The 58,844-nt window shown below is 38.5% G+C and overlaps 2 long non-coding RNA genes across 4 annotated transcripts; one reads left to right on the forward strand and one right to left on the reverse strand.

Annotated features, from left to right (window-relative positions):
* Positions 1 to 43: 43 nt before the first annotated feature.
* On the forward strand, positions 44 to 39,235 carry LOC134484706 (uncharacterized). 3 transcript variants are annotated; one of them, XR_010062390.1, is made up of 5 exons: positions 49 to 1,343; positions 11,507 to 11,687; positions 19,678 to 19,812; positions 21,959 to 22,120; positions 30,449 to 39,235. It is a non-coding gene; the product is annotated as an uncharacterized LOC134484706 (long non-coding RNA). The 3 variants fall into 3 exon arrangements; XR_010062388.1 differs by lacking the exon at positions 30,449 to 39,235 and having other exon boundaries at positions 53 to 1,343; positions 21,959 to 24,030; XR_010062389.1 differs by lacking the exons at positions 11,507 to 11,687; positions 30,449 to 39,235 and having other exon boundaries at positions 44 to 1,343; positions 21,959 to 22,094.
* A 14,781-nt stretch (positions 39,236 to 54,016) lies between these two features.
* LOC134484707 (uncharacterized) lies at positions 54,017 to 57,994 on the reverse strand. Its single transcript, XR_010062391.1, has 2 exons — positions 57,711 to 57,994; positions 54,017 to 54,254 (listed from the first exon to the last, which is right to left on the reverse strand). It is a non-coding gene; the product is annotated as an uncharacterized LOC134484707 (long non-coding RNA).
* Positions 57,995 to 58,844: the final 850 nt, after the last annotated feature.

Below are 58,844 nucleotides of genomic sequence, written 5' to 3' on the forward strand. Positions count from 1 at the left end.
GGAGTTTGATTATTTCCTGCTGTCTAGTACTCTTGGTGTATTTGGATTTTTATTGGTTCTGAGATTTCAGGTGTTCGGACAAACTGCGAGTGTATCATAGCTCCTGTTTCTTTGTGGAGGCTCTCAGAGCTATGAGTTTTCCTCTTAGCATTGCTTTTTTGTGTTCCCAATTTATGCATTCATTTTCATTAAATTCTAGAAAGTCTTTAATTTTTTTCTTTATTTCTTCCTTGAACAAGTTCTCATCAAGTAAATCATTCTTATGCTACCATGTATATGTGGGACTTTGGTTGTTCTTGTTGTTATTGAAGACCATTCTTAGTGATTTCATAGTTTGTATGGAATTAATTCAATCTTCTTGCATCTTTTGAGGCCTTTTTTGTGATGGATCATTTTATCAGTTTTGTAGAAGGTACCATGTAGGACTGAGAAGAAAGTGTCAGGAGCCATATCAGGACAAGCTCATAACTAACAGGTGATCATCCTCAGATGGACAGCATTGGATTATTTTATAATCCACAACTGGTTTGCCTTTATTAAGCAAGGCTGTAAGAGATTCATTTTTGGAAAGTTTCCTGCTATTGAAATGCTATTCGTGTTATTATTATTATTAGACATATATAACAATCATTGAGTAATTGCACACCCCTTTGGGACAGATCTCTGCAGGCCTACGAAGTTGCACTGTCCCGTAGTGATGCTATTCATACAAATAGATGAATTCTTTAGTCTTAATAATGATCCTACACTAATTCCTAAAATTATATGAATGGTTATTAAGTTCTTTTATAGTGGAACTAAACAAGTCTCTTTCTAATAGTCAGAATTCCAGTGACAACTCCAGTCTCCCAGGTGTCACCAGTTAATTATTCTGAGACAGTAAACAGACTTTCTCCTACTCAGAACACATTCCAAGAAGTTGCAAAACAGTCATCAAGTGTCATAAACGATTTGTTACAGGTGCAAGGACAGGGGATAAGATATTGACTGTGTTTATCTGTAAATAACTTCACTAACAACTATGGTTTTCGACCTTCAGTAAACCTGTAGAGCTGACACTGGTGATGAATGTTTAGCCAGATAATTACTCCTGATGGATATCCATGTAAACATTCTCGGTTGTAAACTTGTATTTCTATTTATGCTTTGATCTTTCATATGAACTTGTGGTGAACATTGTAACAAATGATCATGTATTCTGAAAGATTTTTAGGTGCTGAGGACAAAGAGAAGACACACAGAAGGACTGAGACAGAAGGTCTGAACTGGAAGGACAGAGACAGATGGACAGAGCTGGAGAGGGGATGACCTGAAAAGCCCGGTTTGAGATAAGGAGAACAAAGGTAAGTAGAACTAAGACAAAAAGATCTGGGCTGAGAAGTAATGTAGAGAGGAATAACTTAAGTAACATAAGATAGCAATCTAGAGAATGCAGGTGAAAAGAGGACAAAAGAAGAAGCTGGAAAGAAGAGAAGGTGCAGGCAGGTTTCTCCTTATCTTGGGACAGATAAGATCATTTCTTAATAGCAATGCAAAATTAGTCTTGTTAAAAGGAACAGGCCTTTTCTTTTACAAACTTGGGTTTAAATCACTTAGCATTAAAAGGGTAGAAGCGATTTCTTTCTCCCTGTAATAAAGATAGGAGTTCATCTTTCTGTACTGGTCCTTTGTCTTTTGCTCCATATGCATATGTAAGTATTGATGTCTGTGTAAGTATGTAATTATGAGAATGTATGCATGTGTGTGTGTGTGTGTGTGTGTGTTTGTGTAAGAATGTAATTGTGACTCTGCTCCCAGACCCCATGAGAGAGAGACCCAACCGCCTGGTCAGGTGGGCACTCCTGAGACTGCAGAGCGGAAGAGACCACCTGCCCACCCATGCCCACATCCCTGGCCCAAGAGGAAACTGTATAAGGCCTCTGAGCTCCCGTGAGGGAGGGCCCAGGAGCGGCAGGACCCCTGCCTGAGACACCGCCGGACCCTGAAGGATACAGACTGGATAAACAGTTCTCTGCACCCAAAACCCGTTGGAGGGAGAGCTAAGCCTTCAGAGAGGCAGACACGCCTGGGAAACCATAAAACACTGCTCTCTGCACATACATCTCGGAAGCCAGAGGAAAAAACCAAAGGCCATATGGAACCCTGATGCACTGAAGCTCCCGGAAAGGGTCGCGCAGATCTTCCTGGTTGCTGCTGCCACAGAGAGCCCATGGGCAGCACCCCGTGAGCGAAATTGAGCCTCAGGACCACAGGTAAGACCAATTTTCTGCTGCAAATGACCTGCCTGGTAAACTCAAGACACAGGCCCACAGGAACAGCTGAAGACCTGTAGAGAGGAAAAACTACACGCCCGAAAGTAGAACACTCTGTCACCATAACTGACTGAAAGAGAGGAAAACAGATCTACAGCACTCCTGACACACAGGCTTATAGGACAGTCTAGCCACTGTCAGAAATAGCAGAACAAAGTAACACTAGAGATCATCTGATGCCGAGAGGAAAGCGCAGGAACCCAAGCAACAGAAACCAAGACTACATGCCATCATCGGAGTCCAATTCTCCCACCAAAACAAACATGGAAAATCCAAACACACCAGAAAAGCAAGATCTAGTTTCAAAATCATATTTGATCATGATGCTGGAGGACATCAAGAAAGACGTGAAGAACTCCCTTAGAGAAACACAGGAAAACATTAATAAACAAGTAGAAGCCTACAGAAAGGAATCACAAAAATCCCTGAAAGAATTCCAGGAAAACATAAATAAACAAGTAGAAGCCCATAGAGAGGAGTCACAAAAATCCCTGAAAGAGTTCCAGGAAAACACAATCAAACAGTTGAAGGAATTAAAAATGGAAATAGAAGCAATCAAGAAAGAACACATGGAAAAAACCCTGGATATAGAAAACCAAAAGAAGAGACAAGGAGGTGTAGATACAAGCTTCACCAACAGAATACAAGAGATGGAAGAGAGAATGTCAGGAGCAGAAGATTCCATAGAAATCATTGACTCAACTGTCAAAGATAATGTAAAGCGGAAAAAGCTACTGGTCCAAAACATACAGGAAATCCAGAACTCAATGAGAAGATCAAACCTAAGGATAATAGGTATAGAAGAGAGTGAAGACTCCCAGCTCAAAGGACCAGTAAATATCTTCAACAAAATCATAGAAGAAAACTTCCCTAACCTAAAAAAAGAGATACCCATAGGCATACAAGAAGCCTACAGAACTCCAAATAGATTGGACCAGAAAAGAAACACCTCCCGTCACATAATTGTCAAAACACCAAACGCACAAAATAAAGAAAGAATATTAAAAGCAGTAAGGGAAAAATGTCAAGTAACATATAAAGTGAGACCTATGAGAATCACACCAGACTTCTCGCCAGAAACTATGAAGGCCAGAAGATCCTGGACTGATGTTATACAGACCCTAAGAGAACACAAATGCCAGCCCAGATTACTGTATCCAGCAAAACTCTCAATTAACATTGATGGAGAAACCAAGATATTCCATGACAAAACCAAATTTACACAATATCTTTCTACAAATCCACCACTACAAAGGATAATAAATGGTAAAGCCCAACATAAGGAGGCAAGCTATAACCTAGAAGAAGCAAGAAACTCATCGTCTTGGCAACAAAACAAAGAGAATGAAAGCACACAAACATAACCTCACATCAAATATGAATATAACGGGAAGCAATAAGCACTATTCCTTAATATCTCTCAATATCAATGGCCTCAACTCCCCAATAAAAAGACATAGATTAACAAACTGGATACGCAACGAGGACCCTGCATTCTGCTGCCTACAGGAAACACACCTCAGAGACAAACACAGACACTACCTCAGAGTGAAAGGCTGGAAAACAACTTTCCAAGCAAATGGTCAGAATAAGCAAGCTGGAGTAGCCATTCTAATATCAAATAAAATCAATTTCCAACTAAAAGTCATCAAAAAAGATAAGGAAGGACACTTCATATTCATCAAAGGAAAAATCAACCAAGATGAACTCTCAATCCTAAATATCTATGCCCCAAATACAAGGGCACCTACATATGTAAAAGAAACCTTACTAAAGCTCAAAACACACATTGCACCTCACACAATAATAGTGGGAGATTTCAACACCCCACTCTCATCAATGGACAGATCATGGAAACAGAAATTAAACAGTGATGTAGACAGACTAAGAGAAGTCATGAGCCAAATGGACTTAACGGATATTTATAGAACATTCTATCCTACAGCAAAAGGATATACCTTCTTCTCAGCTCCTCATGGTACTTTCTCCAAAATTGACCATATAATTGGTCAAAAAACGGGCCTCAACAGGTACAGAAAGATAGAAATAATCCCATGCGTGCTATCGGACCACCACGGCCTAAAACTGGTCTTCAATAACAATAAGGGAAGAATGCCCACATATACGTGGAAATTGAACAATGCTCTACTCAATGATAACCTGGTCAAGGAAGAAATAAAGAAAGAAATTAAAAACTTTTTAGAATTTAATGAAAATGAAGATACAACATACTCAAACTTATGGGACACAATGAAAGCTGTGCTAAGAGGAAAACTCATAGCGCTCAGTGCCTGCAGAAAGAAACAGGAAAGAGCATATGTCAGCAGCTTGACAGCACACCTAAAAGCTCTAGAACAAAAAGAAGCAAATACACCCAGGAGGAGTAGAAGGCAGGAAACAATCAAACTCAGAGCTGAAATCAACCAAGTAGAAACAAAAAGGACCATAGAAAGAATCAACAGAACCAAAAGTTGGTTCTTTGAGAAAATCAACAAGATAGATAAACCCTTAGCCAGACTAACGAGAGGACACAGAGAGTGTGTCCAAATTAACAAAATCAGAAATGAAAAGGGAGACATAACTACAGATTCGGAGGAAATTCAAAAAATCATCAGATCTTACTATAAAAACCTATATTCAACAAAATTTGAAAATCTTCAGGAAATGGACAATTTCCTAGACAGATACCAGGTATCGAAGTTAAATCAGGAACAGATAAACCAGTTAAACAACCCCATAACTCCTAAGGAAATAGAAGCAGTCATTAAAGGTCTCCCAACCAAAAAGAGCCCAGGTCCAGACGGGTTTAGTGCAGAATTCTATCAAACCTTCATAGAAGACCTCATACCAATATTATCCAAAATATTCCACAAAATTGAAACAGATGGAGCCCTACCGAATTCCTTCTATGAAGCCACAATTACTCTTATACCTAAACCACACAAAGACACAACAAAGAAAGAGAACTTCAGACCAATTTCCGTTATGAATATCGACGCAAAAATACTCAATAAAATTCTGGCAAACCGAATTCAAGAGCACATCAAAACAATCATCCACCATGATCAAGTAGGCTTCATCCCAGGCATGCAGGGATGGTTTAATATATGGAAAACCGTCAACGTGATCCATTATATAAACAAACTGAAAGAACAGAACCACATGATCATTTCATTAGATGCTGAGAAAGCATTTGACAAAATTCAACACCCCTTCATGATAAAAGTCCTGGAAAGAATAGGAATTCAAGGCCCATACCTAAACATAGTAAAAGCCATATACAGCAAACCAGTTGCTAACATTAAACTAAATGGAGAGAAACTTGAAGCAATCCCACTAAAATCAGGGACTAGACAAGGCTGCCCACTCTCTCCCTACTTATTCAATATAGTTCTTGAAGTTCTAGCCAGAGCAATCAGACAACAAAAGGAGATCAAAGGGATACAGATCGGAAAAGAAGAGGTCAAAATATCACTATTTGCAGATGACATGATAGTATATTTAAGTGATCCCAAAAGTTCCACCAGAGAACTACTAAAGCTGATAAACAACTTCAGCAAAGTGGCTGGGTATAAAATTAACTCAAATAAATCAGTTGCCTTCCTCTATACAAAAGAGAAACAAGCCGAGAAAGAAATTAGGGAAACGACACCCTTCATAATAGACCCAAATAATATAAAGTACCTCGGTGTGACTATAACCAAGCAAGTAAAAGATCTGTACAATAAGAACTTCAAGACACTGAGGAAAGAAATTGAAGAAGACCTCAGAAGATGGAAAGATCTCCCATGCTCATGGATTGGCAGGATTAATATGGTAAAAATGGCCATTTTACCAAAAGCAATCTACAGATTCAATACAATCCCCATCAAAATACCAATCCAATTCTTCAAAGAATTAGACAGAACAATTTGCAAATTCATCTGGAATAACAAAAAACCCAGGATAGCTAAAGCTATCCTCAACAATAAAAGGACTTCAGGGGGAATCACTATCCCTGAACTCAAGCAGTATTACAGAGCAATAGTGATAAAAACTGCATGGTATTGGTACAGAGACAGACAGATAGACCAATGGAATAGAATTGAAGACCCAGAAAGGAACCCACACACCTATGGTCACTTGATTTTTGACAAAGGAGCCAAAAGATCAAATGGAAAAAAGATAGCATTTTCATCAAATGGTGCTGGATCAACTGGAGGGCAACATGTAGAAGAATGCAGATTGATCCATGCTTATCACCCTGTACAAAGCTTAAGTCCAAGTGGATCAAGGACCTCCACATCAAAGCAGACACACTCAAACTAATAGAAGAAAAACTAGGGAAACCTCTGGAACACATGGGCACTGGAAAAAATTTCCTGAACAAAACACCAATGGCTTATGCTCCAAGATCAAGAATCGACAAATGGGATCTCATAAAACTGCAAAGCTTCTGTAAGGCAAAGGACACTGTGGTTAGGACAAAACGGCAACCAACAGATTGGGAAAAGATCTTTACCAATCCTACAATAGATAGAGGCCTTATATCCAAAATATACAAAGAACTCAAGAAGTTAGACCGCAGGGAAACAAATAACCCTATTAAAAATGGGGTTCAGAGTTAAACAAAGAATTCACAGCGGAGGAATGCCGAATGGCTGAGAAACACCTAAAGAAATGTTCAACATCTTTAGTCATAAGGGAAATGCAAATCAAACAACCCTGAGATTTCACCTCACACCAGTGAGAATGGCTAAGATCAAAAACTCAGGTGACAGCAGATGCTGGCGAGGATGTGGAGAAAGAGGAACACTCCTCCATTATTGGTGGGATTGCAGACTGGTAAAACCATTCTGGAAATCAGTCTGGAGGTTCCTCAGAAAATTGGACATTGAACTGCCTGAGGATCCAGCTATACCTCTCTTGGGCATATACCCAAAAGATGCCTCAACATATAAAAGAGACACGTGCTCCACTATGTTCATCGCAGCCTTATTTATAATAGCCAGAAAATGGAAAGAACCCAGATGCCCTTCAACAGAGGAATGGATACAGAAAATGTGGTACATCTACACAATGGAATATTACTCAGCTATCAAAAACAACGAGTTTATGAAATTCGTAGGCAAATGGTTGGAACTGGAAAATATCATCCTGAGTGAGCTAAACCAATCACAGAAAGACATACATGGTATGCACTCATTGATAAGTGGCTATTAGCCCAAATGCTTGAATTACCCTAGATCCCTAGAACAAATGAAACTCAAGACGGATGATCAAAATGTGAATGCTTCACTCCTTCTTTAAATGAGGAAAAAGAATACCCTTGGCAGGGAAGGGAGAGACAAAGATTAAAACAGAGACTTAAGGAAAACCCATTTAGAGCCTGCCCCACATGTGGCCCATACATATACAGCCACCCAATTAGACAAGATGGATGAAGCAAAGAAGTGCAGACCGACAGGAGCCGGATGTAGATCGCTCCTGAGAGACACAGCCAGAATACAGCAAATACAGAGGCGAATGCCATCAGCAAACCACTGAACTGAGAATAGGTCCTCCATTGAAGGAATCAGAGAAAGAACTGGAAGAGCTTGAAGGGGCTCGAGACCCCAAAAGTACAACAATGTCAAGCAACCAGAGCTTCCAGGGACTAAGCCACTACCTAAAGACTATACATGGACTGACCCTAGACTCTGACCCCATAGGTAGCAATGAATATCCTAGTAAGAGCACCAGTGGAAGGGGAAGCCCTGGGTCCTGCTAAGACTCAACCCCCAGTGAACTAGACTATGGGAGGAGGGCGGCAAAGGGGGGAGGGTAGGGAGGGGGGCACCCATAAGGAAGGGGACGGGGGGAGGGGGACTTTTGCCCGGAAACCGCGAAAGGGAATAACACTTGAAATGTATATAAGAAATACTCAAGTTAATAAAAAAAAAGAAAGAAAAGTAGGGAAATAAATACCACAAAACAAATAAACAAACAAACAAAAAAAATAAAGAAAATCAATGCCAACGAAACAGAGTCTTCTGGTACTATATGGATATTGAAAGATTGTACATGGATAGCCCTATGGCTCGAACTGCATATGTAGCAGAGACTGGTTTTGTTCGGCCCCAATGGAAGGAGATGCCCTTGGTCTAAATGAGGTTTTATTACCAATTCAAGGGAATGTCAAAATGCAGTAAGAGTGATTATACAAAAAAGGTAGGGGGACCGGTTAGGGATCTTATGGGCAGGAAACAGGGAAAGGCAAAAATATTTGAAATGTAAATATGGACAAATCAAATTAATAAAGCAAAAAAATGCTAAAAAATAAAAAAAGTAAATAAGTTAAAGATAAGAAAACTGCCATTTAAACACATATTGACTGAGAAATCTAAGGGGTCACGATCAGGAGTCAGAGAAATATTATTGAAAAACTGATATGATGAACTAGAAACATGTCTCACTCCCAAATACCAGTATCAGACACAAACTGAACTAAGGTTATCCAAATAATCGAGGAGTTTATTCTGAGTAAGGACATAATATTTGTCTTTCACTTCTTCCTTAGGACTTTTTTCTTTTGGGCAAAAAAATAAAAGCCATGAGCTCTAAGGAAAAGGACAGCCCCCTTCCCAACAAATGGCTTTTGTTATAAAGATATTAATGATATAAACTCCCTGACTTACAGGAATCACTAGAAGCAGGGAAGTCCAGATTCTTCTGACCGAGTCTGAACACCTGATCCCATATGTGGAAGGCTCAGATCAATTCTATCTCTTCAACTTACCTACTCAACTCCTACCAAAGACTCAGTGAAATTTTCCAGGGTCGACATATTTCTTCATTTTTTTTCTACCAAGACAGAAGGCCATCTTTGTTCTCCCCATCGCTGAGCTCTTCACCCTCTTTGTTCTCATTCCCAAATTGCTGTTTGCTCTGAACTAGAGGCCAATTAGTTAACCCTATAGGTATTGAAAGAATATCTGAGTGGTATTTGCAGACACAACAAAACTTGTGACATCACAGGAGAAGGTAGGGCTCTCCAGGACACAAGTGATTTTTCAGGGAGGGCCTAATTATGATGTAACTGAGAATTGCCATGGCCTACTGCTGAGCAGCTTTCCTTACATTGCCAAGATTAGAGGGTGTCTTTTCCAGGAGTGTGTCGTTTGAAACAGTGGAAATCTTTACATACTCCATCTCCATAAAGAAAGAGACCTCTCTTTGCATCATTAGTGGTTACATGCTCTGAATGGTGAAAATTAGTTAGGGGCTTGGCATGGGTAGAAAAGAACTAGGAACTTGGAGTGGAGGAGAATCTTCTGGATAATAATTTTATTCACTGGACCATTCCTGTGAAAGACAATTCAATTTCCTAGGGGTTTTCTGTTTCTCAAAGGGCAGTATTCTCCCAACAGACCTTTAATTGAAAGAATATTGTATTACATTTTCTTACTGTACATTCCTTGATAGTGGACTTTACATATATTCCTGAATGTGTATTCAAAAATTCTGTTTTCCAGTTCAATTTTTTGCAATGATTTTGGCTTCAAAGAAGGCCCAGCTTTAGAGTGAATATAAGTTTAAAATTGTGTATCTACTTCAAATGATAAACTCCCAAATCCTCATTTTATCCAAAATTTTTCAGACATCAGTAAAGCAAAGGACAACATGGACTACAGAATGTGGTTCTGAAGTCCCATTAGATATCAGTTCTCAAAAATGTATCTTCCTGTGTTCCCATGGCCAGACTTGAGGGTTTTGGATGTTCTACCATGATCTTACTTCAGGCCAAACATAAGATACAGGAGGATGTACAGGGAGAGGAATGGCTTGAGGTCCAGTGAAACCTCAAGTTCAATAGGTTCATAAGAACAGGAGGTAGTCTATTTGGCATTGTCATTTGTGGATTCTACATTCTTGACAAAGTTATGCAGAATCCATGTTAACATTCCACCTACCCTCATAGTTGTAGGAGAAACCAAAAGTGTGTTTGTGTATATGTATATGTATATGTATATATATATATATATATATATATATATATATATATATATGCCACCAAAAATAGAGAAGATTAATGAAGCTAAGAAGTGCATTCTGCCAGGAACCAGATGTAGATATTTCCTGAAAGACATATCTAGAGCCGGTCAACTATATACAAGAATGCTAGTGGCAAACAGTGTACTGAAAACAGACCTCTTGTTGGAAGATTTTGAAAAAGGATTACAAGAGCTGAAGGTGCTTTCAACACCATGAAAACAACAATGCCAAAAAACTAGATCTTTCTGGTACTAGACCAATATTCAAAGAATGTGCATTGACAGATCTATGGTTACAACTGCATATGTGGCTGAGGATGGCCTTGTTGTGCACCAATGGAAGGAGAAGCCCTTGGTCCTCCCTAGGATTCTCTCCTAGTTCAAGGGCATGCCAAGTGGACTTAAGGGGGATTAAAGGAAGGACTTAAGGGGGATTAGGGGAAGGGAACAGGTAGGGATCTTATGGGCAGGAAACTGGGAAAGGGAAAAAACATTTTAAATGTAAATATAGAAACATCCAGTTAAAAAAGCAATAAAATTTGCTAAAAAATAAAAAAAAATGGAAGAAATTGAAGAAAAGAGAACTGCCAGATAATCACATCCATTAACTCGGAAATCTAGAGGATCACTATCAGGGAAGGGTAGTAGAGTAATACTAGTGAAAGACTGAGATGGTGAAGTCTCAACTAGAAGCACTTCTCTCTCCCAGATATCAGTGTCAGACACAAACTGTACTATAGGAATCCAAAGCATGGAGCACTTTATACCGAGCTTAGGACACAATGCTTATATTTCCATTATTCCTTAGGACATTTTCTTCTGGGCAAAAAGAACAAAAGCCATGAGTTCTCAAGAAAACTATTGTACCCTTCCCAACACTCAGATTTGGGATAAACAAGTTAATGTTATAAACTCTCTGACATCCAGGAACCATAACAAGCAGGGAAGTCCAGCTGCTGAGAGGCTCCCAGCTCCTGATTCCCATATGAGGAAGGCTCTGATCAATGTTATCTTTTCATCAAACCAACTAAACCCTACACAAGATTCACTGAGCTTTACCATGGACAAGATATTTCTTCATTTTTTTTATACCAAGGTAGAAGGCCAGCTTCTTCTCCCCATCTCTGATATCTTCATCCTCTTTCTTCTCCCTCCCAAATGGCTGTTTGCTCTGAATCAAAGGCCATTTAGTAAACCCTAGAGGTAATGAATGAATATCTGAGAGGCAGTTGCTTTCACGACAACACCTGTAACATCACAGAAGAAGCTAGAGCCCTCCAGGATACAAGAGATTTTTCCAGGAGGTCCTAATGATGATGTCACTGAGACCTGCCATGGCTTACCTGCAAAACATCTTGAGCAGGTATGTTGACTGAAGGCAGCCGAAAAAAAAATACTAAATGTATGACATCGCAGTTGTGATGATCATTCATTAATTAGACCATAGAGATGTCTTATTCAGGGGAATGTATGGATGGTAAAGCAGTAAATGGCCCTGAATTAAGAACCAGATGCCTGGTAAAGTTTCACGTTATTCACCCCCATGTTGTATGGGCCCTGAGCGAGAAGAGGGGGACTAGTGGGCAGGTTGTTGATTTTGCAGAGAATGGTAGAAATAGAAACCAATTGGGGTAGGTAATAGTATTATTGAAGACAAAGGTTTATGACTTTTATGGTGTATGTCTGATAACACAAATATGTCCATAAATCATTATTTTAATGTATTTGAGAATATTCATGTTAATATGCAATGAAGTTAAAGTTGGGTTTTATGTCTTAATTCATTAATTTAAATTACATTTTTATATGATAGGGGAATATATATTAATGTATGATATACATTAATTTTGTAATGTTCTAGATTATTTAATGTACAATATAAACCTGACGTCTGTCTTTGACATATCCTGCCATGCCGTTCAATGTAGGTAGTTATAATATACATTGTTACTGGCAATTCATAGAGTTCTGTGGACCCAAGACAGGTAGCCTGGTCAAGCTGAATTACCAGAAAACTGCCAATTGTTTCTGAAAGAATGATCTTTCCTTCTCCTGTTCACTACCAACCTGTGATTCAAGGTAGCCATTTGATTCTTTTGCATGCTCACATCTTATTTATACTGTGAAGTCTCAGGTAGCAGGTCAGTATGATCATGGGTTTTAGGGACACTTGTTGGGAATCCAGGTCAGTGATCTTGTTACCTTTAGTCACAAGGCAGACATCTCTTTGATGTCCATAGTAGTAAGCCTAGCAGATCATAGGGGAATCCAAATATTCTCTTGGAGAGCCAAGACCTTCTCTAAATTCTTAATGTCCTTTACTCAGCAAAAAGGACAATTTTGTCTCTGTATTATAAAAGACATGTGGAGTATCCAAAGCATAATGTCTGTGGATGTACAAGATGACAGGTTTCCCCTTTCCTTATTTGACATCCTGAGTCAGAGTGATAAATCAGTTCTCTTCTCTGGGCCTAGGTACCTGGCCCTAAGGCTTCCGTGAAATAATTTCAATAACAGTAACTATTGAAGCTACTCGATACCTTGCTCAATGTTTAATGAAAATACTACCAACTGTGCTGACTATTGCATTAGAGTCTTTCTTGGGATGGGGTTTTGCAGTAATCCATTAGGTCTGTCTAGATAAATTGGACCATTGTTGTTACCTTGGACAGTCAGTGATGAGCATCTGTGGGTCTACACCACACAACAGGGTAACAGGATTTATGTCAAGTGGGTCTTCTTAACTACACTCCAGGATGGTGCAGGAATAGTATCTGTAAGTGTGCAACAGGGACATATAGAAGCCAGGGTCTCATGAATACACTTGGGAGAAAATAGGGAGGCAAATTTTAAAACAGGGGCAGAAGGAACACCCATTCAGTGCCTGCCCCACATGTGGCCCATATATATACAGCCACCAAACTAGATAAGATGGATGAAGCAGCAAAGAAGTGCAGACTGACAGGAACTGGATATAGATCTCTCCTGAGAGACACAGCCAGAATACAGGAAATGCATAGGTGACTGCCAGCAGCAAACCACTGAACTGAAAACGGGGCCCCAGTTGAAGGAATCAGAGAAAGCACTGAAAGAGCTGGAATGGGCTCAAAACCCCATATGAACAACAATGCCAAACAACTAGAGCTCCCAGGGACTAAGCCAATACCTAAAGACTATACTTGGACTGACCCTGGCTTCAAACTCATAGGTACAATGAATAGCCTAGTAAGAGCACCAGTGGAAGGGAAAGCCCTTGATCCTGCCAAGACTGAACCCCCAGTGAATGTTAATTTTGGGGGGAGGGTGGTAATTGGGGGTAGGTTGGCAAGGGGAACACAAATATAGAAAGGGAGGGGGAGGGGTTGGGGGATGTTAGCCCGGATACCAGGAAGGGGAATAGCAATCGAAATGTAAATAAGAAATAATCAAGTTAATATAGATGAGAAAAATAATAGAAGCCAGATTGTGGTGTTCCTTGTAGAAAGGCTTCAACTCTCTTGTCTGATAGGAGTATAAAATGCTGACACAGAATTAACTACCTTGCTTCTTTCACAGAAGAGGGGCAGCTAATATAGCCTTTAGACAAGTGATCATTCCTGAGGCTACAAGGTCCAGTTGTTTAGAGAGATGCACACAAGGTGTTTTCACGGCCCTAAAATGTTCATGTAAATCCTTCATGCAGTGTCTTTTCATGTGTTTCGTGAAAAAAAAAAGATGGAAACATTCTGAGGAACCTTGAAATTCTAGGAGTTAAACCACAATGAACTATCAAGTATCAAACTCCATACCATCTGTCTCCATGCAGATTAGGTTCTAGTATCCCCATGTGTTCTGGGGTATCTAGGATTTGCTGTTTCTCCAAAACCCTGGTATCCAGGCAGAGCAATACCCACACACACAAATAATCTCTCAAACCTGTCTAGTACCTCCGGAGTTGAGAACAGTGGGATTACATCAACCATTCTATGATACAGGTTCCTTTTGCCTCCCCCAGATTTTTGCCAATATTGTTGTCCTCCTAATATAGAAATGTGAACATTCCTAGCTCACCCTTGCTAGCTAAGTGATTATAACTCTTGGACCAGTGCCTCAGTGTCCCTTGTTCAATTATTTTGAGCTTCAGGAGAGAGGAGGAGGTTATCTCTCTGTTGTAAGGGTGTCAACATGTGAAACTTCTGAGGCCATCAACAGACAGGACTGAAGAATTTTGAAATCCATGAAAGAATAGGGTCTAAGGTATTTGCCCACTTTAACTCATTCTGAAATGGTCATTCAAATGTTAATTTTATCTCCTTTGCAAAAAGCACCTGAAGAATACATCTTCCAAGAACAAGAAAATCTACATACTTTACTGGAGATTCAGACTTCTGAGTGTATATGAGATCGGAACTATGGGGTTGGTAGTCTCTACCCTCTATTGCCAGTCCCTCATATCTTGGATAGTTCATATGATAAATAGCCCAGTTTCTTCTCAAGTAATGACAACAACTCCAGTGAGACTGTGAGGATATCAGGATGCCCATCTCTTTCAGTTGGTAATATAGACTGTATCTCTCCCTTTGCTTCCAGAGTGTGCATTATTTAATCTACATATGCACAAATGATCTGGTTAGTTGAATAATTATGGGATTATGTTTTAGGGACAGGTCTGGGAAGATAGATTATCCCAATATACCTAGGATTCTTCACTACTAATCTGAAACTACAAGTGTGAGTTTTAGTCCAACTATCTTTTTAATACGGTTCAGGACTTTCACAAAGAAGATATTCTTTTGGTAAACAGAAAAAAGGTTAACTTTGTTAGTATATGTAAGTCGAACTGTGTCTAATTTTTCAAAAAGATGATGGTTGCTTTCTATTTATGCAAGAGGCCTCTTGCCAGAAGGAAACAGGAAGAAGGGGGGCAATGAGACATGATTAATAACAGGTGAGTTATTATCCCCTTGCCTATGTCAATGGCATGTTTGCTGCTTCAGAGACATTAAGGGAGTTTTCCTTTTGCTACCGTGAATGGTACCTTTTGATCAGGGAATTGTCACAGTACATTATTGAAGACTGAATATGTAGATCCAGTGACCATTATGAAATCAATTGCTTTGTCACAATTTTAGGTTTTACTATAGATTCTTGGAGTACAGTAGCCTGGGTGCCATCACTGTCCTAACTGTAGGACTTTCTGTACCTTTTACTTCCAATTACAGCACTTATTTTCCAATGTTCACTTTATTTTCAAGAGGTATATTGGTCTTTCTCCATGGGTTGCTTGCTCTCTTCTAGCCCTTTTCATGTTTGTTTTAACGGACTTTATTATTATTCAGATTTACACTTCCGCTTACCGCTGATGGCTTTCTTCTTCTTCTTTTTTTTTTTTTTTTTTGAGTACATTTAGTTTATTGTAAAAAGTGATGGAGGGGGAGAAAATAAATGATATGAAATATTCATAATATTAACATATACATGTTCTATTATTATTTCACTTTTGGTACATCCACATTGTTTATGTTGTCTACAATGACAACAAAGAAGCAAATTCACAAATCTGATAGCATTAGATATCAGCATTCAGCTTTCATATTCTACATGATCTTTGAAGAATCTGCTCCCATGCTCCTCAAAATCATTTTGTTCACTCCAGTCCCCTGAATGATGAGATCATTCATGGCAATTGTAACAACAGAAGAGTGAGACAAGAAGGAAAAAAATGCATGACCCCTGTGTTATCCCTTACATCATTGTCCTGGACTCAACAACCTATCACATCCTTCAGCATTTACCATCCATATCAAGTCACACAACTACATTTGAAAGCTGAGGCTATACTTCCCATGTATAAGCAATGATGGCATATGACACAGCCCATCCTTCCATGTGAAAAACATGCAGGTTTACTCCTTTTCTGCATAAAATCACACTCAACAGTTCTTTCCTTAGCTTTTATTTGCCTATGAATTCTTGCTAGGAAAAGACATTAAACTACCACATTCAGCATGCTCCTTTGAGAATTTTGTCTTCCTCTGCAGAATGTTTAAGAAACCTTTTCTATCTTAAAAGTTTGGTCAATAAAATTGCCATTATTCCTTTCATTAAAAATCCCAGTCACCTATTCTTATTATTGTTTATTGCTATTTTTACTATTTTTATTAATACTTATTAGTATATACTTTACAAGTAAGTCCTACCAAGCTCTTGAAGACTTTTATCCTAACAAGACTTAAAGCTATATGTTATACAACAAGCCATTCCAGGACTTAGCACCTTAAACTACTGAACACTTTCTGACAGCCTCGGGTACAAAGCAGGACAACAACTGTAATGTCTCTACCCCCGTTAGCTTCATCTGTTCTGAGGTCTGTTGCTAAAAGCAATCGGAAGGTCAGACAGGATGCAAGCAGAAGAAAAATAAACTTATTTATTTGACAAAGGAGATTCAGTGACAGTTATCAAAATAAAAACAAAGAAAAACCTGCTTATTTGGCTTCCCAACATAGAGTGGATGGAAAAAAATGCCTTTTAAAAAATATCATATATGTTTTTAACTTCTTTTTTTTAGCATGCCATTTCTTTTCTTTTCTTTTTTTTTATTAACTTGAGTATTTCTTATTTACATTTCCAGTGTTATTCCCTTTCCTGGTTTCCGGGCCAACATTCACCTAACTCCTCCCCTCCCCTTCTATATGGGTGTTCCACTCTCCATCCTCACCCCATTGCCGCCCTCCCCACAACAATCATATTCACTGGGGGTTCAGTCTTAGCAGGACCCAGGGCTTCCCCTTCCACTGGTGCTCTTACTAGGATATTCATTGCTACCTATGGGGTCAGAGTCCAGGGTCAGTCCATGTATAGTCTTTAGGTAGTGGCTTAGTCCCTGGAAGCTCTGGTTGCTTGGCATTGTTGTACTTTTGGGGTCTCGAGCCCCTTCAAGCTCTTCCAGTTCTTTCTCTGATTCCTTCAACGGGTATCCTATTCTCAGTTCAGTGGTTTGCTGCTGACATTCTCCTCTGTATTTGCTGTATTCTGGCTGTGTCTCTCAGGAGCGATCTACATCCGCCTCCTGTCGGCCTGCACTTCTTTGCTTCATCCATCTTGTATAATTGGGTAGCTGTATATGTAAGGGCCACATGTAGGGCAGGCTCTGAATGGGTGTTCCTCCTGTGTCTGTTTTAATCTTTTCCTCTCTATTCCCTGCCAAGGGTATTCTTATTCACCTTTTAAAGAAGGAGTGTAGCATTCGCATTTTGATCATCCATCTTGTGTTCCATGTGTTCTATGCATCTAGGGTAATTCAAGCAGTTTTGCTAATAGCCACTTATCATGTGCATGCCATGTGTGTTTTTATGTGATTCGGTTACCTCACTCAGGATGATGTTTTCAAGCTCCAACCATTTGTCTATGAATTTCATAAAGGCATTGTTTTTGACATCTGAGTAATACTCCATTGAGTAAATGTACCACATTTTCTGTATCCATTCCTCTGTTGAAGGGCATCTGGGTTCTCTCCAGCTTCTGGCTATTATAAATAAGGGGGTGATGAACATAGTGGAGCACGTGTCTTTTTTATATGTTGGGGCATCTTTTGGGTATATGCCGAAGAGTGGTACAGCTGGATCCTCAGGTAGTTCAATGTGAAATTTTCCTAGGAATCTCCAGACTGATTTCCAGAATGGTTGTACCAGTTTGCACTCCCACCAATAGTGGAGGAGTGTTCCTCTTTCTCCACATCCTCGCCAGCATCTATTTTTACCTGAGTTTTTGATCTTAGCTATTCTCACTGGTGTGAGGTGAAATCTCAGGGTTGTTTTGATTTGCATTTCCCTTATGACTTAAGATGTTGAACATTTCTTTAGGTGTTTCTCAGCCATTCGGCATTCCTCAGCTGTGAATTCTTTGTTTAGTTCTGAACCCCATTTTTTAATAGGGTTATTTGTCTAACTTCTTGGGTTTTTTGCATCTTTTTAATATAAGCCCTCTATCTGTTGTTGGATTGGTAAATATCTTTTCCCAATCTCTTGGTTGCCATTTTATCCTAACCACAGTGTCCTTTCCCTTCCAGAAGCTTTGCAGTTTTATGAGACCCCATTTGTCAATTCTTGATCTTAGAGCATAAACCATTGGTGTTTTGTTCAGGAAATTTTTTCCAGTGCCCATGTGTTTGAGATGCTGGCCTAGTTTTTCTTCTATTAGTTTGACTGTATCTGGTTTGATTTGGAGGTCCTTAATCCACTTGGACTTAAGCGTTGCACACGGTGATAAGCATGGAACGATTTGCACTCTTCTACATGCTGACCTCCAGTTGAACCAGCACCATTTCCTGAAAATGCTCTTTTTTCCATTGAATGGTTTTGGCTCCTTTGTCAAAAGTAAAGTGCCCATAGGTGTGTGGGTTCATTTCTGGGAGCTGCCTTATGTATAATACCCAAGAGCTAGAAGAATCCGTAATGGCATTCATCAGAGGAATGAATACAGAAAATGTAGTACATCTAAACAATTGTGTACTACTCAACTCTTAAAACCAATTATCTCAAGAAAGCCAAAGACAAATGGGATGATCTAGAAGATATCATAATGATTGAGGTTACCCAATCACAAAATGGTATGAAATCACACATTTTATGAAATCACCAAAAGTGGATATTGGCACAAAAGCTAAAATTACCAAAGATGCAGTTCACAGACAACTGGAAGCTCAATAAAATGATACACAAAATGTGCATGCTTTAATCCTTTTCAAAAGGTGGACACAATAATATCTATGAATTTCGAGCAGAGACTGAGGAAATCCCATTCAGAGCAGGCCGTACATGTGGCAAAAATATATACACATCAGTCACCAAAACTAGATAAGATTGATGGAGCTAAGAAGTGCATTGTGCCAGGGACTGTATAGAGATCTTTCCTGTGAGACACAGCTAGAGCATATCAAATAAAGAAGTGAATTCTAGAGGCAAATCAGTGAATTGAAAACGGACAGTAGGGGAGTTATAGAAAAAGAGGAGTGGGGCCGGTTAGGGATCATATGTGCAGGTAATAGGGAAAGGAAATAACATTTCAAATATAGAAATACCCAATTAAAACAGGAATAAAATTTGCTAAAAAAATAAAAAGAAATAAAGAAATTTAAGAAAAGAACACAGCGAAGTATTCACAGCTATTGACTCAGAAATGTAAAAGTCATTTTCATGGAATGATAGTCAGAGTAATACTAATGGAAAGACTGAGATGATGAAGACTCAACTAGAAACACTTCTCTCTCCCAGATATCAGTATCAGACAAAAACTGCACTATAGGCATCCAGAGCATGGTGGAATTTACTCTGAGGCGAGGACTCAATACTTGTCTTTCCCTTCTTCCTTAGGACCATTTTCTTCTTGACAAAAAGAATAAGGCTATGAGATCTCAGCAAAACAACTGTGCCCTGCCCATCACTTGGCTTTGGAATAAAAAAAAATAATGATATAAACTCTTTGACTTCCAGGAATGATATGAACAGGTAAGTCCAGATGCTTCTGAAAGGCTCCCAGCTCCTGATTCCCATATGTGGAAGATTCACATCAAGCCTAACTCTTCAGAGATCCCACTCAATCCCTACTAAGGACTCTGAGCTATCCCAAGGATGATGTACATCTTCCTTTTTTTATACAAAGATAGAAGGCCAGCTTCCTTCTCCACATCACTGAAATCTTTATCCTCTTTGTTCTCCCTCCCATATGGCTGTTTACCGTGAATTAGAGGTCAATTATTAAACCCTAGAGGTACTGCAAGAATATCAGAGAGGCAGTTGCAGCCACAACAACACTTGTGATGTCACAGAAGCAGCTAGGGAGTCCAGGTTACAAGAGATACTTGCAGTAGGGCCAAATCATGATGTCACTGTGAACTGCCATGTCCTACCTGCTAAACAGATTTCCCTACATTGACCAGATTTTGAGTGCCCTTTCCAGGTACGTCTCCTGTGACACAGTGGAAACCTTTACATAGTCCATCATTCTAAAACTGTTGAAATCTCTTTTCTTCATTAGTGGTTACATGCTTTGAATGGGGAAAGTTAGCCATGGGTTTGGCATGTGTATAAACGATTTAAGAAAATGGAGTGCAGGAGATTCTTCTAGATAATAATTTTTCCCAGGTTCATTCCTGTGAAATACATAAAAATTTTGTAGGTTTTCTCTGTTTCCCAAAGGCCAGTATTCTCCCTACAGACCTTTAATTGAATGAATATTCTGTTTCAATTTCTTATTGTACATTCCTTGATAGGGAACTTTATAAATATTCCTGAATGTTTACTCAAAAATTCTGTTTTAAAATTCCATTTTTTGCAATGATTTTGGCCCAATGATAAAGTGAATATAACAGTGTAAATATTGTGTACCTACTTCAAATGATAAACTCCCAAATCCTTATTTTATCCAATAATCACAGACATCAGTAAAGCAAAGGACAATATCAACTCTAGAATGTGGTTCTGTAGTCCCAAAAGATAATCAGTTCTCTAATATCTCCCTTCCTTATTTCCAAGGTTTTGACATGAGGGTTGAGGGTTTTTTAACCTGATTCTTTGTTCAGGCCAAACATAAGGTTCAGGAGGATGGACAGTGAGAGGAATGTCTTGAGGTCCAGGGAAAACTTAACTTCAATAGTTTCATAAGTAGAGAATGGCATCTATTTGGCATTGTCATTTGTGGATTCTACATTCTTGACCCAGTTGTGCATAATCCATGTTAAAATTCCACCAAACCTCATAGGTGTAGGAGACACCAAAATTACATAAGATTGATGAAGCTAAGAGGTGCATGCTGCCAAGAACTGGAGAAAGATCTTTCCAGAGAGTCATAGTTAGAGCATGTTAAATACAGAAGTGAATGTTAGTGGTAAACTGGTGAACAGAAAGCATGTCTCTTCTTGGTAGATATTTAGAAAGGATTACAAGAGCTGAAGGGACTTTCAACCCCATAAAAACAACTATTCCAACAAACCAGAGCTTTCTGACACTAAACCAATATTCAAAATCTGCCCATGGAAAGTCCTATGGCTCCAACAGCATATGTGGCAGAGGATGGATTCCTTGGGCACCAATGGATGTAGAAGCCCTTGGTCCTTCTCAGGTTTGGTTCCCAGTTCAAGGAAATGTCAAGGTGCAGTAAGGAGGGTTGTAAAAGAAGGGGAGTCGGTCCAGTTATGACCTTATGGAGAGGAAATTTGGAAAGAAAATAGCATTTGAAATGTAAATATAGAAATAGCCAATAAAATAAGCAAAAATTTACTAAAAAAATGGAAGAAATGAAAAAAGAAACTGCTAGCCATTCTCACCTATTGTTTCAGAAATATAATGAGTAACTGTCAGGGAATGGTAATCAGAATAATAATGGTGAAAAGACTGATATGATTAAGAGTCGACTAGAAGCACTTCTCTCTCCCAGACATCAGTGTCAGACACAAACTGAACTATAGCAATCCAAAGCGTGGAGGAGTTTACCCTGAGATGAGGACATAGTACTTGTCTTTCACTTCTTCCTTAGGACATTTTTCTTCTGGGCAAAAAGAATAAAAGCCATGAGCTGTCAGGAAAACAACTGTGACCTTCCCAAACTTGGGTTTTGGGATAAAGAAATTAATGATATAAACTCTCTGATTTCCAGGAACTGTAAGAGCAGGAAGTCCAGATGCTTCTGAGAGGACCCCAGCTCCTAATTCCCATTTGTAGACGGCTCAGATCAAGACAATCTCTTCATGAAACAACTCAACACCTACTAAGGACTCAGAGAGCTTTCCCAAGGACCTTTTTTGTACCAAGACAGAAGGTCAACTTTCTTCTCCCCATCTCTGATATCTTCATCCTATTTGTCCTCCCTCCCAAATGGCTCTTTACACTGAATTATAGGCCAATTAGTAAACCATAGATATATGGAATGAATATCTGAGAGGCAGTTGCTGTCAGGACAACACTTGTGACAACACAGAAGAAAATAGGGCTCTCAAGGATACAAGAGATATATTACGGGGGTACTAAGGATGATGTCACTGAGAACTGCCATGGACTACCTGCTAAACAGATTTCCTTACATTGACCAGATTTGACGGTGCCCTTTCTAGGAGAGTCTCCTATGACACAGTGGAAACCTTTTGTACTCCATCTCTCTAACGCTAGAGACTTCTCTTTGCTGCATTAGTGTTTACATGGTCTTATTGGACAAAATTAATCGGGACTTGGCATGGGTAGAAAAGATCTAGGAAGATGGAGTGGAGGAGATTCTTCTTGATAATAATTTTGCTCCCTGGTCCATTCCTGTGACATACAGTTCAATTTCCTAGTTTTTCTCTGTTTCCCAAAGGCCATTATTTTCCATACAGACCTTTAATTGAGTGAATATTGTATTTCATTTTCTAATTCTTCATTCCTAGATAGGGCACTTTGTATTCATTCCTGAAAGTGTACTCAAAAATTCTCTTTTACAATTGCATTTTTGTAATGATTTTGGCAAAAAAGAGGGCCGAAGTATAGCGTGCAGAGAACAGTGTAAATATTTTGTACCTACTTCAAATGATAAACTCCAAATTCTTATTTTATCCAAAAATTATCATACATCAGTAAATCAAAGACAACATGTACTATACAATTTGTTTCTCTATTCCCATTTGATATCATTTCTGCAATATCTTCCTTCTTGTTTTCCCATGGCCACACTTGAGGTTTTTGGATATTTTACAATGATTCTTTTTTCAGGCCAAACATAAGACTTAGGTGGATGGGCAGGGAAAGAAATGTTTTGAGTTCAACTGAAACCTCAATTTCAATAAGTTCATAAGGACAGGAGGGAACTTTGCATCTGTAGATTCTACATTCTTGTTCTAGATGCGCAGAATCAATGGTAAATTCCATCTAACCTCACATAGGAGCCAATATATATATGATAGATAGATAGATAGATAGATAGATAGATAGATAGATAGATAGATAGATAGATAGATAGATCTGCCACCAAAATAAGATAAGATTGTTGAAGTTAAGAAGTGCATTCTGCCAGGAAGAGGATATAGACATTTCCTGAGAAACACAGCTAGAATATGTCAATTACATAAGTGAATGCTTGTGGCAAACCAGTTACTTGTAAATGGAACTCTTGTTGATAACTTTTGAGAAAGGATTACAAGAGGTAAAGGGGTTTGCAAACCCATAAGAAAAACAATGTCAATGAACCAGAGCTTTCTAGTACTATACCAATATTCAACGAATGTACATGGACATACCTATGGCTCCTACTGCATATTTAGTACCAGATGGCCTTCTTGGGAACCAACAGAAGTAGAAGCTCTTGGTCCTCCCTATATTTGATTCACAGTTCATGGGAATGCAAAGGGGTAGTAAGGGGATTATAGTAGAATGGGAGGTGGACTGGTTAGGGATCTTAGAGACAGGAAATTGGAAAAGGAATAACATTTGTAATGTAAATATAGAAATATCAAATTTTAAAAAGCTATATATTTTGCTAAAAAAGAAAAAAATGAAAGAAATAAAAGAAAAGAAAACTGCCAATTAATTACACCCTTTGACTCAGAAATCTAAAGGGTCACTGTCAGGGAATGGTAGTCAGAGTAATACTAGTTCAAAGACGAAGATGGTGAAATCTCAAATAGAAGCAATTTTCTCTCCCAGATATCAGTGTCGGACACAATCTGCACTCTAGGAATCCAAAGCACGGAGTAATTTACTCTGAGCTGAGGACACAATACTTGTCTTTCCCTTCTTCCTTAGGACCAAAACCATCAGCTTTAAAGAAAACTGTGCCCTTCCCAACACTTGGCTTTGGAAAAAAGACATGAATGATATAAATTCTCCGACTTCCAGGAACCATAACTAGCAGGGAAGTCCAGATGCATCTGAGAGGCTCCCATCTCCTTATTACCATATTTGGAAGGCTCCAATCAATACTATCTTTTCAGCAAACCTTCTCAACCACTACCCAGAAATGACTGAGATTTCCCATGGACCACATATTTCTTTTTTTTTATAACAAAGCAGAAGGCCAGCTTCCTTCTTCCCATCTTTGATCACTTCATCCTCTTTTTTCTCCTTCCCAAAGGCTGTTTATGCTGAATTAGAGGCCAAATAGTAAACCCTAGAGGTACTGAAGGACTACTGGAGAGGCAACTTCTGTCAGGACAACACTTGTTACATCACAGAAGAAACTAGGGATCTCCAGGATACAACAGATTTTTTTAGATAGGCCTAATGGTGATGTCACTGAGAATTGCCATGGCCTACCTGCTAAAGTGTTTTCCTTTCAATGACCAGATTCGAGGGTGCCCTTGCAAGGCTTGTCTCCTGTGAAACAATGGAAACCTTTTCATACTACATGTCTTTAAAGCTAGAAACTTCTCTTTATTTCCTTAGTGGTTACATGCTCTGAAAGGAAAAGATAATCAGGAGCTTTGCATGGGTAGAAAAGATCTCGGAACATGGAGTGGAAGAGATTCCTCTGGATAATAATTTTATTACCAGGTCCATTACTGTGACATACAGTTCAATATCCTAGGTTATCTCTGTTTCCCAAAGGCCAGCATTTTCCCTACAATCCTTTAATTGAATTCATATTTCATTACAGTTTCTCATTGTACATTCCTTGATAGGTGACTTTATATATTCCTGAATGTGAAGTGAAAAATTCTGTTTTCCAATTTCATGTTTTTTTGCAATGATTTTGGCAACCCAAGGGTCCCACCTAAGGTTGAATATAAAAATGTAAATATTATGTACCTATTTCCAATGATGAACTTCCAAATCCTTAGTTTATCCAAAAATTTCGAGACATCAGAAAAGCTAAGGAAAACATGAAATATAGAATATGTTTCAGTAGTCTCATTAGACATCAGTTCTTTAATATCTAACTTCCTGTTCCTCTAGGGCCAGACGTGAAGGTTTTCGAGGTTTTACCATGGTTGTTACTTCAGGACAAACATAAAATTCAGGAGGATGTGCAGGGAGATGAATGGCTTGATGTCCAGGGAAACTTCAACTTCAATAGGTTCATAAGAACAAGAGGGAGGTGTTTGGAATTGCCATTTGTGGATTCTACATTCTTGACCTAGGTGTACATAATCCATGTGAAAATTCCACCTAACCTCATAGCTGTAGGAGCCACCAAATGTATAGTTGGAACCAGATGTACATCTTTCCTGAGAGACACAGCTTGAGCAAGTCAAATACAGAAGAGAATGCTACTGGCAAACCAGTGAACCAAAAATGGATCTCTTGTTGGTAGTTTTTGAGAAAGAATTACAAGAGCTTAAGGGGATTTCAATTCCATAAGAACAACAATGCCAGTGAACCAGAGCTTTCTGGTACTAAACCAATATTCAAAGACTGTACTTGGACAGACCTATGTGTCCAACTGCATATGTAGCAGTGGATGGCCTTGTTGGGAACCAATGGAAGGAGAAGTTCCTGGTCCAACCTAGGTTTAACTCTCAGTTCAAGGTAATATCAAGGTTCACTAAGGTAGGTTATAGAAGAATGTTAGGGGGACTAGTTACGGGTCTTATGGACATGAAACTGGGAAAGAAAATCAAATTTGAAATTCAAATATAGAAATATCCAAATAAAAAAAGCAATAAAATTTGCTAAAATTTAAAAAAAATGAAATAAATTAAAGAAAAGACATCTGTCAGCTAATTACACATATTGACTCAGAAATCTAAAGGGTAACTATCAGCAAATGGTAATCAGAGTAATACTAGTGGAAAGACTGAGATGATGAAGTCTCAACTAGAAGCTCTTCTCTCCCAAATATCAGTGTCAGACACAAACTGCACTATAGGTATCCAAAGCATGGAGGCGTTTACACTGAGCTGAGGAGACAATACTTGTCTATCCTTTGTTTCTTCGGACCTTTTTCTTCAGGGCATAAAGAGTGAAAGCCATGAGCTCTCACTAGAACAACTGTGCCCTTCCCAACAACTGACTTTTGGAATGAAGAAAATGATTATATAAACTCTCTGAATTCAAGAAACCATATCAAGCAGGGAAGTCCAGATGATAATGAGAGAATCCCAGCTCTGTATTCCCATGTGTGTAAGGCTCAGATCAAGGCTATCTCTTCAGATACAACACTCAACGCCTACCCAAGACTCACTGAGCTTTCCCATGGACCATTTATTTCTTCCTTTTTTTATACAAAGACAGAAGGCCAGCTTCCTTCTCTTTTATCTCCCTAACAAATGGCTGTTTAGCCAGAATAAGAGGTCAATGAGTTAACCCTAGAGGTCTTCAAAGAATATCCAAGAGGCAGTTGCTGTCACCATGACACTTGTGACATCACAGAAAAGCTAGAGCTCTTCAGGATACAAGAGATATTTCAGGGAGGACCTAATGATGATGTCACTGAGAACTGCCATGATCTAACTGTTGAACAGCTTTCTTTACATTGACCAGATTTGAGGGTTCCCTTTCCAAGAGTGTCTCTTGTGACACACTGGAAACATTTAAATACTATATATCTCTAATGCTGGAGACTTCTCTTTGCTTCATTCGTACGTACATGTTCGGAATAGAGAATGTTGGTCAGGGGCTTGGCATGGGTATAAAGATCTAGGAACATGGGGTGGAGGAGATTATTCTGGATAATAATTCCACTCCCAGTTCCATTCCTGTGACATACAGTTCAAGTTCCTAGGTTTTCTCTGTTTCCCAAAGTCAAATATTTTCCTTCCAGACATTTAGGTGAATGAATATTGTATTACATTTTCTTATTGTACATTCTTTGAAAGGAGACTTTATATATATTACTGAATGTGTACTCAAATATTCTGTTTTCCAATTTTAATTTTTGCAATTATATTGGCAACAAAGTTGGCCCAGCTAAAGCATGAATATAACAGTATAAATATTGTATACCTACTTCAAATGATAATCTCTCAAATCCTTAATTTAAGCAAAAATTACCAGCCATCAGTAAAGCAAAGGACAATATGGACCCTAGAATGCGGTTCAGATTTTCTTTTAGGCTTGAAAAATTTTGCGAAGAAGGTTTTGTGGGTGTATTTGTGTCTTTATCCCTCCATTGCTGGTCTTTCCAGGCAATGGGAGTTGGCCTCTTAATGTTTCATATCACCAATGTAATTCACAGCTTAGGTCACCCCATTGATTCCTGGGTACCTCCATTATACCAGGTCTCTTTCTCTTCCTGGAGGTTTCTCCCACCTCCTCATCTCTTAAAGTTCAAGATTTCCTTTCTTTCTCATGACTATCGGGTCCTATCTCCTGTCCCTGCACACACAGGATCCATTCTCCTCTTCCTTCCATCTCTCATCTAGTTCCTTTCCTCAATCGGCCTCCTAGACTATTTTATTCCCCATTCTAAGTGAGAGTCAATCTTATGCACTTTGGCCATTCTTCTTGTTTATCTTCTTTGTACCTTTAAGCTTTGTGGAGGATGTCCTGTAGTTTATGGATAATATTACTTATAATTGAGCAATTTCAACAACCCTCTTGATCATATTTTACAGTAGTATGTTAAAATTGAAAATTATAATTTAGTATGAGTGAATGTCATGAGGACCAAATTTAAGTAAAAAGAAACTTAAAACAAGATCAAATCACAGATTTTAAAAATTGACCTAATAATAAAAATTCTCTACTATCATAAGGAATTATTATATCACAGGCAATTTTTAAGTGGTACCATAAATTTGGCAGACAAATGATGTTTTTAACAAGTAATTATGGATAATATGACTAAGATCAAATAAGATAAATATATTATTTTCATTCTGATATCACTTCCTGGCATTTTTCCTCAAACATGATGTTTATAGCATTGAACATTATGGTATTAGTTTTAAATTTTAATATTTATTTTAACCTAACCTATAAAGTAACAGGTTGCCATATGTTATGTTTGTAGACAATCACCCTCATCCTCGCTTCCTCAGTTCTTTGTTTCCGCCTGCCCTATGTCCCTCACCACTTATACTAGTCTCTCTTCATTATTCTTACTTCTAGATTCATATCCCACATGCTCAATATCTTCCATACCACACTGTTTAAAACCCTACTCTCTAATCTCTCTAATCTCTGTGACGTATACCAGTTAAGTGAACTCAAACCACCCACAGCTTCACATAAATACAAGTATATTAAAAGGAGATTCTTTCATCTCTTTGAAAAAGAACACATGGTATTTGCCTTTCTAAGTCTTTGTTACCTTACTCGGTTTAGTTTTCCTAGGGAGAATGAAGTACCATTGTGTATATTGTCACATTATTATATATCTATGTATCAATGAATATTCATTATGATACTCAATAAAAGAGCAATAGATTTATTTTTGAAAAACGATGAGAAAGCTCAGATAGAAAAGTCAAGAAACTAAGAAACTAAGAAACTAAGAAACTAAGAAAATTTCAAAGATAAATATGACGAACATATTTGTGTTTATATTAACTGGAGCAGTGTGTGTTAAAGTTAATAAAGGATGTGGTATTTATAATATTTTTATACTAATAAAATGTAGAATATTCAATAATTTAGAGAATACTTATAAAATTGTTCATCACTAAGTTATATTTCCACTAAAACTGTAATCTTTTTATAAACTATTTTACATATATATATATGTATATGTATATATATATTTTACCTTCAAAATAAAGAATATTAAGAAGTTAGTCATAAAATTCAATAACAACACCAAAGACGAATTATATGAATAACCAACAGAATAGGAGATATTGCAAACCTCTCCAGTTAAATTAAGAGACTTAGAAAAGTGATAGCATTTTAATAGAAAGGCACATGGCAAACAAGATACAATAAAATCCTGAAACTATACTAAGATGGTTACTATTCATTCCTATGTGCTAAGATTTCATCAACAAGCATGGTACATGAAGATAATGTATATGTCAGAAAAATTAATTCATGTTTAACATAGTAACTTTCTTCATAAAACCCAAGCAGACACTTCTCTTTTTTGTTGCTTAAAAAGTATGTACAAAGCACGGCTTTTGATTATAACACTAATATTTCAAAACTATCATTAAATATGCAAAGATCTTAACACAAAACCCATAGTTTTCATAGCAACCATACAAACTTAAGAAGGAAAAGAAAACATTTTTAAGTACATAGATGTGCGTAATGAAGTCCCCACCTTACCAGTAACAGATGGGTCAAATTTATTGTTCTATGTATTACATAGAATACTCTATCCCATTTCACTGTTCCTTAGCATATGTTTTTCCTCATCTTTCTCTGTTACTTATCTTCTGAAAGCAGGTGGTATTTCTCATAAAATTAGTTCAAATCATCCAATCTTCACTCCAACAAAAAGAAGGTGTTGACATTAGAGGAAAACCAATTAAAGGTTCTCATTTTTTATTGTGCAAAATTTTATGTATGATTTTGTATGCTTAATATGCTTCTACACCTTAGTGATGACAATTCAAGATTGGCATGAAATCCATCATTCTTAATTCACAATGTAAATGCCCTTTAGCTAATCACAGAAAAGCCTTCAAAGTGTATTTACATAGGATTATTTAGTAAAAATTCAACTTATAGTTTAAGGGGAATAGTGATGTAAAACATCTTTTCTTACATTTTCGTTGCCTTCACATTATTTTATAGCTAAGAGATTTCATTAGAATCAAGAAAGAATTGTTAACATCTTACTAAAATAAAATGAGAATTTTCTCTGTATAATACAGAACTTATTCTTGAAAATTTTTGTGACACTGTTTCTTTTATATCCCTGGCAGTACCAGAACTCACTATCTCTTTCACCTATTCTCTCTCTCTCTCTCTCTCTCTCTCTCTCTCTCTCTCTCTCTCTCTCTCTCTCTCTGTAGACCAAGCTGGCCTTGAACTTAGAGTTATGCCTGCTTCTGCTACCCAGTGCTAATATTAAAGGCCTGTGCCACCACACTCCGTGCTTTTCTACATCTTTAACAAGCTCTTGTCTGATTATATTCCAAATCTTATGAAGTTAGCTCCCTAAAGTACCTAGAAGAAATTCAGTATCAAAAATATATTTTGCACACCTAAATCCCTACTCCCGAGTTTCTGATTGATCTGCACACGTAGCAAGCTCTCTGAAGGAACTGAAAGCCACAAATTTTTGCTTTCATTACAGGAATAAAGAAAAGGCCTGTTCACTGCACAATCTCATGATATCACGGAACAATTCTTCCAACACTACAAAGTGAAATCTTATATTGACTCCTGTACCTGAAGCCACAGTTTCTTTCCTTCTATTTAGTTGTGCTCATTGTCACCACCATTTCATTATAACCAGGTTTAACCCAAAGGTATTCTCTGCCCCAAGAATTCATTTCTACTATATTGACATATTCAGTCATGTTCAGTTAAATTTAAGCACTGACCACACCAAAGTGAGGATTTATATAATATCCAACAGAAACATAGGAAGAAATGCTACAAAAATAAATTTATACTGAATAAATAATCAAAATGTGTTTTATTTGTTGTAACACAACATCTATCCATTTTCATTGTATTGATTGGTTCTGGGTATATTCACAAGCCAAGAAAATTGCATTTAAGCCCGGAAAAAAACTTTTGAGATTTAGTTCTCTCTTTTATATAGACTATGAAGACTAAACTTAGATATCAATGCTTAATAGAAAGCAATTTTACATGTTGTGTCATTTCACTGTTTCTCAGATTTTTTTGTATAATTGAAAGTGTATAGCTAAATCTTGATATTTAGTATTTTTCCCACTTCATTTCAATTTCTACTTTAACTCTGAGTAATAAGTCCAAATGGGATCTGATTACATATATTGGCCCCGTACGATTTTTTTAAAAATTATAAGGTAAAGTTTTATATGCTAGAAAGTACACTTTTGAGAGTACATTACACTGGAAATTTAGTTCATCCTTTTTCATTAGTTTTGTCTGAAAGACTATTATTTACAAATTTGTTTTAAATTTTTAGAAGTATTGTGTGTGTTTGTTTGTTTGTCTGTGAGTATGCCTGTTTGAGTATACATACATACATACATGTATATCTTTGACAATTCAAATATAATAAGACCAGAGAAAGTAGCTTGAGTGTTATTGATAATTTATGGACACTGAATTTTTGTATATGCTGTATATGTAACCTTGAAAATATGTACTGTATATTTTTTCAAAAGCATTGTTTAAATATGTATACTACATGAAGCACACTAATTGCAGTTTTAGCCTTTTCCACACTAATTTTATCTCTTTAGATGTCTAGAAAGAAATACACAGAAGCATGAATCATCTCTTAACTCCAAATGTAGGTAGACTCTATGATATATTTTGCTTTTTTACATGATTGCTCAACTTTAGTTCATAAATTATATATTTAATTTGCTCTATTTATGTTACAAAGGTGTGGCACATTGCTTTTGTAATGTGTGGCACATTGTATATATGTATTCATTGATAACTTCCTTCTTTCAACAAACATTAAGAATAAATGATTTATAAACATTATTACAAAATCTAAGATCATTCAGTTTCTTCCATATTCAAATACCAAAATGCATGTAGAAAGAATTTCCTGATTTTGACTATTAACAGAAATATTTGATGTACCATTCCTATAAACAAATTTTGATATATCCATTAAAATTTCTTCAATGAGTAGTTTATATAATAATGAAGGTAAGTATAGATATATTGTTAGTATATTTGAATCACAAATGATGTCAGTATTTTACACAGCCAAATATGCATAAACATGTAATTTTACACCTGAATTCCATAAACGTGCATTTATATATTTCCACTCAAAATCAGCTGGGTCCAACTTACACGCATTCTCACAATTATACTCTTACACACACACATATGCATTCATTCTTGTAATTACATATTTAATCAGACATCCTTACTTTCATATGCATAGGGAGCAAGAGACCAAGCACCAGTGCAGAATGATGAGGTCCAATCTTTATAACATAAAGAAAAAAATCACTTCGACCCTTTTAATGCTAAGTGAATTAAACCCAAGTGTGTAAGAGAAAAGCCTTGTTCCTTTTGATAAGAGTAAGCCTGCATTGCTATTAAGAAATGACCTGTTCTGTCCCATGGTAAGGAGAAACCTGCCTGCACCTTCTGTTCTTTCCAGCTTCTTCTCTTTTCCTCTTCTCCTCTGTAATTCTGCAGATTGCCCTCTTATGTTACTTATAATATCTACATTATTCCTCTCTACATTTCTTCTCAGCCCAGATATTTTTGGCTCAGTTCTACTAAGCTCAGTTCTCCTTAACTCAAAGCTGACTTTTCAGCTCTGTCCATCTCCAGGTCAGTCCACCTGTCTCTGTCCTTCCAGTTCAGTCCTTCTCTCTCAGTCCTTCTGTGTGACTTCTCTTTCTCCTCAGAACTTAAACATCTTTAAGAATATATGATCCCATATTACAATGTTCATCACAAGTTCATATGAAAGATCAAGCATAAATTGAAACATAATTTACAACCGAGAATTTTTACATCAATATCCATCAAGAGTAATTATCTGGCGAAACATTCATCACCTGTGTCAGCTCCACAGGCTCACTGAAGATCCAAAACCATAGTTGTTAGTGATGTTATATATAGATAAACCCAGTTAATATCTTATATTAACTGTCCTTGCACCTGCAACAAATCGTTTGTTTTCTTTTTATGACTCTTGATAACTGTATTGCAACATCATGGAATGTGTTCTTAGTAGGAGAAAGTCTGTTTACTATCTCAGAAAAATTAACTGTTGACACCAGGGACACCGGCAGAATTGTCACTGCAATTTTGACTATTAGAAAGGGACTTATACGGGTTCGGGGTTTAGCTCAGTGGTAGAGCACTTGCCTAGCGAGCGAAAGGCCCTGGGTTCAGTCCCAGCTCTGAAAAAAAGAAAAAGAAAAAAAATATAGAGACTTATAGCAGTCCCACTATAATAGAGATTAATAACCATTGATATAATTTTAGGAATTATTGTAGAATCATTATTAAGACTAAAGAATTCATCTATTTGCCTGTATAGTATCACTACGGGACAGTAAAACTTCGTATGACTGCAGAGATCTGCTCCAAAGGGGTGTGCTATTACTCAATGATTGTTATATATGTCTAATAATAACAAAAGGAATAGCATTTAATAGCGTAAACTTTCCCAAAATGAATCCCTTACAACTTTGCTTAATAAGGGAGAACCAGTTGTAGATTATAAAATAATCCGAAGCTGTGTATCTCAGGATGATCACCTGCTAGTTATTAGCCTGTCCTGTTATGGATCCTGACACTTTCTTCTCAGTCTTACATGGTACCTTCTCAAAAACTGACAATCTGATCCATCATAAAACAGGCCTCAAGAGATACAAGATGTTTGAATTAATCCCATGCATCCTATGAGATCACTACAGACTAAGAATGGTATTCAATAACAACAAAAACAACCATAGTTCCACATATACATGGTAGCTGAAGAATGATTTACTCGATGAGAACTTGTTCAAGGAAGAAATAAAGAAAAAAAATTAAAGACATTTCAGATTTTAATGAAAATGAAGGCATAACTTGGGAACACAAAAAAGCAATGCAAGAGGAAAACTCATAGCTCTGAGAGCCTCCACAAACAAACAGAAGCTATGATACACTAGCAGTTTGATAGAACACCTGAAATCTCAGAACCAATAAAAATCCAAAGACTAGACAGCAGAAAATAATCAAACTCAGGACTGAAATCAACCAAGTAGAAATGAAAGGAATTATATAAAGAATCAACAAAACCAGGAGCTGGCTCTTCGAAAAATCCAGAAATAGGTAAATCCCTTATATTCAAATTAAAAATAACAAAATCAGAAATGAAATAGAGATATAACCAAAGAAAGTGAGGAAACTCAAAAAATTATCAGATCCTTCTATAAAAGCCTATACTTAACAAGTGGGAATGTAAGGATTCAATGGATAAATTTCTAGAGAGATATAAGGTACCAAAGTTGAATCAGAATCAGATAAACCACCTAAATTCACCCATAACTTGTAAAGTAGTAGAAGCAGTCATTAAATGTCTCCCAACCAAAAGATCCCAAGACCAGAAAGGATTAGTACAGAATTCTCAGACCTTCATAGAATACCTAATACCAATATTCTCCAAACTATTCCACAAACTTGAAATAGAAGGAACACTACGCAATTCCTTCTCTGATGCCACAATTATGCTTACAACTAAAGCAAACAAAGACCGAAAAAAGAAAGAGAATTTCAGACCAATTTATTCATGAATATCCCTGCAAAAATTCTCAGTAAATTTCTTGCTAGTCAAATCCAAGAACACATGAAAACAATGATCCATCATGATCAAGTAGGCTTCATCCCAGAGATACAGGGATGGTTCAATATACAGAACCTGATCACTAATCAAACTAATCCCACTATAAAAACAAATTCAAAGAAAACAAAACAAGCAATCATTTCATTAGATGCTGAGAAAGCATTTTACAGAACGTAGCCCTTCATGTTACAAGTCTTCGAAAGATCAGAAATTCAAGGACCATACTGAACTCAATAAAAGCAATATACAGCAAACCAGAGGCCAATATCAAACTAAATGGAGAAAAACTTAATGCAATCCCACTACAATCAGGAACTAGACAATGATAACCACTCTCTCCCTACCTTTTCAATATAGTATTCAAAGCCCTAGCCAGAGTAAACAGAAAACAAATGGATGTAAAGGGATACATATTGCAAAGGAAATTTTCAAAATGTCACTATATGCAGATGTTGTGACCCGACAATTTCCACCAGTGAATTTCTAAGCAGATAAACAGCTATAGCAGAGTGGAAGAGTTTAAAATTGATTCAAACAAATCAGTATCCTGCCTCTGCTCAAAAGAGAAATAGGCTGAGAAAGAAATTACAGAAATGACACCCTTGACAATAGTGAAAAAGCTTATAAAATACCTCTGTGTGACTCTAACCAAGCAAATGAAAGATATACATGACAAGAACACAACTGTCTGAAAAAAAATAAATTGAAGAAGATCTCAGAAATTAGAAAGATCTCCCATGTTCATGTATTGGCAGGTTTAATATTGTAAAAATGGCCATCTTGCCAAAAGAAACCTACAGATTCAATGCAATCTCCATCAACATTACAACTGATTTCTTCACAGACATAAAAATGGCAGTTTGCAAATTTATATGGAATAAAAAAAATCCCAGGATAGAGAAAACTATTCTTAAAAATAAAATCATTTGGGGAAATCGCTATCCCTGAGCTCAAGTTGTATTACAGAGCAATGGTGAGGAAAAACTGTATTGTATTGGTATTGAGACAGTCAGGTATAACAATGGAATAGAATGTAAGACCCAAAAATGAACCCACACAGCTATGGCCACTTGATAATTAACAAAGGATCTAAAACCATACAGTGGAAAAAAAAGATAGCATTTTTTAAAAATTGTGCTGTTTCAACTGAAGGGCAGAAGGTAGAAGAATGCAAATCAATCCATTCTTATCTCCTTGTACAAAGCTCAAGTAAAACTGGATTAAAGAACTCCAAATAAAACCAGATACACTGAAACTAATTGATAAAAAGCAGGGGAAAGCCTCAAACAGATTGGTACTGGGGAAAATTTCCTCAATAGAACACCAAAGGCTTTTGTTCTAAGATCAAAAATTGAAAAATGAAACTTCATAAAATTTCAAAGTTTCTCTAAGACAAAGAACACTGTTATTACTTCCATACAGCAACTAACAGATTGGGAAAAGATCTTTACCAATCCTATATCCGATGGAGTGCTAATATCCAATATATACAAAAAAACTCAATAAGCTATCCTCCAGAGAATCAAATAACCCTATTTAATACTGGGCTACAGTTCTAAACAAAAATTCTCAACTGATGAATATTGAATGGATGAGAAGCACCTAAAAATGTTCAACATCCTTACTCATTGGGGAAATGCAAATCAAAACAATCCTGAAATTCTACCTCATACCAGTCAGAATGGCTAAGTTAAAAAAGTCAGGTGACAACAGTCTCTGTCAAGGATGTGGAGAGAAAGGAACACTCTTTCACTGTGGAAATTACAAGCTCTTAAAATCACCCTGGAATCCAGGCTGGAGCTTCTTCAGAAAATTGAACATAGTATTTACTACCTGAGGATCCAGCTGTACCATTGGATGGCATATACCCAAAACTTGCTCCAACCTACAACAAGGACACATGCTCCACTATGTTCAGAGCAGCCTTATTTATAACAGACAGAAGCTGGAAAGAACCCAGATGTCCCTCAAAAGAGGAACAGATTGATATAATGTGGTACATTTACACAATGGTGTGGTATGCAGCTATTAAAAAGAATGACTTCATGAAATTCATAGGGAAATGGATGAAACTAGAAAATATAATCCTGAGTGACATAACAAAAACACAAATAAATGCACATAGCATGCCCTCACTAGTAAGTGAATATTAGCCCAAGAGCTCATAATATCCACCATAAACTCATATGCACTCTGAAGCTTAACAAGAAAGGACAAAGGGGGATTGCTTCATTAACAATTAGAAGGGGGAAGAAAATTTTCATGGGAGTCAGATGGAGGAATCACCCTGTGTGAGAGAGGGGAGTGAAATAGAAAAATAGGAGATCAGGATAAGATGTTGGAAGAAACAGGGAAAAAAACAGAGGACCAGGAAAATTAGTATAGAGAGAAGGAACAGTTGAGGATGGGGGTAACCTCTAGGATAAACCAGATACTAGGAATGCGACAGGTTCCCTGGACCCAATACTGATGACATTGGCCAACATCAACAATAACACTGAAATTAACCTGAAGACACCACCTCCAGTAGATAGACATGGCCCCCAGTGTAAGGATGGGACCACTCACCCATCTCAAATATATTCAGAGTTATCCTGTCTAATGGAATTGCAGAGGGGAAAGTGGGGCAGAGGCTGAAAGAAAGGCCATCCAGAGATCTGCAGACACCAACCTGGACACTGTTGCTGCTGCTGATATGTGCTTGCAAACAGGAGTCTGATATGCCTGTCCTCTGAGAGGCTTTGCCAACACCTGACTGAGACAGATGCAGATATTCACAGCTAACCATTGAACTGAACCTAGAGATCCCAATGGAAGATGTAGGGGAAGGGGCTGAAGGGGATTGTTATTAGAGATAGAACAACGATATCAATTAACCAGACCCCTCAGGGAACCCATGGACCTAACCACCAACCATTGAATATACATGTTCTGGTACCCTACATATGTAGCAGAGAATTGCCTCATCTCACATCAGTGGAAGGGGAAGCAGTTGGTCCTTAGTAGCTTGATGTCCCAGAGAAGAGCGAATCTAGAGGGGTGAGGTAAGAACGACTGGGGGTGTTGGGGACGCACGCTCTTAGAGACAAAGACGAAGAGTATGTGGTGGTGGGGATTATAGAGGCGGATCGGAAAGGGGGCAATATTTGAAATGCAAAGAAATACAATTGTTAATAATAGTAATAATAAAGGCAACTGCATACGATATCAAGACATATTTAGAATTTCAATATATGTGATTAGAGAAAATACTTTCCATTGTGTAGCATACTCAATATTTCAAAAATATCATCACGGAAAGAATATTAAGAGCTTTGGGACAAGAAAAAATAGTGATACATCAAGGCAGAAGCATCACAGTAATATCTGGAACTCAAATGGAATTCTAATATCAATCCCATGCATTCAATGCTCTATACAATTCCTATCACATGTTCATTCCCTAAAAAAATCCACCAGTGATTTTCTAGTCCCTGCAGTCTCTGAGGATCAAGGGTCTGGATCAACCTTTCCCATTCGGTTATGAGTCTCCAAGACACATCACTGCACCACAGATGGCCTCTGGTTAGAGGGATCTACCGTGTTGTAAGTGTCGCTTGACCGCACAGTGTCCTAAGCACCCCTTGCCCTTTCCATTCATGTTGCTCCTTCCCGAATCCCTTGTCTTGGCCCCTGACAGTGGGCACAATAGCAGATAGCACTCTGGACACAAAGGAAGAGATTCGACAGGGTTCCTCCTCATTCAGAAAGCTTGGATGATCGCCCCGCTACTACAAGCAGAAATGACAAGTGAAGCAGCTCCTGACTGCCTGGTGCAGACCTCGCGACTGCCCCTTGCAGACCTCGCTACTGCCCCATGCAGACCTCGCTACTTCCCTGTGCAAACTCGAGGACAGCTCCTCTAGAGCTTTGGCTGTTTCAGGAGATCAATGGTCACTCGAGATTTCCCTGCTTTGCCTTCCGGACTTGTCCACAGTTCTCGGAAGATAGAGAGACATACTCAAAGGATACAGCTCAACTGATGCTTACCATGACTCACCACTGGCAAGTACATTCACTTCCCCTTCACATGGTAGTAGCCCATTCGACATTTCTTGTTCAATTTCCTTAAAGACTAAACGACCAGATGTGAGGAGAGAGACCAGCGACCCTCATCCCGGACTTCACCCTCTGACCATGCACCAACGATTTCTCAGCCTCCACGGCCTGGGAACCCTTCAGTGTCCCCCAAGATGACTACAACACCTGAGTGCAACAGAGGAATCAGTTAAAGGATTCCCAGCCTCCACAGCCTGGAAGCCCATTCAGTGTCCCCCAAGATGATTATAACACCGGACTCCAATGGGGGAAGCATTTTAAGGGTTCCCAGCCTCCACAGTCTGGAAGACCTTCAGTGTCCCCCAAGTGGATTATAACTTCCTACCCCAGTGGGGGAAGCAATTGAACACCAGAGACCCGAGCGACTTTGCACCTCCCAGACTACTTAGAAGGGCTCGGGACAAGTTCAGATGCCCAAAACCCTATGAAGATCAGAGATTCAAAAAACCTGATGCTCGTGTTACAAAAAACCTGCAGAAACTCAAAGATCATATAAAGGCTTCAGTCAATAAGAGGGACGTAGACTCCAGAAGGGAACTGACAGAGAAGAAGAAATGGACAGTTCCACTTCCTCTGAGGGTTTCTGAGGGCATGAGTAATACACTGATCAAGGATAGCAGATCACTGAGAAACCCACTGACTAGGCATATCAGAAGATCTGCTTTACATCCTGCTACCCGAAAAAGAGTGGCCTCATCTAAGTTCCCATTCTTGGTTCTTGGGAAGATGAAAAAAAAAAAAGTAAAGAAAAGAAAAGCGGGTTATGTCTACTGGGTTTGAGGAACATGTGGACTATGACGAGTTGGTAGCCAGAGTGCCTGTAACATCTACAAAACACAGTACTGGAGAGAATAGTGAAAGACTCAAAGAATATCACACTGTGCCTGGACCAACTTTTGCTGACTCTTATACTGACAAATTGGGACAGGTAATTTCCCCACACATTCCAGGTTCCCAACATCCTTCCCTATCTAGACATGGAGAACTTGGATCTCCCATTTTTCCCCAAGATGTTCCTACCCACCCAGGACTTTCCGGAAATAACCAAATGGTTCCAATGTTCTATAGGGTTATTCCACATTTGCCCAGGTGTCCAAAATTCCTCCCACAGATCCTGAAAGGAAAATCATACATTCTCCTTCTTCCAGAGGGAGTATCTTTTTTTCTTCCATCTTTATTAAATTGAGTATTTCTTATTTCCATTTCAAATGTTATTCCCCTTCCAAGTTTCCCCATTAACATTTTCCTAGCCCCTCCCTCTCCACTTCTATAGGGGTTTTCCACTCCCGATCCACCCACACATTACTGCCCTTCTCCCAAAAATGCCATTCACTGGGGGTTCATTCTTGGGAGAACAAAGACTTCCCCTTCCACTGGTGCCCCTAATAGGCATTCATTGATACCTGTGAATTTGGAGTTCAGGTCAGTTCATGTATAGGCTTGGGTAGTGGCTTAGTCGGTTGAACCTAGGTTTGGTTGGCATTTTTGTTCAGATGGGGTCTCAAGCCCATTAACTCTTTCAGGCCTTGCTCTGATTCCTTTAGCAGGGGTCGCATTCTCAGTACAGTGGTTTGCTGCTGACATTTGCCTAAGTATTTGCTATATTCTGGCTGTGTCTCTCAGGAGAGATCTACATTGGTTCCTATCAGCCTGCATTTCATTGATTCATCCTTTTTACCTAGTTTGCTGGCTGTATATGTATGGGCCCCATGTGGGGCAGGCTCTGAATGGGAGTTCCTTCGGCCTCTGTTCTACAATTTGCTTCCCTATTCCCTGACAAGGGTATTCTTGATCCCCTTTTAAAGAAGGAGTGAAGCATTCACATTTTGGTTCTGTGCATCTAGGGTAATTCGAGAATTTGAGCCAATAGCACTTATCAATGAGTGCATACCATGTATGTGATTCTGTGATTGGATTACCTCACTCAGGATGATATTTCCAGTTCCATTCATTTGCCTATGAATTTCATAAAGACATTGTTTTTGACAGCTGAGTAATATTCCATTGTGTAGATGTACCACATTTTCTGTATCCATTTCTCTGTTGAAGGCATCTTGGTTCTTAGCTTCTGGCTATTATAAATAAGGCTGCTATGAAAATAGTGGAGCATGTGTCTTTGTTATATGAAGGGACATCTTTTGGGTATATGCCCGAGAGAGGTATAGCTGGGTTCTTAGGTAGTTCAATGTCCAATTTTCTGAGGAACATCCAGACTGATTTCCAGAATGGTTGGACCAGTCTGCAATCCCACCAACAATGGAGGAGTGTTCCTCTTTCTCCACTTCCTCGCCAGCATCTTCTGTCACCTGAGTTTTTGATCGTAGCCATTCTAACTGGTTTGAGGTGAAATCTCAGTGTTGTTTTGATTTGCATTTCCCTTGTGTGTAAAGATGTTGAATATTTCTTTAGGTGTTTCACTGACATTCGATATTCTTCAGCTGTGAATTCTTTGTTTTGCTCTGAACCCCATTTTTCAATAGGGTTATTTGTCTCCTGCAGTCTAACTTCTTGTTTTCTTTGCATATTTTGGATATTACCCTTCTATCTGTTGTAGGATTGGTAAAGATCTTTTTTCTATCTGTTGGTTGCCATTTTGTCCTAAGAACAGTGTCCTCTGCCTTACAGAAGCTTTGCGGTTTTATGAGATGGCATTTGTTGATTCTTGATCTTAGAACATGAGCCTTTGGTGTTTTGTTCAGGAACTTTTCTAAAGTGCCCATGTGTTCCAGATGCTTCCCGACTTTTTCTTCTGTTAGTTTGAGTTTATCTGGTTTGAAGTGGAGGTCCTTGATCCAGTTGGACTTTAGCTTTTTACAGGGCAGTAAGAGTGGGCCAATTTGCCTTCTTCTACATACTGACCTCCAGTTGAACCAGCACCACTTGCTGAAAATGCTATCTTTTTTTCCATTGGATGGTTTTGGCTCTTTCTCAAAAATTAAGTGACCATGGGAGTATGGGTTAAGTTCTGGGTCTTCAATTCTATTCTACTGGTTGATTTGCCTGGCTCTGTCTCAATGCCATACAGTTTTTATCACTGTTGCTCTGTAATACTAGAGTTCAGGGATAGTGATTCCCAAGGAAGTCCTTTTACTGTTGATGATAGTTTTATCTATTCTGTGTTTTTTGTTATTCCAGATGAAATAATGAATTGTACTGTCTAACACTACGAAGAATTGGATTGGAATTTTGATGGGGATTGGAATTAATTTGTAGGTTGCTTTTGGTATAATGGCCATTTTTACTATATTATTCCTGCCAGTTCATGAGCATGGGAGATCTTTCCATCTTCTGAAATCTCCTTCACTTTCTGCAGAGACTTGTGGTTATGCTCATATGCTCATATCTTTTACTTGCTTGGATAAAGTCACCTTGAGATATTTATATTATTTGAGGCTATTGTGAAGGTTGTCATATGCCTAGTTTCTTGCTCTGCTAGTTTAGCTTTTGTGTAGAGTTACTTTTATACCCAGCCACTTTGCTAAAATTGTTTATCAGGCTCAGGAATTATCTTGTGAAACTTTTGAGGTCACTAAGTATACTATCATATCATCTACAAACAGTGCTATTTTTATTTCTTCCTTGCCAGTCTATATACCTTTGACTTCCTTTTGTTGTTTGCTTCCTCTGGCTAAGACATCGTGAATTACATTGTATAAATTGTGAGAGAGTGGACAGCCTTGTCATGTCCCTGATTTTAGTGGGATTGCTTCATGTTTCTCTCCATTTAATTTAATGTTAGCTACTGGTTTGCTGTATATGATTAGGAACGGTCCTTATGTTCCTATAATTTCCAGGACTTTTATCATGAAGTAGTTTTAAATTTTTTCAAATGTTTTCTCAGCATGTAATGAAAGGATCATTGGGTTTTTATCTTTGAGTGTGATTATATAGTGGATTATGTTGATGGTTTCTATATACAAAACCATCCCTGCATGCCTGGGATAAAACCTACATGATCATGATGGATGATTTTTTGATGTGTTCTTGGACTCAGTTTGCAAGACTTTATCGAGTATTTTTGCACCAATATTCATAACGGAAATTGCTCTGAAGTTTTCTTTTTTGTTGGGTCTTTGTGTGGTTTATGTATAAGAGTAATTGTGGCTTCATAAAAGGAATTCGGTAGTGCTCCACCTGTTTCAAATTTGTTGTATAGTTTGGACAGTATTGGTATGAAATGTTCTATGAATATTGGATAGATTTCTGAACTAAACCCATCTGATCTTGGACTCCTTTTATGTTGGGAGGCTTTTAATGATTGCTTGTATTTCTTAACAGTTATTGGTTGTTTAAACGGTTTTTCTGTTCCTGATTTAGCTTTGGTACCTGGAATTTGTCGAGAAAATTGTCCTTTTTCTCCATATTTTCAAGTTTTCTTGAATATGGGCATTTGTAGGACAATCTGATAACTTTTTTTTAATTATTTTTTCAGAGCTGGGGACCGAACCCAGGTCCTTGTGCTTGCTACAGAAGTGCTCTACCATTGAGCTAAATTCTCAACCCCCGATAAATTTTATAATTTGCTCTGATTCTGCTGTTATTTCTCCCTTTCCGTTTATGATTTTGTTATTTTGGAAACACTCTGTGTGCCCTCTGGTTAGTCTGGCTATGGGTTAATGTATCCTGTTGATTTTCTCAAAGAACCAGCATTTGGTTCTCTTCATTCTTTGTATAGTCCCCTTTTTTTCTACTTGGTTGATTTCAGCTCTGAGTTTGATTATTTCCTGCCTTCTACTACACCTGTGAATATTTGCTTCTTTTTGTTCTAGAGTTTTAGGTGTGCTGTCAAGCTGCTGCTGTATGCTCTCCCCTGTTTCTATATGCAGGCACTCAGAGATATGAGCTTTCCTTTTAGTATAGCTTATATTAGTCCCAAAAGTTTGGGTATATTGTACCTTAATTTTCATGAAATTCTAAGAAGTCTTTAATTTCTTTCTTCATTTCTTCCTTGACCAAGTTATCATGGAGTAGAGCATTGTTCAACTTCCATGTATATGTGGGTGTTCTTTCCTAATTGTTATTGAAGAACAGTTTTAGCCCATGGAGTCTGGTAGGATTCATTGGATTATTATTATCTTTCCATATTCTTTTAGGCCTGGTTTTTGATTGATTATATGATCAATTTTAGAGAAAGTGCCATGAAGTGGTGAGAAGTTATATCCTTTTGTTTTATGATAGAATGTTCTAAAATATCTGTTAAGTCCATTTGGTTTATAACTTCTGTTAATCTGTCTATGTCTCTGTTTAATTTCTGTTTCCCTGATCGGTCTAATGATGAGAGTAGGGCGTTGAAATCTCCTGCTATTATTATTTGCGGTGCCATATGTTCTTTGAGCTTTAGTAAGGTTTCTTTTATGTATGTACGTGCCTTTGTATTTGGAGCATAGATATTTATGATTTAGAGTTCATCTTGGTGGATTTTTCCTTTGATGAATATGAAGTGTCCTTCCTTATGATTTTTAATGACTTTTGGTTGAAAGTAGATTTTATATGATATTAGAATCACTACTCCAGCTTGCTTCTTCAGACAATTTGCTTGGAAAGTATTTATCCAGCCTTTTACTCTAAGGTAGTGTCTGTCTTTGTCTCTGAAGTGTGTTTCCTGTAGTTCAAAACGCTGGGTCCTCATTACATATCAAGTTTGTCAATCTGTGTATTTTTAGTGGAAAATTGTGTCCATTGAAGTTGAGAGATATTAAGGATTAGTGATGGTAACTTTCTCTTATTTTCATATTGAAGGTTAGTTTACGTTTGTGTGCTTCTCTTTGTTTTGTTGTGAAAAGATTAATTTCTTGCTTTATCTATGATTTTACCTGACTCCTTGTATTGGGGTTTGCCAGTTAGTTTCCTTTGTCTTACTCGATATGTAAAAATATATTGTGTAAATTTGGTTTTGTCATGGAATATCTTGGTTTCTCCAGCTATGTTAATTGAGAGTTTTGCTAGATACAGTAACCTGGGCTGGCCTTTATGTTCTCTTAGTGTTTGTATGACATCAGTCCAGGATCTTCTGGGTTTCATAGTCTCTGGTGAGAATTCTGGTGGAATTCTGACAGCTTTGCCTTTATATGTTATTTTACCTTTCCCTTTACTGCTTTTAATATTTATATTTCTTTTGTGAATTTGGTGTTTTGACTTTTATGTGATTGGATTATTTCCTTTTCCATTCCAGTCTACTTGGAGTTCGAGTTCGGTAGGCTTTGTGTACGTTTATGGACATCTCTTCCTTTAGATTATGGAAGTTTTCTTTTATAATTTTGTTGAAGATATTACTGTCCCTTGATGTTGGCAGTCTTCACTCTCTTCCATCCTGTTATCTTTAGGTTTTATCTTCTCATTGTGTCCTGGATTTCCTGTATGTTTTGGGCTAGGAGTTTTTTTCGGTTTTACATTATCTTTGACAGTTGTGTCAATGTTTTCTATGGAATCTTCTGCTCATTAGATTATGTGTGCTATCTCTTTTATACTGTTGGTGATTCTAACATCTGTGACTCCTGGTCTCTGTCCTAGGTTTTCCATCTTCAGGGTTGTCTTCTTCTGTGTTTCTTTATTGTTTCTATTTCCATTTTTAATTCCGGGACGGTTTTGTTCATTTCCTTCTCCTGTTTTGTTGTTTTCCCAGTAGTTCTTAAGGTACCTTTTTGTTCCCTCTTTATGGGATTCTACCTGTTTACTTCTGTATTTTTTTACTGTCCTGTATTTTCTTACGGAAGTTGTTTATGAACTTCTTAACATCCCCCATGGTTATGATAAAATGTGAACTTAAATCTAGATCTTGCTTCTCTGGTGTGTTTGGATATCCAGTGTTTGCTTTTGTGGGAGATTTGGGCTCTGAATGAGCCTAAGTAGTCTAGATTACTGTTGTTTGAGTTCCTGTTCTTGCCTCTAGCCATCAGGTTGTCTCTAGAGTTAGCTTGTCTTGCTCTTTATGACAGTGGCTTGACAGTCCTTTATGCTCGTGTGTCAGGACGGCTGTAAACCTGTTTTCCTGATTTCTTTTAGTCAGTTATGGGAACAGAGTATTCTGCTCTCAGCCGAGTAGTTTCTCCTGTCCACTGGCTTTCAGCTCTCCCTGTGGGCAGGAACCAGAAGGAAATTCACATACTTCTCCTAGGTCCTACTGTGCGGGTGGGGGCACAGAAGGCACAAGGTGTTTCCCTCTTGAGACAGGAATTTGGGGATAGAATAGTATCCTCTGGTTTCCCAGGAGTGTCCGCTCCTCTGAAAGTATAGTTCCCCCACCCTCTGGATTTGTGTGCAGTGAGCTATTCATCCAGTTCATTTCAGATCCAGGCACAGTCTGGGACATGGTGCTCCTACAGTTTTACTCCTCTATATTCCTGGGTCCAGTAGCACTATGCTCTTTTGTCTGGGGCCAGAGATGTGGGTAACAGTGGGAAGACATGGGAGCCTCTTTTCTTTGTAGGCTCAGTATTGTGCACAATACTGGATAATCAGCTCTCTCTCCCACAGCGTCTAGGAGCAGGGAGCTCTGGGCCGGGATGACGAGTTTCAGGAGAAAGCTAGAAACTGGAAGTGCCTGGTCCCAGAAGAGTTCTGCCTTTGCTTGTTCTGAGTCCACCAGTCAGGTCACTTAGAGCAGAAAAGTTGGATTTACCACTGGTCTCAGGCCAGAAGTCATTCCACAGCTGACTTTCAGCTCTTTATGAGAGCCACAAGCAGAAATGTCCTACCCCTACCGCTCCTAGGTCCCTATGCACAGGAGGCCCAGTTGGAGCTAGGTGGTTTTCAGGGGTTTCCACCCCTCTGATGCTCTAAGTCTTCCAATCCCATGAGATTTGGGTGTAGGATGCATTTGGACTAAACCAGATAAAGATGCAGTTTGGACTGCAGGGCTCCTGTACCTTGACTCCTACTATATTCATGTATCCAGAGGCACTGTGCAGTTTCCTCTTGGGCTAGGGATGTCGGCACAGGTGGACAGAAGTGGCAGTCTCTCCTTCCCTGAGGTCCCAGTATTGCCCACTCTTCTGGGTGATCAGCTCTCTGTCACACAGAGATTCCAGAGGAGTTTCAAATGTTCATTCCCTATCCTGTAGGTCTCTAATCATTCCAATTCTCCTCCAAAGTGTGATGGACAAGAACCCTCTGGTCAAGGGGAGGTACAACAGGCCCCATCAGAAAAAGAGGGCTGCAAAACTACTTCTCTTAAAGGTAATCTCAGTGATTATTCATATTCCACAAATGGATTAATACATGCCCCCTCTCCACCGGAGACTTTAATACCGTTGATAGCTGCCAAAGCAGGGCAGAGAGCTATGTCCAATCCGAAAGACAGTCAAAGATGTCCCCAATCTACATCAAAGTGCCTAATGCAATCTGCTTAGGGTAAAGCGAATTTTAAACCTGATTCTGCTGAAAAAGGGGGTTTCAGAACTTCCCTATTAAACCAAGAGGAACTTAAAAGCCCTCCACTATTAAAAATGAGATTAAATCATCACTTATGGTCCAGAGTGACAAAATGCAGTCACAAATCCCAAAGTGAAACTCAAAACGCACATACCAGCCCAAGCAGAGACAAAACTTTCTGCATGTACAACATTAGATCAAGGACCATTGACAATTTCAGAAGGGGCTCTTCAGTGTTCCATACCAAAGCAAGATGTGGTAGAAAATTCTGAGTCCACCAAAGGAACTCTTGTGCCTTCAGCATATAAAAAATATGATCTAGCACCCTCACCATCTCCCCCAGTACTTACAATGTCACTATACAACAGAGAATTATTCAAATATCCTCTACCACCGAAAAGGTCCCTCCTGACTTGTCATCAGGCCCAAAAGAACCAAGTTTATCACAACACACAGTCAATGAGCCATGCAGACTCCATATTTATACAAAGTGCAGAGAAGATACAACATCCCCTACCTCCTCAAGGGACTCTAGGTCATTCTGTCCTGTAAGGAGAGGCTCCAAATTTTTCCACATATACAGCAGAGATGCTAGCATTTCCCAAAACTTAGCAGAATTCTCTGAGTAGTACACTATCTCTTAAAGAGACTGTGAGAGAAGAAACATCTACAAAAGGAGTTCTACCCACAGCCACATATGTAGAAATGGCTTGCCGATGTGACACATGTACAAAAGATGTTCTAGGACATATTCCATCTGTAGAGAAGGTTATGGATTCAACCATATATGAACCAGGAGTGGGGGAACATGATAACGAAATACCAGTGTCTGTACCATCCTCAACAGCTGAGGAAAGGGATTGCTTGGATTGCATTTGTGCAAAAGAATGGATATGAGTTCTGCTAACTTCACAGGTGTCTATACGAACTTCTTAATCTCCTCAAGCTCAGCCAACATCCACAAACACAAAAGACGCTACAGACTCTTCCAAATATTCCCAAAGGGTATCCAGTCCTTCTTTATACCCACAAGCAGACCCAGAACATCTGCAAAATACTTCTAAGGCTCTGGATTTTACCTTATCTCCTGAAGGTGCCTTCGAAGCCGTTTTGCCTATCAAGCAGGCTAGGGAACCTGACACTTCTATATGAAAGTCTGATTCCATTTCTCCCGCAGAAGAAAATTTTCTTGGAACTTCCACAATTACACAACGATGTGTAGAAACATCTTTATCTGCTCATGAGGCTCCCAGATCTTTCACATATGTCCATGATGCTCTAGAAGAAGTCACATCTTCAGAGGTAGCTCTAATACCTAACCACCATTCTGATGTCACAGTCAGGATTTCTATACATATACATGATACATTAAGACCTTCCTCATCTGAGAAGGATGTCTGAGGATCTACTGCAGCTGAACAGCATGCTTTACAATTATCCCTCTCTACCCAAGTAGATTTATATCACATGTGCACTCTGGGAAGAAATAGATTGCATTCTCCCTCTACCATAGTGGACCATAAGCATCCAGTCTCTAGAAACACAGGGTTAAGATTTGATCCTTCGGATGGAGTCTTGAGAACTTTCTCCTCTGAGGAAGACAGTTGTGAATTGGGATATTGTGTCATCTTCTGGAAAAAAAGAGACACCAAAAGATACAACTACTCCTCAGGTGAGTCCCACACATTCTCCATCTGTCCATAGGCCCTTGGAATTTTCCAAAAATGACGAAGGAATTTTGGAAAGTTGCCAATCCTTACAAGGGCATACTGGACATTCCATATTGTCCCAAGGTGCTCAAGAAACTCACTTTTCTACCAAAATGCATGTTCACCGTCTGCCCAGGGTTTCAGGGAATTTCTTCACACTGCTCTAGGGCTCCAGAAAGTGTTGTCCATGCTCAAAGTGATTTGTCATTGTGCAAATTAGACTTCAAAATTACAAAAGCTTTTTTTATATTTTCAAAGGTCTGAGGGAAAGTCCACATCGAAAAATATCTTTTAGACCTTGTGCCATCAGCCCAAGTATATCAGAAATATTCCATGTCTTCTAAAGCATCCAAAAATCAATCTGGCTTAGCAGTCTTCCTGGGAAACATTTACCATCAGCCGTACAATCCCCAGGACCAATGAAATAAAAAAGTGGTATCTAGAAACTTTACCATCTGCCCAAAGGTCTTTAGAATGTTCAGCAACTTCTCCAAGATCACAGTTAAACCAGAGATCAAAAAAACTAAAGCCATCTTCCCAGGGTGTTTTCCCAAGAACCACATGTTTCTTTTTTCTTTTATACCAAGACAAAAGACCAGCTTCCTTCTCCCCATCTCTGATCTCTTAATCCTGTTTGTTCACCCTCCCAAATGGCTCTTTACTCTGAATTAGAGGCCAATTAGTAAACCATAGATATATGGAAGGAATATCTGAGAGACAATTGCTGACGAAGCAACACTTGTTATGTCACAGAAGAAGCTAGGGCTCTCCAGGATACAAGGGATTTTTCGTGGAGGGCCTAATGATGATGTCACTGAGAACTGCCATGGCCTACCTGCTAAACAGCTTTCCTTACATTGACCAGTTTCAAGTGTGCCCTTTCCAGTAGTGTCCCCTTTGACACAGGGTAAAACTTCACATGCTACATCTCTCTAAAGCTAGAGATTTCTCTGCTTCATTAGTGGTCACATGCTCAGAATGGAGAAAGTTAGGCAAGGGCTTAGCATGGGTAGAAAATATCTAGGAACAAGGAGTGAAGGAGATTCTTCTGGAGATTAATTTTATTCCCACGTCCAATCCTGTGAAATACAATTCAAATCCCTAGGTTTTCTCAGTTTCCCATGTGCCAATATTTTCCCTACAGACCTTTAATTTAGTGGATATTTTGTTACATTTTTTGATTGTACATTCATTGACAGGGGATATTCTATATATTCCTGCATGAGTACTCAAAAATTTCATTTTTCGAATTCCATTTTTTGCAATAAATTTGGTAAACAAACTTGACCCAGCTATAGCGTGAATATAACAGTGGAAATATTGTGTACTACTTCAAATGATCAACTCCCAAATCATTATAATATCCAAAGATTAACAGACATCAGTTAAGCAAAGACAACAATGACTATAGAATGCAGTTCTATAGTTCTATTACATATCTTTTCTCTAATATCTATCTTCCTGTATTCCCAGGGCAAGACATGAGAGTTTTTCAGTCCAAACGTCAGTTTCAGGGGGATGTGCAGCAAAATGTATTGCTTTAGGTCCAGTGAAACCTCAACTTCAGCAGGTTCATAAGAACAGGAAGGAATCTATTTGGCATTGTCATTTGTGGATCCTATATTCTTGACCTAATTGCACAGAATCCATGTAAATATTCCACTAAAATTCATAGTTGTAGGAGCCATTTTATATATATATATAAAATCAGGCACCAAAACTAGATAAGATTGATGAAGCTAAAATGTGCATTCTGCCAATAAACAGTTATAGATCTTTCATTAGAGAGACAGCCAGAGCATGTCAAATACAGAAGTGATTGCTAGTGGCAAACCAGATAACTGAAAACAGACCCCTTGTTTGTAGATGTTGAGAAAGGATTTCAAGAACTGAATGGACTTTCAACCAAATAAGAACAACAAGTTCAACTAACCTGAGCTTTCTGGTACTAAACCAATATTCAAAGACGGTTTATAGACAGACTTATGGCTCCAACTGTATATGTGGCAGAGTATGGTGATTTTGGGCATCAGTGATAGGATAAGCCCTTGGTTCTCCCTAGTTTTTATTGCTAGTTCAAGGGAATGTCAAGGCTCAGTAAAGGCGTTATAGAAGAAGGGTAAGAAGACCAGTTAGGAATCTTATGGACAAGAAACTGGGAAAGAAAATAACATTTGAAATGTAAATATAGAAATACCCATTTAAAAATGCTATAAAATTTGCTAAAAAAATAAAAAAAATTAAAGAAAGAAAAGAAAAGAAAAGAAAATTAGCAGCTAATCAGACCTATTGGCTCAGTAATCCAAATGGTCCCTATCAGGGAATTATAGTCAGAATAATACTAGTGGAAAGTCTGAGGTGATGAAGTCCAAATTTGGAGCAATTCTCTCTCTCAAATACCAGTATCAGAACATACTGCTCTATAAGTATCCAAATAATTGAGTAATTTCCTCTGAGCTGAGGAAAGAATACATGTTTTTTTTACTTCTTCCTTAGGACCATTTTCTTCTGGGCAGAAAGAATAAAAACGATGAGTTCTAAGGAAAAGAACAGTGTCCTTCACAACACCTGGCCTTTTGGATAAAGATATTAATGATATAAACTCTCTGACTTCCAGGAACCATTAGAAGCAGGGAAGTCAGGATGCTTCTGAGAGGCTCCAGCACCTGAATCCCGTATGTGGAGGGCTAAGGTCATGTCTGTGTCTCAAGTGAATATACTCAACTCCTACCAAGGACTGAGATTTCCCATAATCCATGCATATCTTCCTTTTTTTATACCAAGACAGAAGGCCAGCTTTCTTTTCCACACCTCTGATTTCTTCATCCTCTTTGTCATCCCTCCTAAATGGCCCTTTACACTGAATTAGCAGCCAATTAGTAAACCCTATATGAACTGAAGGAATATTGGAGAGGTACATTGAATATATTCAAGAATGTGATTTGCAGGTGTGTCTCCTATGACACAGTGGAAACCTGTACGTACTACAAACTTCATCTCTCCAAGTCTAGATACTTCTCTTTCCTGTATTAGTGTTTACATGGTCTGAATGGAGAAAGTTATTCAGGGGCTTGGCATGAGTAGAAAACATCTAGGAACATAGGATGGAGGAGATTCTTCTGGATCATAATTCTATTACCAGGTCCATTCCTGTGATATACAGTTCAGTTTCCTAGGTTTTCTTTGTTTCCCAAAAACCTGTATTTACCCTACAGACCTTTAATTGAGTGTATATTGTATTTCATTTTCTATTTGAACATTCCTTGATTGGGGAATTTATATATATATATATATATATATATATATATATATATATATATATTATATACCTATATATATATATATATATATATATATATATATATATATATACATGTGTGTATGTGTGTGTGTGTGTGTGTATTCTGGAATATATATATATATATGTATATATATATATATATATATATATATATTCCAGAATGTGTTATCAAATAATCTGTTTTCCAATTCCATTTTTTTTCATTGATTTTGGCAACAATGTGGGTCTAGCAATAGAATGAATATAACAATGTAAATATTGTCTACCTACTTCGAATGATAAACTCCTAAATGCTTATTTTATCCAAAAAATAGCAGATATCAATAAAACAAAGGACAACATAGACTATAGAATGTGGTTCTGTTTCCAATTAATTATCAGTTCTCTCATATCTACCTACCTGTGTTCCCACCATGATTATTTCTTCAGGCCATACATCATACTTAGGAGGATGGGCAGTGAGAGGAATGGCTTGAGGTCCAGTTAAACATCAACCTCAATAGGTTCCTAAGAACAGGAGTGAGATTATTTGCCATTGTCATTTGTGAATTCTACATTCTTTAGCTAGTTGCGCACAATCCATGCTAAAATTCTACCTAACCTCATTGCTGTAGGAGACACCAAATATATATATTTGAATATATATATTCAAAACTAGATATGAGTGATGAAGCTATGAAGTGCATTCTGCCAGGTACCGGATATAGCTCCTTCCTAAGAGAGACAGCTAGAGCATATCAAATACAGAAGTGAATGCTAGTGGCAAACTAGTTTACTGACAACTGATATGTTGTTGGTAGATTTTGAGAAGGGATTACAAATGCTGTGTAAGTGAGGGTTCTGAGGGTACCTGGAAGAGAATGTGGGACAAAGGACCAAAGAAGGATCCCAAGACAAGAGTCTGAAAAAGGCGTCAATTTTATTTTTCTCCAAGGCTGAATTTATACCATAAGAGGGTTAACAGAGGGAGGTGGAACTAAGAAACATTTACGCAGGGCAAAACACATGATTTGTTTGGTCACGGATTGATGTTGAAAGGATGGTACAGAGTTTACAGGTTTGTCATATTATTAATCAGCAGGACAACATTACCATATTTTTATTTTCTTGACCACCAGATTTGTATTAGTCTTCTGCAGCTGGCTGGGGATTTTCCATGAACCCAGTCATACTTAATACTAATCATAATAATAACATTTACAATGGAGGGCTTCAAGGGAATTGCAACCAACATCTCCAATTTACATATATTCAAATGTAAAAGTGACCAGTGCCCATGCATGTACTGGAATGCACCCCTTGGAAACTGCGTCTGTCTAACTTGGGGTGTTATTTGTCACATGGCCAAGAGAATCTTGTAGCCAGGGCCCATCATGGGATAAGGCAGCAGCTAATGTCGGCCCTCCTGTCTTAGGCCATTTATTCATGAATATATCATTCTCTATCCATCAATGACTGTCCAGCTCTGCACGCAGGGGTGAGAATTTTTTGGTTTTTCAGCAAAGGCATCAGGACAGTAGGCAAAAAAGAATGATGGCCTCATTTGACTGAGGAACAAAAATGTCCTTCCCTGGACTGGGCTGGAGATTTGTAGGTGAACTTGACCCTCATCAAAGCATCATTGATAGTTAGCCTATGATAATATAAGTGAATAGGTTTTGTTGTTATATTATCTCCCTGTTACTTAACAAGGCTGATAAATGATTAAATGTCCAAGGGCCAAAATATATAAGCAAAAGACAAGGAGATAAATAGGTATCCCATGCATGTCCAATAAGGAATAAGCAAACCCCAAATAATTAATGTACAGCATCATTAACTGAAAAATAAATTATGTGTTGATACATAGAAGGAAAAATAGCATGCTGATTGACATTTTTTAAAGTCTCAAAATAAATCAAATAGACAATACAATTTGGGTTCCTGCAACAATCATAATTGCATTATCCAAAAAGTCAAATCCTATGAATGGTATTGCATTTTTGAAGAATACATAATTTAGCTGTCCTGGAGTGGGTGTTAGGTTTCTCATTCTTCTTGAAGCGATGCAGTTCTTTGAGGAAGCAGGTCCTTTGAGTGGAATGCAGGCTGTAGATGAAGTCGTGTGTACCTTACGCCATGTTAAGTGCCTCGCTGGGCTCCTTCTTTGGATCTGTGCCCAAAAGCAGGTCAGTAAGAATGCACTGTATCTTTTAACTATTTTAAAGTAATTATAATCTCTGTATCAACCTCTGATTGAAACGTTCTAAGACCCCAAGTATATCAATTTAATACTTAGGGGAATGTACCATCCCTTGTTTTAAAATTAGTACCTTCAGAATGTGAATCTGGGACATCCATATTAGCAGGATGGGATATATTTTAAGTCAAATTACACAGTGTCTTGGGTGATAAAATTCTTAAGAACAGCGGTGAGGTGCCAGGCAAGAATGCTAGTGGGTGACATGGTGAGAGCACGTGGAACAACCAGATAGGTGACAAATAGCATTCAGTCATACAGCTAAATGGGCCAGCTTTCTTGGGGCAAAAAGGCCAGCCCATAATCAGGCACAAGCTTTGTGCCTGTGAAACAAAAATGAGAGCAGAGTGGCAGCTGGTTTGTTACCGGCTGTCTCTCTGGACTTTGATTGTCCTGAGCTCAGCTCAGCTCCTTAGAGTCAGCTCAGTGGCTCTGCCTATCAAGAGACCCAGCCTCTGAAGGACACTAGGCTTCCAGTAAGAATTAATAACAAAAGGATAGAGAGATGGTTAAGAACTGAGTGCTAGATGCCAAGTGGCTGATAAAATAATTGTATGGTTCGTCTACTTTAAGGGGGGAATTTCTTCCAGGCTGTCATACATGCTAGATGACCTTGCGCCAAAAGACCAGGAGAAAATAGCATTTGAGAATTGAAGGGGGGCTTGCCCAGGGGGTGTTATCCGATTGAAGCCTCAGATATCATAGAGTAAACTATAGTTACAGGCAATTGGTTTTAAGGACGCTTTCGGCTACCATTCCTGAGGCATTGGTCACAATTGTGTTGGGTTTCCGGACTCTTACAACCAATAAATAGATTACTAACATTGGAGTACTGATCTTTAATAGAAGTATAGCCCTCCAAGGACTGCAGTTGTAGCCGTTCACCAAGCCGCCTCACTGAGTTAGAGGGCCATGAAAAAGAAAACATTGATCCTGACCGTGGCCACAGCCTCCAGTTGGAGTAAGCTGAAGAGCCGGTGCTAAGACTTTCTCCTCTTGTCATCCTAGAGTAAAGCCTTTTCTGTCTGGCACAAAGATGTTCCTCACAGTCTGCTGCAGACTCTTTCTGAAACTATTTTCGGGACTACCCTGATTCCCAACCTGGGGCATTTTGACCACAGGGGCAAGAACCTACTGCTGCAGGAATAGGATCAGAGGCACTGTGTATGTCAATGATGACTAACAAGGAAGGTGACTTAATGCTGAAGACCAACTCCTCACTTGCAATAGGGCCAGCAGATAAGGCAGGTTCCCTGGCAGAAAACAATTTCTCTCAAGCAAATTATTTCCAAGTTAAGCACCAAGTAGACCAAGTAAAACTTCTTGAGAAAGAAAGCAAACAGTTCCATGATTTCAAACACTATCATCAGTCCAAGTCCAAAAATGAAACAACAGCAAAAAAGACACTCGACAATACCAAAGAAAAAAACTAGACAAACAAGACCAAGAAAAAGCATTCTATAAGTGAATTCCACAGATGCCCATTACCTTCAATACCTGGCCCAAAATGCAGCTTAACCTTAGCTGTTTCTGGGATGAGGCAGAACATCTGATCCCACCTCCCAATGTGACTCTAGAGTGTCCTCTATATTCCTTTCTCCTCCTAGAGCATCCTCTAGGGCCTATGGCCTGTGACAACAAGCAAGTCGACCTGTCACAGCCATAAGCCCCTTACAGGACCAATAGCGACCACCAAGTGGACTCTAAAACTTCTCCAGTTGGGACTCAAACCCTTCAGACAGCGGGGCATACAACACAAGTCAGCATGAAACAAAGGCGAAACATGACACCGAGACAAAACAGAAAGTAACACAGAACACAAAACACAGATTTGCTCAAGCTTACCTCTGATCTCTTAACCAATTGTGGTCTGGAGGGAGCACAGTCCCTGTGATGCACCAAAGTGCTTTAAGACCCCATAGCCCTATTCTCTGTGTCCTGTCACAAAAGATGAGAGTAGAATGCTTGTCCCATCACTCAGCAATAGCTCTGGGAGGGGGTTAGGGGTGGGAGCCAAAGGTCCAAGAAGGAGCAAAGTCTTCCACAAACAAAGAAGACAGACCAGCCTATTAATAGGGAAAGACTTTCTCCTCCAGGACACCTTCAAAGAGCCGCAACTTGTGTGCCTTTTGTAAGTGAGAGATCAGAGGGTGCCTGGAATAGAATTGGGACAAGGGTTCTTGGGACAAATAATGACGTTAAGACAGGAGTCTGACCAGGGCGGCAATTTTATTTTCCTCCAAGGCTGAATTTATACCATAACAGGGGTAACAGAGGGCAGGGAAAAGTAAGGAACATTTACCCAGGACCAACATACAATACTGGTGTGGTCAGGTAATAAGGTGATGTTCACAAAGTATCAGAAATGTCACAGGTTTGTCATATTATTAGTCAGCAGGACAACTTTAAAATAGTATTATTTTTTCTTTACCAGCAAATGTGTATTACTATTTTGCAGCTTGGTGGGGATTTTCCATGAAAATAGTGATAGTAAATTCTAACCATAATAATATCATCAACAGTGGAGGGCATCAAGAGTGTCGCTCCAAACAGAACTGAAGGGGCTTTCAACTACATAAGAAAAACAATGCCAAAGAACCAGAGATTTCTGGTACTAACCCAATATTTTGTGCATGGACAGAATTATGGCTCCAACTGCATATGTAACAGAGGATGACCCTGTTGGGCACCAATAGAAGGAGAAGCCCTTGGTCTTTCCAGGTTTGACTCCCAGTTCAAGGGAATGTCAAGGTGCAGTATGGGAGGTTATAGAAGAAGGGGAGAGGGGTCAGATAGGGCTCATATTGACAGGAAACTGGAAAGAAAATAACATTTGACATGTAAATATAGAAATATCCAATTAAATAAGCAATGAATTTTGCCAAAAAATAAAAAAAAATGGAAGAAGTAAAAGAAACTGCTACCTAATCTCACCTATTGAAATCTAAAGGGTTACTGTAAGGGAATGGTAATCAGAGTAATACTAGTGAAAGACAGATGATGAAATCTCAACTAGAAGCACTTCTCTCTCCCAGATATCAGTGTCAGACACAAACTGCAATATAGGTATCCAAACCATGGAGGAGTTTTCTCTGAGCTAGGGACACAATTCCTGTCTCTCCCTTTTTCCTTAGGACCTTTTTCTTCTTTTCAAAAAGAGTAAAGTCCATGAGCTCTCAGGAAATCAACTGTGCCCTTCCCAACCCTTGGCTTTGGGAATAAAGAAATGAATGATATAAACACTCTGACTTCCAGGAACCATAAGAACAGGGAAGTCCAGATGCTTCTGAGAGGCTCCCAGCTCCTGATTCCCATATGTGGAAGACTCAGATCAAGGCTGTCTCTTCAGGGAACCCACTAAAAACCTACCCAGGATTCACTGAGCTCTCCAGTGGACCATGTATTTCTTCCTTTTTTATACCATGACAGAAGGGCAGCTTCCTTCTCCTCATCTTGGATCCTTTCATCCTCTTTGCTCTCCCTAAAAAATGGCTGTTTACTCTGAATTAAAGGGCAGTTACAAACCCTAGATGTACTGAAGGAATATCTGAGAAGCAGGTGGTGTCACAACAACACTTCTGACCTCACAGAAGGAGATAGGGCTCTCCAGGTTACAAGAGATTTTTCGGGAAGGACCTAATGATGATGATGTCACTGAGAACCTCCATGTCCTACCTGCTGAACAGCTTTCCTTATAATGACCAGTTTCAAGAGTGCCTTTTCCAGGAGAGTCTCTTGTGACACAGTGGAAACCTTTACATACTCCATCTCTCTAAATCTAGAGAATTGTCTTGTCTTCATTAGTGGTTACATGCTACTACCCAAAGACTATACATGAACTAACCCGGGACTCCAAAATCATTGGTATCACTGAATGCCTAGTAGTGGCACCAGTGGAAGGGGAAGACTTTGGTCCTCCCAAGACTAAACCCCCAGTGAAGGAAAGTAATATGGGGGTGGATCGGGTTAGGAACACCCCTATAGAAGCTGAGTGGGAAGAGCTAGGAAAATGTTAACCTATAACCTAGAAAGGGAATAACATTTGAAATGTAAATAATAAATTTGCAAGTTAATGAAAATAGAAGAAAAAAAAAAAACACTCCTTCTGGAAGAGGAGAACATATGATTTTCTGTTAAGGATCAATGGGAAGAATTTTGGACACCTGGACAAATGTCGAAAAACCCTATTGAATATTGGAAACATTTGGTTATTTCCGGAAAGTCCTGGGTGGATAGGAACATCTTGGGGAAAAATGGGAGATCCAAGTTCTCCATGTCTAGATAGGGAATGATGTTGGGAACCTGGAATGTGTGTGAATATTACCTGGCCCAGTTTGTCAGTAGAAGAGTCAGCAGAAGGTGGCCCAGGTACAGTGTGGTTTTCTCTGAAACTTTCACTGTTCTCTCCAGTACTGTGGTTTGTAGATGTTGCAGGCACTCTGGCTACCAACTCGTCAAAGTCCAGATTTTTTCAAACCCAGTAGACATAACCCGCTTTTTTTT

This window comes from Rattus norvegicus (genome assembly GCF_036323735.1).
Source record: "Rattus norvegicus strain BN/NHsdMcwi chromosome Y unlocalized genomic scaffold, GRCr8 chrY_unlocalized_32, whole genome shotgun sequence".
In the NCBI taxonomy this organism is placed as follows: domain Eukaryota; kingdom Metazoa; phylum Chordata; class Mammalia; order Rodentia; family Muridae; genus Rattus; species Rattus norvegicus.